This window comes from Pogoniulus pusillus, chromosome 1 (assembly GCF_015220805.1).
Source record: "Pogoniulus pusillus isolate bPogPus1 chromosome 1, bPogPus1.pri, whole genome shotgun sequence".
In the NCBI taxonomy this organism is placed as follows: domain Eukaryota; kingdom Metazoa; phylum Chordata; class Aves; order Piciformes; family Lybiidae; genus Pogoniulus; species Pogoniulus pusillus.
In genome coordinates this window covers 11,238,833-11,310,179 of record NC_087264.1, presented here as the reverse complement: position 1 = coordinate 11,310,179, position 71,347 = coordinate 11,238,833, and the positions used below count along the sequence as shown (strand labels likewise).

General features: G+C 48.2%; 1 protein-coding gene across 1 annotated transcript; it reads left to right on the top strand.

Moving 5' to 3' along the window:
- Positions 1-30,888: 30,888 nt before the first annotated feature.
- EXOC3L4 (exocyst complex component 3 like 4) lies at positions 30,889-56,745 on the top strand. Its single transcript, XM_064157306.1, has 11 exons — positions 30,889-31,240; positions 34,719-35,370; positions 39,473-39,590; positions 40,958-41,083; positions 42,319-42,419; positions 44,420-44,515; positions 47,485-47,599; positions 49,908-50,030; positions 50,715-50,867; positions 52,518-52,639; positions 56,583-56,745. Exons 1-11 carry the CDS (start codon positions 30,889-30,891, stop codon positions 56,743-56,745), a joined length of 2,121 nt encoding a protein of 706 aa, XP_064013376.1.
- The last annotated feature ends 14,602 nt before the right edge of the window (positions 56,746-71,347 follow it).

Here is a 71,347-nt window from a genome sequence, read left to right as displayed (position 1 = left end):
CAAGAGAGATGTTGAGATACTGGAACATGTCCAGAGAAGGGCAACAAAGCTGGTGAGGGGCCTGGAACACAGTCCTGTGAGGAGAGGCTGAGGGAGCTGGGGTTGTTTAGCCTGAAGAAGAGGAGGCTCAGGGGTGACCTCATTGCTGTCTACAACTGCCTGAAGGGAGGTTGTAGCCAGGTGGGGGTTGGTCTCTTCTCCCAGACAACCAGCAATAGAACAAGGGGACACAGTCTCAAGTTGTGCCAGGGAGGTCTAGACTGGATGTTAGGAGGAAGTTCTTGCCAGAGAGAGTGATTGGCATTGGAATGGGCTGCCCAGGGAGGTGGTGGAGGCACCATCCCTGGAGGTCTTCAGGAAAAGCCTGGCTGAGGCACTGAGTGCCATGGTCTAGTTGACTGGCTAGGGCTGGGGGGATAGGTTAGACTGGATGATCTTGGAGGTCTCTTCCAACCTGGTTGAGTCTATGATTCTATGTTGAATAGATATTAGCTGAAACAAAATTCAACTTTATCAGCATAAAGGTAGAATTATATATTAATCACAGGCAAATGTCACCTTAAGAGATGAGTAAAAAGTAAAGGCTCACAGAGCACCACACCAGAGTAAAATTCCTGCTATTTCCTTCCAGCAGCTCTGTAAAGAAAGCTTTAAAACAAAGCTGTATCTGCTCAGCTGAGCTGGGAAAGGAATCTACCCCCAAGAATGGGGAAAAGAAGAGGTTCAAGATGTCCTCAGCAGATTTAAATTAGTGTAACAATCAGGATGGAACCAGGCTGTTATCTGTTCCAAGGCAATTCCTTTTGCACAACAGCACCAAGCACAGCCCTCAACACTGTCAAATACAGGCTTCCAGTGCAACTTGGGCTTTATCCTAGTCTTTCATTGACCTTATTCTCTGCATCATTTAAGCAAATGAAAGAGTAACTGCCACCACATGTCCATATTATATCAGCTTCCAGAAAGTCTTTGACAGAACAGAGGGAGACTTTCCATGGTAGATACTATCCAACACACTGTGCCACACTGAAGGTCCACCCAACCCAAGATCCTGGCTCCAGCAGCAGCCAAAAAGAAATGCTTAGGGGAACAAAACAAAGCCACATATGGAATATGCATAGTGATATTTATATTTTTCCCCCAAGATGCACTTCTGTCATTCCCCACCCCAAACATCTGTGATTTAAGATTTTATTGAGGCAGGAGAACATCATTGTATTTAATTGTCTTCAGTGGATTATCATTTTCCTTAACTGCCTACTCTCTTTGTGAGTTCTCATACAGTTCTGTCATCAACAACATCCCCTGGCAATGCAATTCACAGCCAAACTGTGTAGTGTGGAAAACATTACCCTCTCTTATATTTTGAGCTCATCTCCTGCTAATTGCACTTGATGATCTTCAGTTCCTGTACTGACAGAAAAAGAGTAGGATCATCCCACACTCAACTCTTCCACTGCCTCATGATTTCATAGACTCACTGCCCTTCTTTCTCTCTTCTAGGATGTAGATTTGTGATCTGCTATAACTATTTAGTTACCTAAACCTAGAGGAATCATCCAGACACCAAATGTGATCTCCATTCACAAATTAAGAAGTGTTCAGTAGTACTACTGAGTAACAAAATCAAATGTTTCTCCTTCCCTGAGCTGGAGCACATACTCACTCCTCTGAAGGAGCTGGACTTTTTCATGGCAACTACAGTTCCAAGTCTGCACATCATGGTTGATGATCTGGGCTTATGTAACAAAATTTATCTCCTGAGTGTTAAACAGGATGCAACAGCACACAGGCAGCCTAGTTTGAACCAGCCAGCAGCAAATCAATCTTAAAATCAGAGGGAAAAAAGAGCCAGAATCTGAATCCTTCAAATTTCTGAAGCATTTATTTATGTAGGCAGTAGTTTTGTTAAATCTGATGGTTTCAACCATAGTGGATAGCAGTTTTATATGCAGGAGCGGCAGTGAAATTCCAGCACCCTCAGTGCCACACTACAGCTCTTCAGTAATACTGCATTAAGCATAGGTCAAAGTCTTAGAAGAGAGGTAAGTTCAGCCAACAGCAGTTAATCAGCTTTTCTTGTGAATGCTTGCAGCAGATGTTTGGAATAAAATGGCCAGGCACAATGAAAACTGCAGAGATGTTACAGTGCACAAGTCTACCCACAGCTGTACAAACAGCACAGAAGAGAGGAACTGTCTTGAGTATGACCTGCAAAAGCCAATGTGCTAGTTTGAAGCTATCTGGAATATTTTAGTGAGAGGAATTGGATTATAGGCTGTGAAAAGGAAACAGTGGTGATGCCTACTTCACTCATAGGCTTGCTGGGATGTATGAAAAAAAGAGCATGAATATAAATATAAATAACACAGTTGCTCTCTCTGGCTCTGGCTGCCTTCCTTCTCTCCCTAACCTGCTGTCTGTGTAACTAATCCACCTGCTTCCTAACCCCCCTGGCCAATTCTCCAAACCCACCTTGAATGTAAGGCAAAGTCTGGGATAAGGTAGAGGTGTGGAAAGGAGGTGGAAGGATGGTTGGGAGCCCCTCCTGGGGACTCTGGTTTCTCAGAGGGGTGTTGTGTTTCTGTACTACTCTTTCAAACTTGTATATTACTGTCTATAACTGTGTTTTGTAAGTACCTGCTTGTATATTGTGCTAAGCTGTAAATACAAAGCTTCATTCTAATTCCCAGCTCGACTGAGTCTAGTCTGGGTGATTTCATAAGAGTAAGGGGGGCAGGTAACACCCAAACCGTCACAGTCAAGCAACAGGGTCTCTAAGCAAACCCTGTTGTAGGCAACCCCCAAATGCAAACTAGCCTAGCATGATCCCTGCAGTTAAAAACAAAAAGTGTCAGCAGTGATTTTATAAGACAGCAGTTTGAGAAAATTACAAGCTTCTGTTCCACTGTGGGGCTGTCTGGTGGGGACAAGCTCTGCCTCCTGCACCTGGCAGGTGAGGTGTGCATCACAACGACTAGAAGTTGCATCACAGCTCACCAGGAACATCAGAACCAAACTGATATCCAATTTCCAGAGCCTCTGGGTCTAGTCTGGGTGATTTCTAAAGTGGGGGGGGGTGGGGTGGGGTGGGGAACACCCAAACCACCACACACCAATTCAGGCTGTCCCTGTGTGCCAAAAAATGAGTTAGTGGGGAAGGTGTCCATCCTGGCTGAATGGAGACCTTTGGCTAGACCTCAAGAACAAAAGGAGAGTCTATGATCTTTGGAGCTGGGGCTGTTTAGTTTGAAAAAGAGAAGCCCGAGGGGAGACCTCATCGCTGTCTCCAGCTACCTGAAAGGACGTTGTGGAGAGGTTGGCACTGGTCTCTTCTCACAGGTAAATAGTGATAGAACAAGAGGGAACATCCTCAAAGTTGCACCAAGGAAGCTTTAGACAGGATAGCAGGAAAGTTTTTTCATGGAAAGAATGGTCAGACATTGGAATGGGCTGCCCAGGGAGGTGGTTGAGTCACCAACTCTGGGTGTGTTTAAAGGTCATTCGGATGTGGTGTTTGGGTATCTTATTTAGAGATGATCCTTGTAGAATAGGACTACCAGTTGGATCCAGTGATCCCAAGGGTCTTTTCCAACATGAATGTTTCTGTGATTCTGTGACATCAAGTACCATGATCTCTGCAATACGAGCAGGGCCTTTGTACACTGCCTGAGTTCTATGGCTTGCTGTAGTCTCCTTATTATAGTTCTTGGTCCTCAAGATGCTGTAATAAAAAGAACCAGTTTTTGATCAGCTGTTCATTCTAGGCTTATATAACTGCACAAGGTAACATTGCTAGACAACTTCATGTAATAGTTTACAGACTTGTAAGGTTTTGGATAGCATTCCAATTTCATTGTCTGCTAATATTGCCTGACTTTGGAGAAGCCTTGCCAGTTTCCAACAGCCAGGAAATCTGTTCCTTGGGCTCGCTCACAGAACATTTGGACCGTCTTTGGCAAAACACTGTCTTGAGCAAGAGAGGAAGAGGTTACTCTGAAATAAACATCAAAACTAGGCCTATAGACAGCAGTAAGGAAAATTCCAGGGTAATCTTCATGGAGAAGTACAGACCCTAAAATATACATGCCATGGCATTTCAGCATCCTTATGTCTTGATGTAAAGCAAAATAGGTCTTGTATTTCCCTGCAAATGGTATCAGAACTGATTGATTAACAGTGCCACTGGCCTGCTGCAGTGGCCTGAACAGCACACTTTAAAGGTGGCTCCAGCACAAAGAAGCTGCTGTGTTGTTGTTTTGTTCTTTCCCTGACTGACAAGGATTTCCTTTAAAATAAGCACATAGAGCACTTGATGTGAAGCTTTTTCCTAGCCACTGTGCAGAGCTGAAAACCTACTGTGGCCACAGCTCTGCTGTCTCTTTTACAGGTACATAGTAGAGAAAGCTGCCTGAGATTCTAGAGCAAAGCTGCTTGAAGGCAGATGTCAAAGCCTAGTCATGGAAGCCAGAAGGCTCCTTACACGATGAGACATGAAGAAGCCAGCAGAATCACAAGAAAGGCAGCAAGAGAACTCTTCACAGCAGCCATCATCTACAGCAACCTGCCAATTAAGGGATGCAACTCAGGCCTTGCCAGCTCCAAGCATTTCTCGACTTCAGGCACTGCAGTTTCAGTAGTGCCAACCCCAAGGAGTAAAAATGCCATGTGCTCTCAGAAAAAATCAGCAGTTGAGCAGTTAAAGCAGGCTTCCAGTGGATTTGCCTAATACCTTCAGGTTGCCACAGGGAAGATGTTTCCTGTGCCAGAGAGAATCTTGCAGGAGCACTGCACCAGCACAACGACATGTTGGACCCAGTGCCAGCTCAGGCTTAGAGCAGCCTTCTCACCACAAGGGCTCTTGGTACAGCTATCCTCTCACACAAGGGTTTTTGCCAGCTTTCTGTACTCACTCATATGCTCAGCTTCTGTTCTCATTCCCCTTGAGTACTGTGTCCAGTTCTGGGCTCCTCAATTCAAGAGAGATGTTGAGATACTGGAACATGTCCAGAGAAGGGCAACAAAGCTGGTGAGGGGCCTGGAACACAAACCCTATGAGGAGAGGCTGAGGGAGCTGGGGGTGTTTAGCCTGGAGAAGAGGAGGCTCAGGGCTGACCTTGTTGCTGTCTCCAACGATTCCCTCCAGCTTCTCTTGCCCCTCCAGAGATTCAGAGGAACAACAGCTCTTACCAGAGAGCAGGCAGCATTATAACTTGCCTTGCTCTAACACTACACTGAAGCACAAATTCAAAGCATCCAAGATGCACCTTCGTTGGTTTGATTTAGCAATACTGCCCACAGCTGCAGAGAAAAGAGCAGTCTCAGCACTGATGGTAGTTCATAGAATCATAGAATCAAGCAGGTTGGAAAAGACCTCCAAGATCATCCAGTCCAACCTAGCAACCAGCCCTATCCAGTCAACTAGACCATGGCATTAAGTGCCTCAGCCAGGCTTTTCTTCAACACCTCCAGGGATGGTGACTCCACCACCTCCCTGGGCAGCCCATTCCAATGCCAATCACTCTCTCTGGGAAGAATTTCCTCCTAACATCCAGCCTATACTTTTCCCAGCACAACTTGAGACTGTGTCCCCTTGTTCTGTTGCTGGTTGCCTGGGAGAACAGTTAAGGTACTCTGTTAGCTCACATGTGGAAATTACCAGCTGGTCAGCAACATTTATTTACCATTTACTTATTATCATTAACATCAACTGAAAAGAAAATAATCTCAAGGAGATCTTAGTGGCACACAAAACGTTGTGAAGAGATTTCATCTGCTCTGTACCACTTCTCACCTCCCCAAAATAGTGCAGCTTTAACGATTCCTCTTCAGTGGGGCCCTTTGCTGCCCGCCGTTGGTTACACTGTGGTGTTCCACAGATGCCCAAGCAAAGAGAAGAGTGATTTCTTTCTGGGATGACAGGAGGTGTGAAACCCTTCAGCAGGGCTGTTTCACCAGTGACCTGCAGAGCACAAGCCCCTGCCAGTACATCACATCAGCAGCCCATCTCCACCCCCAAGTAGGTGTGACACGTCCCTCACTCCCTCCCTCAGCAGTGCTGGGCACAACCAGCTTGCCCATGACCCCTTCCCTGCCTTGTGTGCGAGGGAAAACCCACCAGCGAGCAGAGAGCCAAGCTACCTTCTGTTTGCCATCGCTGTCATCACTTTGAGTCACCGCACGGCGGGTGCGTGGTGCCTCCAGGCTCTGCAGTGACATACCGAGCCCCAGCCCCGGAGCTGGGAGCACCACGAAGTGCTCATGAGTGGCAGGATGAGAGTCCGTGACGCACATGAGTCACACTGCTATGTGATCCTCACAAAAGAAACACAAACCACACCTTCCATCACTCCTTCTCAAACCCACGCTTGCCTGGAGGAGCCCAAGACCACCTCTCTGTGGACAGTGCCTGAAAGCCACCCCCTCCTCACCACCTCCCACACCACTACTGCTGGACCCTCGATCCTGCTCTGTGTGTGTCAGTTCCTCAGGGAGGTGGTGGAGGCACCGTCCCTGGAGGTCGTCAAGCAAAGACTGGATGAGGCACTCAGTGCCATGGTCTAGTCGACTGGCTAGGGCTGGGGGATATTGGACTGGATGATCTTGGAGGTCTCTTCCAACCTGGTTGGTTCTATGATTCTATGACAGGACGACAGGAGCACCTCTGGTGATGAGTCAGCTTCTAGAAGGTTTAAAACTCACACAAGGCTGCAAACAGAGCCTGACCACCATACATTTACAAAGCTCATCTAGAAACCCTGAAGCAGTTCTCTCAGGGAACACTGCTTGCTTCAAACTTTCTTCAGAGACTGGGTAAAGAAAGGAAAAAGGTTGTGCTGCAGTATCTGCTTTTGCTTTCTGCTAGCCTGGCTCTCCAGTACAGATGTAAAAAACGATGAAGGGAGCTCTATAGAGAAGAGATTTGTGCTGAAGAGTATTTCTGAGTCACTGATCAGTGAAGGAATTAAAGGACCCTGGAGGTTCTTGCTTGCTTTAAAAAAAAGGATCATTGGTTTCCCTGGGAGTCCCCTAGGCAAGGCAGTTACCTAAAGCACAATATATTATTGTTGTGCCACGGGGAACTGGATGCAAACACTTATAAATCTTACTTTGAGGAGGTTACCACTCAGCCATTTTAAATCACTTTTGGGATGCAGAAGTCCTCAGAATCAGATGCCTCTCACACTGAAAAAAATGCCTGTGGGGAGGTGATGAGCCACGTTTGGAAATGCATTGCATGTCCTCATGCATGAAGCACTCCTCCCCAACAGAAAGCTGAGGCTGAATTGCCCCCCCACCCCCCAAACAGACCCACAGTGCCAGTGTGCAGACCAGGATGTGATGGAGCTGGCCCAGCCCTGAAAGGGCAGAGCACAGCCTGGGCATCTGTGGGATCCTCCCGGGCTGGGTGAAGGTAGCAGTTGTTCACATCTGGTCTGCTGGATGCTGAGACAGGAAGAAACAGGGTGGCTCAAAGCTACTGGGGCCTAGTGGGATCAACTGCTGGCCACTAGTAACAGAAGTTTACTCATTTAAAACTCACTCATGCTCTTTGGGATTGCAAAGGCCACACACTGTCAGTAGCTGCATCTTTGTAGCTGTGTGCTAAAGTAGTCGTAGCTCAGGGCTGCAAGAGGAGAAAGGAGTGCAGCAAGATACATCTTTTAATAGAATCAGCCAGGCTGGAAGAGACCTCCAAGATCATCCAGCCCAACTTATCACCCAGCCCTATCCAGTCAACTAGACCATGGCACTAAGTGCCTCAGCCAGGCTTTCCTTCAACACCTCCAGGGACAGCCACTCCACCACCTCTCTGGGCAGCCCATTCCAATGCCAATCACTCTCTCTGGGAAGAACTTCCTCCTAACATCCAGCCTATACTTCCCCTGGCACAACTTGAGACTGTCCCCCCTTGCTCTGTTGCCTGGGAGAAGAGACCAGCCCCCACCTGGCTACAGCCTCCCTTCAGGTAGTTGTAGACAGCAATGAGGTCGACCCTGAGCCTCCTCTTCTCCAGGCTGAAGTCTTCCATTATAGCAGGTGATGTATCTGAGGAACTGTACAAACTCCAGCCCAGGAAGGGTTTGGGTACCTTACAACTTCTCGTTTCTGCAGGTGTGTTAATTTAGAGAAGGCTGGAGCCAGCAGAAGCTGTGGATATCACAAAGGGCTGGTATGTGATCTGTTTGGTGCTGCTTAGCAGCACTTAATTAAGATCAGCATCATTGAAGCAATATAACTCACTTTTCAAGGAACACAGTAATTAAAAGATTCCTGTTGAAATAATTTTCTCCTGTACATCAAAGGAAACATTTTCTGTCTCTTCCAGTACAGGAATTAGGAGCAGAAAGCAAAGGCTGCCTCAGAATGAAGCCCAGCTTTAAAAGAAAGTGGTTCTCCATAGAGCAGGTGGCCATATGGGACTCCTGGCTGCATGATGTTTTGGATGCTAGAAGTTTGCATGCATTCAAGAGGAAGCTGGAGAAGTTCCTGGAAAGGGTCCTGCTGAGTGTTGGCTATGTGCATGCTGTAAATCACGTTTAGCACAGGAAGCTCCTGAGCCGAAAATGCTTGGAGGCTGGAGGAGTAGCTGGTGTGTCTGTTCTCTTCTTGCTTTCAGAGACAGGGTGCTGAGCTAGATGGGCCTATGATCAGGCTGCTATTGTCAAACTTGTGCTCTTTTAAGACAAGCCTCTCTGATCCAAATTGTATTTACACCAGCTTGGCAGTGTCTATTCATTGAGACCAAAATAAACTATGTGGGACCCATGTAAAGGAAGGACTGAAGGATGCAGGAAGCTAAACCAAGAAATTAAAAGAGAAGCCACCTCCTAGAGGCAGCTGTGCCACCGAATGCAAAGCTTTTTCTGGATGATCTCCTGTCTTTTCTCCTTCCTCCTCGGTCCTTGTCAAGGGCAGCTACAACTCGCCAGCTCCTGGATCAGGTTGGTCCCTTCACCAGTCTCAGAATGAGACCCAGTATTCAGGGACATGAAAATACAGCTAGGAAAGGAGCAACTCCTTTTTGAGCTGGGGGCTGCCATTCTTCCTTCTCACAGGCAACCTTGTTTGTTTGCACTGTGCATTTTGTAGTGGTTTCCTCTGGAGTACCAGCTCCACAAGGAGGAGCAGAGGAGATACAGATGCCTGGAGTCCAACCCTACAGATAATCCTCATCCATAAACATGGGCAAAATAAAGCCTCAGACTTGTTTTCCCTCTGTATTTTGAAAGTGGTAAGAAGCAGTTTTCACTTCTTTTGTCTCCTGTGTTGGCTCTGCTTCCTAAACACTGAGTTCTCCCCACCCCTGCACTCCAAGGTGGTAGTGCACTTACCCCATTTGGAGGCACAAAAGGGAAAATCACTTGTCCAGTACCATTCTAAGGTTCTCTGTCCTGCCCAGGGAGGCTTAGCAGAGCCTCCTGGCTAATATCTGTGGGTGGGGAAGCACACAGGATTTCCTAGTGTTACTGGCTATGCTGGGCAGCAGCACAATGTTCCCACCGTGGACACATCAGGACCAAATTGCTCATTTTTCAGACCTTCTCTGTTCTAAAGGCCTTTCAAAAACCTCCAAAGAGCAGCAGTAATTGCATGCAAACCGGTTGGCACGAGGTGGAGGAAGACAGCAAATGTGTACCCTGGTGTCAGAGCAGTACAGAACTGTTCCTGCACCACAGTGAGTATCACCAAGGCCACCAAGTGTGAGTGAAGCATGAAATCCAGTTGGCAAGAGGCAGTCAGTTCACAAGAAAGCATCTTCCTGGGGGCTGTTGACATTATTATTCTAGACCAAGAAGCAAATCCTACGTGTTAGTTACTTAGTAGATGAAGTTACCATGCCAACTCATATGCTACCTCTTTCTTATTATTATTATTATTGCAAGAGTAGGCAGTGCTCCCTTGAGATTTCACAAAAGGGGAGGAAAAATGTCGAAATGCCAAGAATATAATGGAATTTCTTGTCTCAGCCCTCTTCCCCATAGGTCTGGTTTTTTCAGCATACATCCCTTTCCTTCTCACGGCAGCAGCGAGGCTAAGCCAAGAGACTCAGTGAATGGTAATTTAGTGGCCAGCCCACGATATTGTGGTGCTACACTTCAGTAATCCACAGCTCTCTGCCCCCGCTTTGCACAATTTTCAGGGGACTAATGCAAAGAGCTGTTGCCAAATGATTACACAGCCTTCCTTCAATCTCTCCTTGACTTCCCTGTGCTGCTTTCTTTGTTCACTGTCTCTCTCCTGTCTTTCCATCTGTCTTTTCTCCTCTGCTGGGAAGGTTTTTGCTCCTGCTAGTGATTTTCATATTTTTTTTTTTCCTCAAGTGTCTTTATTTGCTTTCCTTAACAAAGTTATATTCTTGTTCTTAGTTCTTCACTGAGAGAGTCATTGGCTACTGGAATGGGCTGCCCGGGGAGGTGGTGGAGTCGCTGTCCCTGGGGCTGTTCAAGGCAGGATTGGACGTGGCACTTGGTGCCATGGTCTAGCCTTGAGCTCTGTGGTAAAAGGTTGGACTTGATGATCTATGAGGTCTCTTCCAACCCTGATGATACTGTGATACTGCCCTTTATCCATAACATCTAAGGCCCCCTTGCAGAGCATGGACTCCCCTCCTCCAGGGGAGCAGATGCAGGTGCCAGCTGCATTGTGCTGGGAGTCAGTCCATACCTGTAACAATTTCAGATAGGCATCAGTTCAGCATGACTGCAAGAAAGCCTTTGCTTGTCAGAGCTACTGTGCCCAACATTGCTGGAGACAGAGCAGAAAGCTCTACATTTAGTGCACTTTGCTTTCTGACTTGAGACTAAAAGCCATTTGGGTCCAAGAAGTGCAGGTGCTGTAGCTGCTCCTGGGGGAAATCCAGCAATTGAAGATGTGTGAAAAGAGAGGGGCTGTGGGGCAGAGGGTTAGGGGAAGATGAGACCAACAGCTCCTCCACCACTTTTGGAACCTGTGTAGGGTTGGTGTTTTGAGGAACAGCAAGACTCTTTAAAGTCTACATAAAAATAAGCATATTCAGTTAAAAGCAGCCCTGACTGGCACTGCCTCCTGGCACAACCAAGAGTCCCTGGCACAGCACTCAGCTGGACTGGCACAGGAGCTGCTTGTGCCCATACACCAATGGTTGGTTGTGTCAACAAAGATGTTTGTTTGGAAGACACGTAGCAGTGATGGGGCAAGGATGCCTGGCAGAGGTTGTGCAGCTGCAGAAGGCAGGTATGGAGGACAAGGGTACTTGATCTGCTCACCACAGTGGGGCAAGAAAGTCTGGACACTTGCTGTTCCTGCAGCAGATATGGGCAGGAAGACATTAGGTACCATTTATATCTTCACAGTATCACAGTATCATCAGGGTTGGAAGAGACCTCACAGATCATCAAGTCCAACCCTTTACCACAGAGCTCAAGGCTAGACCATGGCACCAAGTGCCACATCCAATCCTGCCTTGAACAGCTCCAGGGACGGCGACTCCACCACCTCCCCAGGCAGCCCACTCCAGTGTCCAATGACTCTCTCAGTGAAGAACTTTCTCCTCACCTCCAGCCTAAATTTCCTTTATCATACGAAGATACTTGAATACAAGGTTTACCTTCACCACCTAAGAGCCATCTCTACCTCCTAAGAAGGAAAATCATAGATATTTATTTTCTTTAAGACCTCCATGAGAACCGAATTATGGGCCATAGACCTTTACACCAAGGCAATGTTCTTTCACAACTCGCCTTGCATCACTTTATCCTGCTTATCTCTTCACATCCCTTGTCAGTAAAGTTCAAGGATGAGACATAGGTTGTGAATTGGTAGCTGGCTGCAGCCAGCACCAAATAGGATACCTTTGTGTGCCCTGGACAACATCCAAGGCCAAGTTCTGCTTTTTATCTGATTTGACAATCTTGGCTATTGACCACTGCACTCAGATGTGGCCCAGCAGAGTGAGGACAGGCCATGCAGAGGTGCTCCTCACTTATTCACAGACAGTGTAGCAGGTTAATAAGAATGATTTCTGTGGTTCTTACATTATGCAATAGATCACAGAATCACAGAATCAACCAGGTTGGAAGAGACCTCCAAGATCATCCAGTCCAACCTATCCCCCAGCCTTAGCCAGTCAACTAGACCATGGCACTAAGTGCCTCAGCCAGTCTCTTCTTGAACACCTCCAGGGACAGTGACTCCACCACCACCCTGGGCAGCCCATTCCAATGACAAATCACTCCCTCTGGCAGGAACTTCCTCCTAACATCCAGCCTATACTTCCCCTGGCACAAGTTGAAACTGCGTCCTCTTGTTGTGTTGCTGACACTGTTCTGATGCTGACACTCAGCTTTTTGTGGTCAGATTTCACACATCCATTTGATTTTTCTTGTTACTACTGGACCCCACAATGTGTGAAAGTCTAACTAATGTGATTTCTCAAAAGTTCCAAGTGACTGCCAGCCCAGCTCCCACCAAGGCAGGTGGACATGAGATAAATCCACATCAACTTCACACCACCTGCTTCGCTCCAGATATAAGAAATGTTTTAGATGTATCAAGCTTAAGCAGAAACAATCTTTATACTCTGGTGCTGTTGCTCACAGAAATGAGGACTACCCTCGCATATCAGAAATGCTGAAAGATTGGGGAGATTGCTGTGATTCAAGAAATTACACCAGTGCAATTACTAGTTTCCACATAATGACCTGAATCATGGCTTGTGGGGGGGGGTTACCTTCATCTTGGTGCAGAGCCAGAGCGTGGTGGGTTGTACAGCGTGATGCAGTGTGTAGTAAATCTGAAACTGAACTGCACTTGCACTGAATAAGTCAGAGCCCACAATCACAGCTTGAGCAGAGGGTGAATTGCATTGCAGAGTATGGTGCTGGAAGAAAAAACCCAAAGCCTGGAGACATTTAATAGGGAACATTGAAAAGAGGACTTGGTCAGATTCTTTCAATCTGATAAAAGTCAATAACATATTACAAGGAAATGTTTAATAGGTCAAAGTAGAGGAGGTGGCCAACAGTCCTCTGTGATGTGGTACAAAGATAATCACCACAAGGCCAAATGTTTTTCAGCATCAGTTTAGCAGATGAGGCCAGTGAGACAATTAAAATGCAGAAGGCAAAATGTGCAATAGCTGCAGAAGCAATACAAATTTGCCTTCATTGTTCATCCCCTGGTTTTCTTTTTTAGTAGGCTGGGGAAGACATTTGTGTTTGGATTTAAACTGTGACTTATCAGTCCCACTGCTATTTTGAAATCAGAGAGAGAGGGGATTTATACACCTTAGTATCATCTTTTCTCTTCTTCATTCTCCTCTTCCAAGAAAATGTGTCTCAAATGCCAGATTAGAAAGTCAAGAATGTGGAAAAGTGGAGGATTTTTGTTAATTCAAACATTTGTTTTTGGGGGGAATTGTTAGAAATCTGTGATTCTCTGAAATGGCCTAAAATGCAAGTTTCTGCATAATAAAGAGCCAAAGCTGACTCAGAGCAGTACTGCATGGGTCCAACATGCCTGATAGACACTGCCCTAGGAGGAAGATGCCAGACTCCCTTTCAGAGACTCCTCTGCTTTGCAGCTGCAGCAAAGCAATCCCTGGTGCAAAGCTGGGCAGCCATTCTGGCTAGGTGACCTTGTACACATCTAGGTGAGGATCTGGCTGGCCAAAGTGTGCTTGTATGACAGGGGATACCAAAGAGGAATCCAAGGTGCCACCTCCTGCCATCCAGTTCTACCCAAAGATAGCTAAATGCAAAACAGGGAGAGGGGCAGGAAAGATCAGGCAAAAATTTGTGCAAAACACTTTAAAAAAATCAAAACCAGATAATTGGAAAACATCAAATTTACTTGAGCCAAATACAGATTTCTCTCTCAGCCATGGATTGCTTGGTGCACCTGCTGGCTTGGAAAATCAGGCAAGAGGGATGCCCCATGGTGCAGCACCAGCCTGCTGTTGGTACTGAAGCTCCTTCTGGGATTGCCAACCTCCAATGTGTCCATCCACATTGCTGTAGTGGAGTTCTGCAGCACTGCTTGGTATGTGGGATGCAGGTGTGAAGCAGCTGGGTGATGGGGAAGGAACTGATACTTCCCTAAGGGAAGAAGGAGGAAAGTCTCTCTCTAAGAAGGGATGATGGTGACAGCCACAGGGAGCTGGGCCACACATGGGGCTCCATAGAAACAGGCAGAAAAATTCCATCTGCTGACTCCAAAACTCTTTTTTTCCCCAACTCCCAGTTATTTCTTTCCTGCAGTGGCAATGGGAAGCCCATCCAGTACTGGTCGCATTCAGAAGCAGTAAGGGTCCCAGGCTTCTAGGTAGGAGCCAAGTCCCTGGGGCCAATGTGGGTGCTGTGTCCACAGGGATGTGCTTGGCAAGGGCACAGGCACCACTGCAAACTGAGAGGCTGGCTGCAAGGCACAGCTTCCATGTAGAGGGAGTAATGCTCCCTGGAAAGCCCAGTTCCACACTGGCACAGATGAAGCAGGCTGTACAGACACAGCACTGAGAGCTTCATCCATCTCCCTTCTTTCCAACTAATGTCAGGCTTTCCAGCACATCCTCAGCTCTACAGTGACAGGTTTGGCTCAGTTCTAGGAGGGTAATGGTTTAGCATAAGGGTTGACCTGCCTGCTCCCCCAACACCAAAGTGAGAGGAAAAGTAACACACACAGAACACAGGGTTGAGACAGAATCATAGAATCAACCAGGTTGAAAGAACCTCCAAGATCATCCAACCTAGCACCCAGCCCTAGCCAATCAACTAGACCATGGCACTAAGTGCCTCATCCAGGCTTTTCTTGAACACCTCCAGGGACGGTGCCTCCACCACCTCCCTGGGCAGCCCATTCCAATGCCAATCACTCTCTCTGGCAACAACTTCCTCCTAACATCCAGCTTATACTTTGCCCCGGCGCAACTTGAGACTGTGTCCCCTTGTTCTGTTGCTGGTTGCCTGGCAGAAGAGACCAACCCCCACCTGGCTACAGTGTCCCTTCAGGTAGCTGTAGCCAGCAATGAGGTCACCCCTGAGCCTCCTCTTCTCCAGGCTAAACAACCCCAGCTCCCTCAGCCTTGTGTTCCAGGAGTTTAATATAACGTAAGATACCATAATAACAATGCATAATTATCTTAGCCAATGATCTGATTCATCTAATAGTACAATGTAGAAGAAGGCCAGTGAAATACAGTGAAAAAGAAAAAGCCATCATGAAACAGAAAACCCAAACCAGCTACCCAACTCCCACCCTTGCTGCTTCCATGACCACAGGAAAGAGCCAGTACCCAAGAATCTAGAACCCAGAAGCAGCAACTGAAACAGGAAGCCTCCCGTGTTACAACCTGAACTTCAAGCTCCTAATACTTTGATCCTTTTAGCGCTTTGATTTTGTGAAGCTGACGTGACTACAGCATGGGATGAATAACAGCAGCAGATTGAATGCAATTCATGACAGATGTGCACTGAATGCTTCTGCACACCAAGGCTAAGCTGTGGCTTGTAGGGCAGGTCATGTCCTCAAAACTGTGTCAATGGCATTGGATCAAATTAAACCAAAAGAAGAAAGCTTGGCAAGGTTTGCCCAGCTAAAGTGGTAGTGCAGAATGATGGGGGCTGTTCAACCTCAGCTGTGCCATGGTGTGCTTGGTGCTGCACAAACCACACAGATACCACTCAGAGGAGTTTTCTCTGTTCTCAGGGATGGAGTTGTGGCTGTGCTGCTATGACACTTGGCCCCATCTTGGCAGAGGGAGGTGAAAGGCAGAATGCCGGGCTTTATTCTTGGCAGTCATCTGAAGACCAGGACAGGAGTAAGGTCTGGGTTGGCAGGACACAAATTGCCCTCTGAAATCTTCACCTTGCCCTCTCTTGCCCCTTTATGTGCTGGATTTCATCTCCTTCCAGTAGGGCAGAGAGAAAAACAGAGTCTTAAGTCTGGTACCATGATTTGCTTCCATTTCTGCAAGATTTGATGGAATGGAAGCAAAAGACTGATTTTTAAACACAGGAGTAGAGTGTTTCTCATCAATACTGATATTCAGAGAGTAAAACAAAAATCATCTTGTGCTTTAATTCTCATCCTACCAGTACTAGAGCACTGCAGAAGAAAGGAAGCAGAGATGAACACTAAGGGAATATGATGTGTTCTCTGCAAGGGAGAAGAGAAGGTGTGAAGGGAGATGTGATGGCCTGTGGTCCTTTTCTGGCCCTAACATATGTGCATATGTGTGAACACAACCATCAGTCTCAGTGCATGCAGACAGGTTACAATTACCACAAGCACTGGAGTGACATAGTGACACACAGAGATAAGTAAATACTTGCTAAATTTGAAACCTTTTTTTTCTTTGAAGTTCAAAGAAAGTGACTTTTGTCTCCCAAGGTCCAATTCTGCCAAGGTCCAGTTTTTGATGCTGGAGTAGACAGAGGGAATTAAGCAGATTGTTTACTTTCTGTGTTTGGCTCTGGCATATTGAGGCTTTTCAAACACACTCTGGGAGCCTGGGACACCCACATACCCCAGAGTATCCCTTCATTGACACAAAAGCCACAACGGAGAAGAGCATCCTCTTCTTATTTTAACTTGTATAAATCACAGCTTCCCATGAACACACACAGCCAGCCCCAGCACTGCAGAATTACATCTGCTCCACTTAGAATCATAGAATCATAGAATCAACCAGGTTGGAAGAGACCTCCAAGATCATCCAGTCCAACCTAGCACCTAGCCCTAGCCAGTCAACTAGACCATGGCACTGAGTGCCTCAGCCAGTCTCTTAGAATCATATAGAATCATATAGAATCAACCAGGTTGGAAGAGACCTCCAAGATCATCCAGTCCAACCTAGCATCCAGCCCTATCCAATCAACTAGACCATGGCACTAAGTGCCTCATCCAGTCTTTTCTTGAAGACCCCCAGGGACGGTGCCTCCACCACCTCCCTGGGCAGCCCATTCCAATGGGAAATCACTCTCTCTGGGAAGAACTTCCTCCCAACATCCAGCCTACACTTGCTTCCTTCATGGCTTTTCTGACTTCCAGGGAGATGTGGTGCGTGGGCTTTCTGAAGGGTCCACACGGCACCTGCAAATACCACCTGTGGGGGTGTGCACCAGCCCCTGATCGTGCACAACAGCCCCAGAAACCTGCAGTGTGCACTGATGGGGAAAGCTGCTGCACCTGCACTGCACCAGTTTCCTGTGCCTATGACAGGCCTGGCTTGCTGGAAGAAGGCAGAGTAGGGGAAGCAAAGGCAAGGGACATCCAAGTGGCTTGCAGAGCATTGGCTGGCTAAGTGACACTGGAGGAACTGAGCTGCTTCTGCTCGGTGGCAAGACACATGTGGGAGCCTGTGGGCAAAGGTTGGCACGGGAGGTGGTTGGAGAGGGCAGTGCAAACAGCTGCACTCCCTGCAAGCAGCCAGCTCCTGTCTTGCAGCTGGTTACTGTGGGGATGCCTGTAACCCAGCGGTGGACTTCACCTGTGCTCACACAACTGGTGCTCAGCATCTGGCAGGCTTGAGCTCATGCCTCTTTACCCTGCCTTTGCACCCACTTCTGCAAGAGCCCTGGAGAGAAGGGGCAAAATCCACCAGTGCATGTGAGCAATTCATTGTGGCCCTGCCACCACTTTAAATCAAATTAAACTCTACAAAAAAGCAAATGGCACATTTACAGCAGCGCTTGTTATGCTACTGCAATTAGGGCTCCATTATAGCCCCGCACACTGAAAGGTTTCAAAACAGGGCTATACAAATCCTTTTGGGCTGACAAAAGAAACAATTGCAGTGAAATGGTCCCTTTGGAAAGGGCTGCAGGAAAACAGGACTGACAGATGGCTCTAGGGGGCTGAGTGCTTTGGGGGTACTCAAGCTGCTTGAGTGCATGGGTGATGTCCAGCCAGGGTGTGAGCAAGAGGCATTCCCACTGAAGTCCCTGGCAGGTACTTGTGCTCCTGTGGTCCTGACGTGAGGATTCTGGAACCATGTTCTGGTGGTTTCCAATTTTCCATGGGGATTACACATTTAATGAAATAAAGGCCAAACCTCTAGGACTGGTTTACAATAACATCATTAAATGGACTCCAGGCAGCCAGAAGAGGTGCCACTTGTTTTGCAGCAGCAGCAGCAAGGGTTTGCAAACACTCTAATAACTGATTAGGAGTGACTGCTTTCAGCAGCCTAATAACAAGCTATGGCTTAACCAGGTTCACTCTGGACAAAGCAACGTCTCTCTGAACAAAGCCACATCACGATTTCCATACCAGCCAGATGCAGACCCTCCAGAAAGGTCTAATCACGCCACCATCACCATGCAGAAGTGATGTACAGCTCACTGCAAATGATGGGAGTGACTGTGAAGGTCAGATTGATGGATTACACATTAAAGAGTTTGGGGCAAATCAACCAAAGAGAGTGACCGGGTTCTGACACTTGCCCTGAATGCAGCTCGGTTACAAAACCTTTGTCTGCTTCTCATGAGTGAGGCTCCTCTGCCACCACCGAGCACCTACGCTTGTGGCAGCAGCGCAGTGAGCAAATTACCTCCACACCAACGAGCCTCTGCAGACATTCATCAGCACAATGGATTAGAGCAGTTTCAGTAGATTTATGGATTTAGGGTTTATGGAGTCACTGATATGTGAATTAAGCACTGACTGACTGAGACTAACTCTTCAAATGGAGTCATTATAATCTCTATAGACATATAATGATTCCAGTGACAACACCTTCAATGAAACTTCAAAGGCACTTATTAAAAGAGGTACAGAAACACCTATTTAAATAAAGTGCTAGTTTTCAGTTTTTCCCAGATGCCAAACGTAAGGGAAATTCTGCTTTCCAGAGGTTGGACTTTCAGGCTTCTTCTGAGATGTTCAGTAAAAACCGTTTTCCCCTTCTCCAGTGCCTTGCTGTGGGCACCTGTTGTGGGCACTGTACAAAGGGTGATACATGCACCCCCTGGCACTGGGAGAAAGCCACAGACTTCTTGTGTTATGCAGGCAAGAACTAGCCTGAATCTTTGCCCTTTCCACCAAACCAAGGGGTAGCCTCCTTTTGCAGATAGACCACTGGTTCCGTGCCACTGAATCCCATGGAGTCGCCTCATGGTGAAGAGCCACAGTGTCAGGCTAATGTTTTGGCAAAGTGTTGAGGGTGGAGGCACAGTTGTGAGAATAATCCATGATCAGACATGCAGAAAGCACTTCTGCCCTCTGAGGACTGGTTTGGCAGCTCCTGTGATGAATGGGGTTGAGAGCATCCTGCTTGGTAAGGTAGCAGCTTCTTTTTGAAGTCAGTGAGCTGTGACATTCAATCTCAAGTCTGCTCCTAGGGCTGAATTGATGGGCCCCATCCTGGCTTTGCTGGTGCTCACTGCTGAAAGTCTTAAACACTGTTGCTATGCCAAGAAAAAGGAAGCCATTGTGAGAAATCCTACTCACACAGGCCTATTCTGGACCTTTGTCTGGGAGGAGAGGGTGGAAAACTTTGATGCTTGCCCTTCAAAGGCAGTAACAGCTTTTATGGAGAACCCTCCTGGCCCATCTCTCTGCAATGAAATGAGCACTTACATGTTTGTTTCACAGTGTAATACTCACTAATCCCAGTTGTTTCCTTCCACAGCTGTGTACAAACAGTGTAGGATGTCACTATGCACCCATCCCTGAGTCTGGAGCACTCTCCTCTTCCAGGCAACATTCTTGTACTCTGCAGAAGTGTATCCTCCAAACGCTTCAAATTAAGCCTGGGAACCAGTGTTCCCTCTGCAAAAGCCAGCCTCCAAATCACAACCTGCTTCTTCCCTGCTAACAGACTTTCCAGCTTTGTGCTCCACTTTCCCCAGCCTATCCCCTACACCCTAAAACCGGGATGAAAAACATTGCAGGTGAAGCAATATTGCTCCTTTCACTGCAAACTGCCCTCAGGAGGCAATGGCTGCACAGGCATATCCTGCCTCAGAGCATGCCTTTGCCTCATCCATCACTTGTGATGCTGGTAAAAATATCAGGCCAGCTTCTCTGCTGCAATAAATCACTGCAGCTCTAGGATCTCCTCTGCCCACACAGGCTGAGATTTCAGCCTACCAAGAGGTGAGTGAAACCTGCATAAAGGGAGCAGATCACAGCACACGCTGCCAAGGCCGTGCCAGTTGGGATGCTCAGGCTGGGAGTGGGGGTCCAGCATGGCTTTCTGCAGGTGCATCAGAACTCTGTCCCCCATGGCCTCAGCAGTGTGTTTTTCTCCTCAGAGTCTGAGCTGGTAAAAACCTTGGGGCTGTGAAGTGGTTTGTGAGACCTTGCCATGATGCCACCTCTGCCCCTCACCCCCATCATGGAGCACTGCACCTCTGCAGCCTTTTGCTATGCTCCACAGGTGTTACAGGGAAGAAAAGAAACAGGCAGTAAGAGAACAAATATGAGTAACAAACACAGAGAAGGGAAGAGGAAACTCCAAACTAAATATTCAAAAGGGCTGGGATGCAAAGCAGCAGTGTGAAAGCCTCACAGAGGTCAGTGGGCACAAGGGAACTGCTGGCCAGAAACACCCCTGCAGATCTGGGCTGTGCATGTCCTCCCTGCCCCATGGTCAAGAAAATCAGAAACCTCTCAAAATATTCTCAGGGCAAGAGGTCAACCAGCACATCTCATCTGTTTGACCCTCGAGAAACTGAGGCAGAGGGCACAGCAACATGCTCCAGTGGCTGTGCTGCTTCATCTATTTCTGTTACACCCAGATTAAGCCAAAGAAAGAGCAAGACATGCAAACAGAGGAGCAGGGGGCATGTATGAGCTGCACAAACACCCACTGGGAAGAGAACCCAGCCCCAGAGGGAGGGAGGGAGGGTAGGAACAAGGGGCTCAATGCCTTCTCTTTGGCACAAGGCAGACAGGACATGAATCCTGCACCTAAACCACTGCTCACTGCTTGTCCAAATCCATCCTGAAGATCACAGGTGGTACAGATTGAACAGGCAGAAACCCAGTGTCCTCTTCCCATTGCAGATGAAGGACAAGTTACTCCCATGCTCTCTCCCACAGCTGTCTCCGCAGCTGAAACCTGTTGTGTGGCCTCTCTTAACTGAAACAATCACAATGTGTCCAATTTCTCTTCAAAGTCCTTGGTTTTTACAGCTCTGAAAAGCTGATGTGTGACTGTGGAATTTTCTGCACCTCCTCCATCCTACCTCTCTCCAACCATATTTATAGTCATATTTATGCACCTACAACTTGACAAAACTCCTTGCAAAAACCACAAGAAACCAATCTAGGAGCAGGTGTTGATCTGTTGGAAGGTAGGAGAGCCCTGCAGAAGGGTCTAGATCGGATGGATGGATGTGTGGGTGGGCAGAGGCCAATGGGATGAGATTGAACAAGGCCAAGTGCAGGGTTCTGCACTTTGGCCACAACAACCCCAAGCAGCGCTATAGGCTGGGGACAGAGTGGCTGGAGAGCAGCCAGGAGGAAAGGGACCTGGGGGTACTGATAGATAGTAGGCTGAAGATGAGCCAGCAGTGTGCCCAGGTGGCCAAGAGAGCCAATGGCATCCTGGCCTGCATCAGGAACAGTGTGGCCAGTAGGACAAGGGAGGTTATTCTGCCCCTGTACTCAGCACTGGTCAGGCCACACCTTGAGTGCTGTGTCCAGTTCTGGGCCCCTCAATTCAAGAGAGATGTTGAGGTGCTGGAACATGTCCAGAGAAGGGCAACAAAGCTGGTGAGGGGCCTGGAACACAAACCCTATGAGGAGAGGCTGAGGGAGCTGGGGGTGTTTAGTCTGGAGAAAAAGAGGCTAAGGGATGACCTCACTGCTGTCTACAACTACCTGAAGGGAGGCTGTAGCCAGGTGGGAGGCAACCAGCAACAGAACAAGGGGACACAGTCTCAAGTTGTGGTGGGTGAGGTCTAGGATGGATGTTAGGAGGAAGTTGTTGCCAGAGAGAGTGATTGGCATTGGAATGGGCTGCCCAGGGAGGTGATGGAGTTGACATCTCTGGAGGGGTTCAAGAAAAGCCTGGCTGAGGCACTTAGTGCCATGGTCTAGTTGATTGGCTAGGGCTGGGTGCTAGGTTGGACTGGATGACCTTGGAGGTCTCTTCCAACCTGGTTGATTCTATGATTCTGTGATTCTATGATTCTTGTAACACATATATCCCCTCTGCAATGGCCTGGGCCCCGCGGGTGAGCAAGTTGGGGCGCTCCCATCCCAGGAGTGAGTGGTAACATTGCAAGAGCATGTTCCATGGCCATGGCAACCAGAAAATATTCTGGACTTGAGGATGAATTTGTTGCAACAAAGAAAAAAGAAGAATCCCTTTGCTCACGAGCTCAGAATAATGAATACAAATCAGGCTGGGTCGCCGTGGAAACCCCTGAGGCCCTGAGGTTGTCACTTTCTGCCAGAGTGCAGGGGAAGTCATTCATGTTTGGAAGCCTGTGAGGCGAGAAGCCTCCCTTCTGCCCTGGTTTTAGCCTGGTTCTCACTGTTGCCAACATTTTCAGAAAAATCCAGGTGTGTAGGCATGGGCAGCTTGTACACCATTAGAATCATAGAATCATAGAACCAACCAGGTTGGAAGAGACCTCCAAGATCATCCAGTCCAACCTAGCACCCAGCCCTAGCCAGTCAACTAGACCATGGCACTAAGTGCCTCATCCACATTTTGCTTCAACACCTCCAGGGACAGTGCCTCCACCACCTCCCTGGGCAGCCCATTCCAATGCCAATCACTCTCTCTGTGAAGAACTTCCTCCTAACATCCAGCCTAGACCTTCCCTGGCACAACTTGAGACTGTGTCCCCTTGTTCTGTTGCTGGTTGTCTGGGAGAAGAGACCAACCCCCACCTGGCTACAACCTCCCTTCAGGTAGTTGTAGACAGCAATGAGCTCTGCCCTGGGCCTCCTCTTCTCCAGGCTGCACACCCCCAGCTCCCTCAGCCTCTCCTCATAGGATTTGTGTTCCAGGCCCCTCACCAGCTTTGTTGCCCTTCTCTGGACACGTTCCAGCACCTCAACATCTCTCTTGAATTGAGGGACCCCAGAACTGGACACAGGACTCAAGGTGTGGCCTGATCAGTGCTGAGTGCAGGGGAAGAATAACCTCCCTTGTCCTCCTGACCACACTGTTCCTGATGCAGGCCAGGATGCCATTGGCTCTCGTGGCCACTTGGGCACACTGCTGGCTCATCTTCAGCCTATTATCTATCAGTACCCCCAGGTCCCTTTCCTCCTGGCTGCTCTCCAGCCACTCTGTCCCCAGCCTGTAGCACCAATTGGGGTTGTTGTGGCCATAGTGCAGAACCCTGCACTTGGCCTTGTTCAATCTCATCCCATTGGCCTCTGCCCACCCATCCAGCCTGTCCAGGTCTCTCTGCAGGGCTCTCCTACCTTCCAACAGATCAACACCTGCTCCTAACTTGGTGTCATCTGCAAACTTACTGATGCTGGACTCATTCCCCTTTCCTCATGCCAGCAGCTCTGCATCCCCATCAGCCTGGCATCTGGATATCAGCAACTCCTCGCCACTGACTTCTATCACTAATTGAACTAATCCTAAAAAGATAGGGAGAAAACCCTTTGATACTGCTGCTGCTGCATGGTGACACTAGAGTCAGAAAAAGGAGCTGAGGTCACACATCCAAGTAGCTGAGAACAAGTCTGATTTTCCTTTAAAGCCAGCCTGCAAATTTCTCTTATATTTTGTGATGTTTTGGCCTCCCCAGTTCAAGAGACAGGGATCTGCTGGAGAGTCCAAAAGAGAGCTACAAGGATGATTGCAGGACTCCTATGAACAAAGACTGAGAGAACTGGAGCCATTCAGTCTCAAGGAGGCAGATCTTATGGATGTCTATAAATGTCTGAGGGATGGATGGAGGTGATAGTATCTTTTTGGGGGTGCCCAGTGATAGGACAAGAAGCAACGGATACAAGCTGGAACACAGCAGGTTCCACCTCAACATAAGGAGACACTTTTTTATGGTGAGGGTGACAGAGCACTGGAAGAGACTGCCTAAAGAGGTTGTGGAGTTTCCTTCTCTGGAGACTTTCAAAACTTGCCTGGTTGTGTTCCCATGTGGCCTGCTCTAGGTAATCCTGCTTTGAGAGAAGGGTCCAATTTGATGACCTCTGCAGGTCTCTTCCAACCCCTAACATGCTAACATGCTAACTAGCTACTGGATTGCAGCAGCCATTTGCTCAAGCTACACCAGGGGAAATTTAGGCTTGAGATGAGGAGAAAGTTCTTCACTGAGAGAGTCATTGGACACTGGAATGGGCTGCCCAGGGAGGTGGTGTAGTCGCCATCCCTGGAGCTGTTCAAGGCAGGATTGGACGTGGCACTTGGTGCCATGGTCTAGCCTTGAGCTCTGTGGTAAAGGGTTGGACTTGATGATCTGTGAGGTCTCTTCCAACCTTGGTGATACTGTGATACTGTGAAACCCCTGAGCACAGCTCTGAGGCACTGATGCTTTCACCTCTTATTTGTGACTAATCAACACATTCATGCCTCCTTTTATGTTTTCCTCTCCCTGGTTGAGTGGTCCTGGTGAGAAGGTCCAATTTTAGCCTAGTCCACTAGCCTGCTGCTAGCTCAGGCTGAGAGCATCAATATTCAAATCCCCAGACACTGATTAATCTGTTCTCATGACTGTGCCCGGAGACCCAAAAGACAATTAAGCTGGTGCTGCTGGGTGGAAGGTAATTTCATGGTGCTTCCTCCAGATGGCCAGATCCTTTCAGAAACATGTGTTCCCATTGACAGCAGGGCTGAACAACCATGCAGAGCATGGCAGGAACAACCGTAGGGAGCACCGCATGAACAACCATACGGCTCAGCCAGGATGCTCTGTGGCTGTTGCTGCCTCAGTGGGTGGATTAGCAAAGGCTGAACAGGAGACAATCCAAAGCATTGCTGGGGAAAAACAGTTGGAAGCCACCTACTGCAAGGATTGGCTTTTCTCCCCAGTTCACTCATCCGCTTCAAATTAAGAGCATGGTTGTGAGTTTATCTTCACAGGGCTGTGTGTTCCTAGAGAGATGGAGGAGCATCATGCGCCTGGGATGCTTGGCAGGGCTGGCTTGGGGGTTCCACAGCTTTTTGGGGTCAGAATAGAGCCCACCAGGTACCCACAGCACTAAAGACCATAAGTTTTTAGTGCAAAGCTCTCTGAATACTGACCAGCTCCACTGTAGTACTGCTGAGAAAACATATACTTGACACTACAGGGCTGTTAAAGGTGATGTGTGAGGGACTAGGACTCTGAAAGACTTTCCTTGGGGAGCACTATGGAGAGTAGACAGGGATAGATGTATTATGGCATCACTCAGCTTTGTTGTTTTATTGAACTTCATCACAGTCAGTGTTTGTTGGTTTTGTTTTGCTTTTTTCCCTTTAAGACCTCTCCTCAAAAATGAAGATACTTTGGTTTCCTTTTAAAAGAACATTAGCCCTCAAAACTGCCTCAGGAGTTCATAGAATCATAGAATCATAGAATCAGCCAGGTTGGAAGAGACCTCCAAGATCACCCAGTCCAACCTAGCACCCAGCCCTAACCAGTCAACTAGACCATGGCACTAAGTGCCTCATCCAGGCTTTACTTGAACACCTCCAGGGACGGTGCCTCCACCACCTCCCTGGGCAGCCCATTCCAATGGGAAATCACTCTCTCTGTGAAGAACTTCTTCCTAATATCCAGCCTATACCTACCCTGGCACAACTTGAGTTATGACCTTCTAGCAAAATTGAAGGAGAATGGTAAGCAACTGCACAAAATAGTGATTATTATTTTCATTCCCATAGCCTTATGATGCCAGACTCCTGGAATCAGCATTGCCCTGATGGTATTTCCAGAAGCAGATGTGATCTATGACAGCTGGTGCTGGGAGAGAGCGATGGAACAGGGTGAGAATCATAGGATAGAATCATAGAATCAGTCAGGGTTGGAAGGGACCACAAGGATCATCCAGTCCCTGACATGGGCAAGGACACCCTACTCTAGATCAGGTTGGCCACAGCCTCATCCAGCCTGGCCTCAACCATCTCCCTGGGAAACCCATTCCAGGCTCTCACCACTCTCATGCTCAACAACTTTCTCCTCACCTCCAGGCTGAATCTCCCCACCTCCAGTTTTGCTCCATTCCCCCTAGTCCTGTCACTACCTGACAGCCTAAAAAGTCCCTCCCCAGCTTTTTTGTAGGCCCCCTTCAGAGACTGGAAGGCCACAAGAAGGTGACCTCAGGGTCTCCTCTTCTCCAGACTGCACAGTCCCAACTCTTTCAGTCTGTCCTCAAGGGAGAGCTGCTGCAGCCCTCTGATCATCCTCGTGGCCCTTCTCTGGACACACTCCAGCATCTCCACATCCCTCTTGTAATGGGGGCTCCAGCACTGGATGCAGTACTCCAGGTGGGGTCTCACCAGAGCGGACTAGAGGGAGAGAATCACCTCCCTTGATCTGCTGGCCACACTTCTCCTGATGTAGCCCAGGATCTAGTTGGCCCTCCAGGTCCCTCTGGATAGATCCCTTCCTTCCAGCGTGTCTGCTGCACCACACAGCTTGGTGTCATCACAAACTTGCTGAGGGTGCCCTCAATGCCTCTGTCCATGTCACCAACAAAGATGTTGATGTCACCTCTCTCTGTGGGAAGAGAGGTGACCCAGCTTTGGGGTGCAGAGTTCCCCTGGGGCTGTGTTTGTTAGCACCCCAGCATCCCTGGTACTTGCTGTATTTTGGGGTATTTGACAGCTCCCAGGGAGGTCCAGATCAGACCCCAGCTATGCTGGAGTTACTGCCTGCCCTGGCTACACCTCAGCAGTAGCAAACCTGTCTGTACAAGTGTCTAGCAGAGGAGGAGATTACTGACCAGGACAGAAAGAAGTTTAGTTCAACTTCATGTCTGAGGGTGCTTTCCACACCTCAGTGTGTGCCTGAATAAATAGTTCCTTCTCTTTATCTCCATTGTCACCCTGCCAGAGCAATAGACACCTTACTCATGGTTTTCCCCAGCATGGCAGGATGGTCTCTAGCTTAAAAACGGCTTTGAAGAGCCTAAGGACAAGAAGCTCATCGCTGGGCCAACTGGTTGAGGGAGGCTTTAGGCAGGACACCACCTGCAACACCTAGACTTAAATGATGATTTGCCCAGTCCCATCTTGCCATTGGGGTATCTTCTGCACTGTTGCTCCTTCTTTTTTAGTTGATCTTAATTATTCCCAAATCACGTGCTTTCCATCATCTGGACACAAAGCCTCTCCCAGCCACAGGGAAGTTATGAACCTCTCTGTTGTGCTCTGTGTGGTACAAAGTCCAAATGCCATGGGCCTTTATTGCATCAGACCCCTACTAAACCCTCTGATCTCCTCTATCACTGAGAGGTGACCTTGTGGCAGGCTCCTAAAGCAAGAAGTGCACGTTGCTCATGGGATGGTGGCACTTCCTGATTATTCCTCTTGCTTTACACCAGGAACTCAGCCACCTGGGACTGCCTACTGTGCCCAGTCAGACTTCCTGGCCCATTGTTGTCTGGACACTGAACGTTCCACAGGGTTCAGTCACTTCTATCACTCAGTGACAAGCCATGTGCATGTTGTCATTGAAATCTTCCAGATCCCCTTTTTGCTCCTTTGCTTTGAGCTCCCTCCAAAGGGCACAAATGCTTCAGGAACAGAGGGTTCCAGGGCCAGCATCCCTATGGAAATAAGTGTCCCCAGGGCAAAGCACAGAACAGGGAGGTGAATATATAAATACATAATCATCCCTCACCCTCCCATGGCAATCATTACTGGAATCAGGCCACACATGACCTCTGCAAATAGGGCAGAAGGGGGTGAAATGCAGATGTTCTCATGTGGCAGCACTGGGGCTACTTTTAAACCCACACACCTAGATGCCACCCCCTTGCTGGGGTTGGATTAGGTGCCAAAAGCTTTCTCCTGCCGCCTGCCCTAGCCCAGCTCAGCCCAGCAGCTAACCTCATTGTTGACTCATTGGTCTGCAGGGTAAATAATTAATCTTAAAGGCTTGGAGCTCGTTCAGCATTTCTCCCCCACCTCTTCCTTTCTTCTGAAGTGCCCAGGTCTAATGAAAGTGAAACAGTACTGGAGTCTCTCCTTGGAAGTAAACAGGTGGAAATCTTGAGTAGATGGGGACAGACCTTTTTTAGCACTTCTGACCACCTTTTTCCAGAGGACAGAGGAGGATGGAGAGCAGTGCCACTTCTGGAAGGAGGCCCGTGGTAAGCACAGGTGTGTGGAATGGTCCTCCAGTCAGCTGAAGTGGGCAAGCTCACCCAGACCTCTGGCTGCCCACCCAACTCCACAACCCCCTGAGATTTCCTGCAGCACCAACCTTCTGGCAGTTTCTGTGGATTGTGCCTGCCTTATCCCAGCCTGCTGCAGAGAGGATCAGTTCTGTCGGTACCAGGGTATGTATGCCTTCTCTTTCCTTGCCTGTGGGCTCACACCTTTTTGTCCCCTTCCTCTGGCTCACTCCACTGCACAGCTCAGCCCTTTAATCACTTCTGCTGCTCCACTCTGGCCACAGAGCTCCTGTGCAGGGTCTGAGCTAGTGACTCAGCCCACTTTTTACTGAAATCCCTGAAAAATGAGGTGCCCTTCTTTCCCTCCCATGCTCTGCATGGGCTGTGCAAGGGTGAGCTCCTGACAAGGCAATGAATGATTAAAGAGTCCCCTGAGAGAGTGTGATGCAGGGTCTGAGCCCCACTGCGTGAGCAGCTCAGCAAATCCATGGGAAGATGCAGCCCTTGCAGTTGATAGCCTCTGAAGTAAACACACACAAGGCAGCAAAACTCTGTCCAAAGTCAGCTCAAAGGAGAATCAGATCTGTTTTCAGAGTGCCAACATGTCTGTTCACTGCAATCATATTTCAATCTCTACTTTCTGTGAGCTGGGCAGACCTGAGACAGGCAGTTCCTGGGTGTCCTCAAGTGATAGCTGTTTCTAATGATTTAAATTGATTGCTGAGCTGCCTTGAGCCTGCTGTGGGGAAACACAGCATTTCCTATCATCAGAGCTCTGCAATGAACAATATCTCCATGAGCAGGCTGCGTTAGCAGGTGACCCAGTGAGAGCCCTTTGCAAGGCAAGGAAAGCAAAACCTCCAGGCCAGCCTTCAGGGTGGGCAGAGAGGAGCTAGTCTGCCTGCAGCAAGGCAGGAGCTGAGCAAGTGCACGGGATGTGACTAGAGCCCAGAGCAATGACAGGAGTGCTTCTGATGAAATATGAAATCTTCTGCAGCATCCCCTGCAGCTCGTGTAGGGGCTGTCCTGGCCCTCAAGATAACCATTCTCAGCATGCCAGTATGCAGTCCTCTGAGGCAGAATGAGTGATGTGAACCTCTACTGCATCGTACAGCCTCCTGCACTGTAACCATGACAATCTGGAGTGCTGAGATTGCTGAGTTTGATGAAAGGGGCTAAAGCAGAGCTCAGTCACCTGGTGGGGACCACTCACCACTGGGCCACCTTCCAGCAGCAGTAGGTCAGGGCTTGAGCAGAGCAGAAGCAGCATCATGACTCAAAGTTGCCACATCTCCATTGGAAAGTGGCAAGATTTCAGTGAGACTCAGGAAGGGTTACCCATTCCTACAGGGCTGGAAATCTGCCTAGAAGAAATAAAAGCAAAAATTTACCTTGTTACCAACCAAAACTCTGTGTTCACACAATTTTCAACATCTCTGATGTTTAGTGATTCCTTGGCACTGGAGAATTAGCTGTTGCTTGCCTCTTCTATGCAATTAAGTAGAGCTTTCCAGCGCTAAAACCAGGCCAGTGTCTGGTGTCTGTGGGGAGAGACATTGTTTCAGGGGCTACAGGCTGGAACAATTTGCTATGTCCTTGCATTGAGCACAGAAAAGGGATGGGCCAGATTTTCAATCCAGGACTGATTTTGGAGACACAGTAACAACCTGTTCTGAACATTTAATCTAATTCTGCTGGTTTCTGCATTTCAGCATCAGTAAGTTTGCAGATGACACCAAGCTAGGAGCAGGTATTGACCTGTAGGAAGGTAGGAGAGCCCTGCAGAGGGACCTGGACAGGCTGGATGGGTGGGCAGAGGCCAACGGGATGAGATTTAACAAGGCCAAGTGCAGGGTTCTGCACTTTGGCCACAGCAACCCCAAGCAGTGCTACAGGCTGGGGACTGAGTGGCTGGAAAGCAGCCAGGAGGAAAGGGACCTGGGGGTACTAGTAGATAATAGGCTGAAGATGAGCCAGCAGTGTGCCCAAGTGGCCAAGAGAGCCAATGGCATCCTGGCCTGCATCAGGAACAGTGTGGCCAGTAGGACAAGGGAGGTTATTCTTCCCCGGTGCTCAACACTGGTCAGGCCACACCTTGAGTGCTGTGTCCAGTTCTGGGCCCCACAATTCAAGAGAGATGTTGAGGTGCTGGAACAGAGAAGGGCAACAAAGCTGGTGAGGGGCCTGGAACACAAACCCTATGAGGAGAGGCTGAGGGAGCTGGGGGTGTTTAGCCTGGAGAAGAAGAGGCTCAGGGCTGACCTCACTGCTGTCTACAAGCACCTGAAGGGTCATTGTAGCCAGGTGGGGGGTGGCCTCTTCTGCCAGGCAATCAGCAATAGAAGAAGGGGACACAGTCTCAAGTTGTGCTGGGGTAGGTCTAGGCTGGATGTTAGGAGGAAGTTCTTGCCAGAGAGAGTGATTGGCATTGGAATGGGCTGCCCAGGGAGGTGGTGGAGGCACCGTCCCTGGAGGTGTTCAAGGAAAGCCTGGATGAGGCACTTAGTGCCATGGTCTAGTTGACTGGCTAGGGCTGGGTGCTAGGTTGGCCTGGATGATCTTGGAGGTCTCTTCCAACCTGGTTGATTCTATGATTCTATGATTCAGTGATCACCACCGACCTGCTCACAAAGCCTGCTGTCGAACGGCAAAATGAACAGAAACGCAGAGTTAGACCCAAAGACTACAGCCTCAGAACCAATCTCCAAGACAAACAGTGCAAGGGAGCAAAAGCCAGAGGTTGCTTCTGAACTGAGCAACCCAACTCTCCCCAGCTGGGATGCTGGGCTCATTGAAAGAGGTTTTAAAACGATGCTAAGCTTTCGGAAATCAAAACGCAGTCCGACCAAAGAGAAAGGAAAGGAAGACACAGGCACTTGGAAAGGAAAACGGATTTCTTTGCGACTCTCCAAGAACTCTGAGAGCAAAACCACAATCTGTAATGGCGTGGAAGAGGTTGGTGAGAAGATAGAAGCAGAGCCTGTTCAAGGAAAAGCCCTTTCAGGTAAGAAGCAAAACCACCGCTGCAATTTGCTCGGCAGGCTGTATGTAACCTTCAAGTGATTTGCACTTTGCATGTCTTGGGCCCAGCACAAACTCGATGGGGTGTTACCTAGCCCAGCCTGGGTAGGTTGTATGTTGCTGAATAGGCTGCTCTGTAGCCTCAACAGCATATTGATTACCTACCTATCAACCTGTCAGCTAACACATCAGCAGGTGTGTCACCCATCATACCAGTGTCACCTGTCTGCTGAGCAGTTTGGGAACTGCTGCTCTGACAGTATCCAGAAGTGTCATGTGGGCTATCCCTACACCATTGCCTGCATTATGCTTCTGGAGTTCTTCTCAGTCTAATGGTTCCCAGACTGTTCTCAGTAGGTTGCTGCAAGGCCTAGATGTGGCCAAAGAGATGATTTTGGGGTTGTTTAGCCTAGAGAAGAGGAGGCTCAGGGGTGACCTCATTGCTGTCTACAACTACCTGAAGGGAGGCTGTAGCCAGATGGGGGTTGGTCTCTTCTCCTAGACAACCAGCAACAGAACAAGGGGACACAGTCTCAAGTTGTGCCTGGGGAAGTATAGGTTGGATGTTAGGAGGAAGTTCTTTACAGAGAGAGTGCTTTGCCATTGGAATGGGCTGCCCAGGGAGGTGGTGGAGGCACCGTCCCTCGAGGTGTTCAAGAAAAGCCTGGATGAGGCACTTAGTGCCATGGTCTAGTTGATTGGATAGGGCTGGGTGCTAGGTTGGACTGGATGATCTTGGAGGTCTCTTCCAACCTGGTTGATTCTATGATTTGGATGTGATCTGGTTTGGCATCTCCACCTTGGAGCCACCATGCCAAGAGACAGCCACAGATACTTTGTTCTCTTATACTTTCCACCTGCTCTTCTGACAGCAGAAGTGCTGAAGATATTTGGGGATTTGTTTTCCTCAGGCTTGTTACTCTTATGAGTTTTGTCAGCATTTATAGATAGGTCTCAGTCAAATTATAAGTACCTTCAGCATAGCTCTCACCTTTCCCTAAGCATGGGTGCATTGCAATGACTTTGATCTTGATTTGGGTCACTTTCTCCTTCACCCTCTCATGGCAGAGGAACTACAATGAATCCACCAGGAGACATGACCTAACCCTTTCTCAGCCTAAATTTCCAGAAAGGAGCTCTTGATTAATGCACAGGATGCCATGGAGATCAAATCGATGGGCTGACATTATCTCACTGCTATCATTTGCTCTCGTGTGCCATGAAGTTATTCACTGCTTTGCACTGGTACATTGTGAGGCTGGTAAGCTGGATCTGAGACCATCTCATACACTTTATCAGTCCTTAAAGGTTCAGAGATGAGGAGTGGCAGGAAGCATTACCATCTCCTTTTCATCTCCTGCAATAAACAAACCGTGGAATTGCATGGTAAGGCTCATCCTATGCCCAGTAACTCGACTGGCCTGGACTAGAGCATCTCTGTCAGAAACGCATCTCATCCTGAGATAAATATGATGGAGGCTCCATCATGTGCAAGATTAAGCTGCATAATGGTTAATTGCCTTTCAATTGTCTTCCCTCAGCTACCAGCTGGCTGATCTTGTATTGCTAAATTAAAGATCCATTTAGCACCCAATATCACCTCCCTGAATAATTATCCTAGATGGTGATTAAATGATGTTTTCTCACTTTGATAAACAGAACAGAACGTATTCCTTCAGTCTCTCACTGCAAGCACTTGTGCAAACACAGGTTTTATACCAATTTATCTAGAAGAGACTAAATTGGTGCAATGGCCCTCCCTTCTGAGTGCAGAAGAAACTGTAGCTCCACATAGACACTCAAAGCTCGATGGACTATACACTACACCAATAGTTGGATTATTGGTGCATTTCTGTCTTCTTACAGGTACTTTTACACTGCACAGTTTAGTTGGTGCATGTGGTACAAAATCTGTGTGCAGGCAAGCCCAAGGGCATAAATTATGGGCTTCATACCTTTGATTTGCCATTGGAATGGGCTGCCCAGGGAGGTGGTGGAGTCGCCATCCCTGGAGGTGTTCAAGAAAAGCCTGGCTGAGGCACTTAGTGCCATGGTCTAGTTGATTGGACAGGGCTGGGTGATAGATTGGACTGGATGATCTTGCAGCACTCTCCCAACCTGGCTGATTCTATGATTCTATGAAATATCACTGACGAGAGGCAGTGCTTGGCATCTGACTTTAGGTTTATATACAGGTGGTGAACAGCTGGGTCATCCACTCATGAACCACAATAGGTAGGTGAAGTTCACATACCTGGCTTACTTTGGTGTTTCTCCATTTCCTTCTGTGAAGGTCCTGCACTCATCACAGAGGCTCTGCTTACTCCACAGCCAAGGGTTATTGCAAACTGCAGTAAATGCAAAGCTGAGAAGCTGTGACTTCTTGTTTTCCAGAAGTCTCTCTTTTTGGAGCTGTCTGGAAGGGACAAGAGACATCTTTCAGAGGCCCTCTGCTATGACAGGCACTAGCTGAAAAGGGTGGCCATCCATGTGTCAGTATCTGGCTTGCTAGCTTGGTCTCTCCATCTGAAAGAATCTTTAGAACGCAAATTAGCAGTGCAACTTCTGTAGTTTGCATTAGCATTTTGCTCAGCCCTCAGAAATGTGGGAGATGTGACTTAAACTGAGGATGTGTCTTAGGCAAACTTGATAAAGCACAAAATAAAGACAGGAGGCAAGTTTAGAGTTTACCCTAAACTAATAATGTATCCAAAACTATATCCAGGCCATCCCAAACACAGTATCCTGCTCATCCAAAGTCTTAGTATCTCTAGAGGACATGCTGGTGGGTAGGCTGGGAGCAGACACAATATCTAGTGAGATGTCTGAACTGGCAGCTCAGAAGGTGTCTGTCCTGCTGTGCTCCCTCCAGCTGCTCCAGCCAGACCCCTGGTCATTCTCCCTGCCTTCCTGGCATTTCAGCCAGAGATGCCAGAGATGGGCCACACTGCCATGGCCAGTTCTGCAGCAGAGTTGTGCTAAGCAAACTGGCATGCTGGGAGAGAAGAGTATCCATGCTAAAACAAATCCTGCTGGTAGGATATATGCCAAACTATCCCCACGGCCAGTCCCACTTCAGCTGTACCCTAACAGGGAGACAGAACCAGAAGCAGCTTTACACAGCCTGAGACCCCAGAGTCCCTCTGTGCACACTCATTAGCCATTGCCTCGAGTTTTCCTGCAGGGCTGTAATTAGGGTTTTGGATATTTCTGAAACCAGCAGTTTAGAGATGTGGCTCAATTTGCAGTGATTGTATTTCCACTTATTTCCTCTTGTGTCAAACAGGAGCTGGAGAGATAGCAGGGTAGGGATGGGAAACATCAGTCTCAATGGCACTGCTGGAACTTGGCTTCTCAAAGCAACCCTACAAGCACCCCTGTGAGGTATCTTGTCCTGTTACCAACCTGTCAATCATCCAATGCCTGCCTTGTCCCAGTCTCTTTCTCCCTTCTCTCTGCAGTAATGGAAATCAATGAACTTATTCAGAAAAAGCAACTTTTAGAAGCATTTGCCAGCATCAAGTACTTGGAAGATGAGGCTATCGCTGAGCGAGATGCTGAGAAATATGTGGATAACCCACAGGAGTTTGTACGGAAATCCAAGGATGTGGATTTGCTTTATAACTCCATCACCAACGCAATACAGTCCATCGTGGTGGCAACACTGGAGCAGCCCACTGTAGAGGATACCATGCTGACCTCCCTGGTGACTCTAATTGCCCGTGAAGAAGCAGCTCATCCTAACACAGCCAGTGCTGCTGGTCCTGGATCAGACTTGCTTGGCACACCCAGGAAATGGAGGGAGGAGTGGAGGAAAGCTATCAATGAGAGCGCTAGAATAAGAGTCCTGAGGGTACCCATGGTGTCAAAGGAAGAAGACAGCTCTTGGCTTGATCTCCACTTAGGTTTCCTCCAGAAACACCTGAGTGAGGACTTAGTCAAAATCAAGTTCTCGGTAAAAAAATGCTATCCAGAGGAGTACCAAGTGTGTGACACATATGTGGAGGCTTTTCACAAGGCCATTGCCTCACATTTGCAAGCTCTGTCCCACAGACTGCTGGAATTTAATGAGCTACGCACCATGCTGGATTGGGTGGCCAACACCTACCTCAGGTAAGATGCTCTGCTTGCCACACTGCCTCAGCCTTCTTTGGAGAGCAGCACGACCACAGAGGGCTTGGAATGCACCAGGCCATTTTCAGTTTTCTAAGCAAGCAAAAGAGACACAGTCACTTCTACAGTAAAGCCAGATAGCTAATCTATTAATAGGTGGGGACAAAGGTTTGTGGATAATGCACTTGCTGATTTTCATAGATTTAAACTCTCCCATTTTCCCCTCCCTCTCCCACTTGCTGTGCTCCAAGGTCAGGGAGCTGCTCCTTGCAGATCTGGTAAACCTTTCTGCAAATATTTTGCTAGGTTCAGCAGCTGCTCAGCGACTTTTCCAGGCACAGGGAGGGACCTGTTGGGGAATGCTGCTTTCTTCCTGTTTAATTCATTGTGATGTATTTGGAAACAGTCCACATTACCCATCATGCTCCAGGGTCAGAATCATCTTAAGGGGGTGCCAAGATATCACCTTGTGGAATTAGCCACATAAAAGCAAAGACTCTGGCTCAGACATGCCCGTTAGTTGAATGGGAAGTCTGTAGGTTCTAGGACTTCTCAAAGCTCCCTTCAGTTCAGGGGTGACTAAAATACTCTAAGAGCTGTACAGACATATCAACACCACCCTCAGGGCACTCTGAGTGTGTGAGAAGAAAGGTAGGAATTTCTCACAACAGCAGTAAAAACTGTTCTGCTGGACGTTGCCTCTGTTTACAGGCAAAGGAGACATCTAAGATAGGCACTCTATAGAATCATAGAATCAAGCAGGCTGGAAGAGACCTCCAAGATCATACAGTCCAACCTAGCACTAGCCAATCAACTAGACCATGGCACTAAGTGCCTCAGCCAGGCTTTTCTTAAACATCTCCAGGGATGGCAACTCCACCACCTCCCTGGGCAGCCCATTCCAATGCCAATCACTCTCTCTGTGAAGAACTTCCTCCTAACATCCAGCCTGTACTTCCCCCGGCACAACTGGATTCTGTGTCCCCTTGTTCTATTGCTGGTTGCCTGGGAGAAGAGAACAACCCCCACCTGGCTGCAACCTCCCTTCAGGTAGTTGTAGACAGCAATGAGGTCCCCCCTGAGCCTCCTCTTCTCCAGGATGCACACCCCAGGCTCCCTCAGCCTCTCCTCATATGGTTTGTGTTCAGGTATTGTGTGTCCTATTTGCTCACTGGCCTAGACCACAGACCCTCATCTCAGACACAAAAAGCTTCCAGACTAAAACCCAACAGAAATACACAGTAGAGAGGGAAGGAGTAAAGAGCAACATCCACAGAAGATGGATCTACAATCCACAAGCCACATCAAAGAAAAAGTGTGTCTGCCCCCTTAGCTGGTCTCCAGGAATGGCCTCAACCAGATGGCCAAGGATGGGACAGACACAAACTTGTTACCCTGCCTTACACAAGGAGGGAATGAAGGCAAGAGACAAACAGCAGGCAAAACCTGACACAGAGGGAGCAGTGGCAGAACAGGGCAAGCGGCAGCAGTGCTTGCCCAGAGCACTCTTAGCCTGGGGTAGCTTTTGAGGCAGAAGCATTTGCACCATATATGATCTTTATTTTGAATAGCCCTCAACAGATTTCTTCTGTGAACTCACCTAGCTGCTCCTAAGACCCCATTTATGGTGTGGTGACCATGATGACATGTGGGTAAACTCCTCCACATCATGGCACTGGGTGACCAGCATTATGGCAGGGGGAAATATAGGCTGGATGTTAGGAGGAAGTTCTTGCCAGGGAGAGTGATTGGCATTGGAATGGGCTGCCCAGGGAGGTGGTGGAATCACCATCCCTGGAGTTGTTCAAGAAAAGCCTGGCTGAGGCACTTAGTGCCATGGTCTGGTTGACTGGCTAGGGCTGGGTGCTAGGTTGGACTGGATGATCTTGGAGGTCTCTTCCAACCTGGTTGATTCTATGATTCTATGACTGCTGTGGGAATGACACTCACACCCATTGGCATTCTTCCTCATGAGTCCATTCCAATCTTACCTGGAAAGAAAGTCCTGCATGTCCTCAGCTCTTGGGAACTTTACTACACCCCAACATTGTAGGAAAGGGGGTCAGAAACAGCTTTCAGCATCCAAGTTCTGCACCAAAGAAAAGTGCCCCCATCATATTTCTTTGACTGGCTGTGAAAGAGTTTATTGAGAGCCTTCAGCTATTTTGGGCACTGCTTACAACCACCTTGCTGGTTTGGACTGTTTCCATTCAGTTTCTCTATTCTAGAAAGAACTTCATCACCTCCTGGGACTCATGTCAAAAATTAAATTGTCTGACTCAAACTCATTATTCATGCTACAATTAAAACAAGGGGGTGAGGAAGAAAGTGAGGTGAATAAGTTCCATGAGTATACCCTTGAGCCAGTCCTTTCAGTCATGGGGGAGAGTTTGTCTTTCAGCCTGTGGTGTCCTTTGAAATGATCAGCAGACTCCTGCAGCAGCTGGGCTTTGCAATGCTCTAAACATGCAGATGTACCTTTCTGAGAACTCTGAACCATGACTGTGGGAACGTTGACTCCAGGATGCTATCATCAGGCTGAGCTTTTTTCTGCTGAGCAGTCACTCTGCACCAGGCTGAACTTTTGCAGGCCAATCCTCACTTCGATCCAAAAATGGGAACCCTCTTTGGTGTTGGGCAAATGAGCAGGCTGTGTGTAGGACGTTGCAGCTGTGTTCCCTGCTAACCAGGTGACAGCTTGCAGCTTATGTCCAACATTCATTAAGTGCATGAATATTTTCTGCTTTTCCCTTTCCTCCTTCACTGCTCTGAAAGATGCAGTGGAGGAACGTGGCAGATTGCAAGGGTAGCACATTCAATTGCACAGGCTAGTAACAGGTTTCTCACCCCAGAGGGAGAAACACAAGCAGTCCCTCCTTTTCCATGATTCCCTGCTAATCAGCAGGCCTGATTACATGGCAGTCCAGAGGAAAGTGAGTGGTAAAGTCGCGTGGCAGCTGAGTGCACTTTGGAGTCAGACTCTGTAGCTGCACACTCACCCACCACTTGCGCTTGTGGAGGAGTCACAGCGCTGCCATAGCTCTCATCCTGGGCATGGGAATGCCTTCCAGAGGCTGCTCTGCAAAGAACAGGACCTGCTCTGCCACCTCCCCTTGCTAGAGATAACCCTCAGGGAAAAATACCAGGCTGAGTAAGGCCTGATGGGACATCAGAGAGGAGCCAAGGAGATCAGCTAATTCCAAAGCAGCACACTGCCACTCTGCACTGGTTAGACCTCACCTGGAGTACTGTGTTCAGTTCTGGGCCCCCCCCCAGTTTAGGAGGGACATTGAGATGCTTGAGCGTGTCCAGAGAAGGGCAACAAGGCTGGGGAGAGGCCTTGAGCACAGCCCTACGAGGAGAGGCTGAGGGAGCTGGGATTGTTTAGCCTGGAGAAGAGGAGGCTCAGGGGAGACCTTATTGCTGTCTACAACTACCTGAGGGGTGGTTGTGGCCAGGGGTAGGTTGCTCTCTTCTCTCAGGTGGCCAGCACCAGAAGGAGAGGACACAGCCTCAGGCTGCACCAGGGGAGATTTAGGCTGGAGGTGAGGAGAAAGTTCTTCACTGAGAGAGTCATTGGACACTGGAATGGGCTGCCCGGGGAGGTGGTGGATTCGCCGTCCCTGGGGCTGTTCAAGGCAGGATTGGACGTGGCACTTGGTGCCATGGTCTAGCCTTGAGCTCTGTGGTAAAGGGTTGGACTTGATGATCTGTGAGGTCTCTTCCAACCCTGATGATACTGTGATACTGTGATACTGTGAATTACCCTGAGAGGCATTTCAGAAGCTCACAGTGAAGTGAATCAGCTTCAGGCTGTTTATTTTAAAAAGTAAATGCTCATAGCACTTTTCATGTCCAAACAACTCAGAAGTCTCATGATTTCTAAGGTGGGCTGGAACCTTAGATCACTTAGATTTTGAATAATTAGGATTTTGAATAGCAAGGAAAGATTTTCTTGTTAAAGCTTGAAAACAAGCATCACCATTTCAGCTTTAAGTATATTTATCACAGCTTAATAATTAGGTAGCTCATGCCACGTGAATACTCCATCGGTTTACTCACACTCTGAGGCAATATAACTTGTTCATTTGAATCTTTCCAGTGAACTCTTTCTGGGTCACCCTGATCTCAAACCAGAAGTGAAGACAGAAAACCTGTCCCTGCTGTTAACACCAGATGATTGGGTTAAACTGAAAAACAACTACATTGCTTCTGCAAAGGTGAGAGTTTTGACCTTGTTCCCACACACCATCCAGGGAAAGTACAGAAGTCCCAGCCCCAGGGCAGAGGTCTCAGATAGCTAGATCGTGATTTCTAGCCCCACCAGGTGCTGAGTCCTGCCAGCACCATGCAGAATAGCCTTTAATCACCATACAAAATAGCCTTTAATCAAAAGCAAAATAGTCCTGACCAGCAGTCCAGGAAGCAAAGCCTGAACCCGATGGTAACAGAGACAAAGGAACTGTATATGGTAGAGGCTTACTGAAAGGTCGTAACTGGGCTGTGTCAGATTGAACTCATTGCAAAACTAGTAGTGAGGACATTCTAGCTGCTGCTTTCACACGGTGTGGTTTTCCATCTGAGGCTTGCTATAGGAAGACAAGTTTAGGCATGTTCCTCCAGAGGACATTCCCATGATCAAGGCCCTTCTAGAGAGCCTCTTCTGTAGTCTTGTTTCCGCTGCCCTCAGCTGTGATGCTGAGTAAGACCTGGATCTTTGCTGGGCTCATACATTTTCTTGAAAAGCTTCTCTAAAACAAGGCACCACTCAAGGTGACCTCAATGTACCTGACTGAATAAAATCAGTATTGCTCCGTTGTGCTGGTGAAGGATCATTTTGTTTCACCAGCAACAAGATTGATTTATTAGCCAGAACTGAGCAGTGCTGCCACCGCTCAAGTGATTGTACTGCTGGAAAGGACCGGTTTGATCTTTAATCCTGACCTTGTGCATTGCACATGCTGGAGGACTTTGTAATCAAGCAAACAGCTGACAATATTTCTCTGCCTGGAGAATGATTGCTGTCTATAACTACCTGAAGGGACATTGTAGCCAGGTGGGGGGTGGCCTCTTCTCCCAGACAACCAGCAATAGAACAAGGGGACACAGTCTCAAGTTGTGCCAGGGTAGGTCTAGGCTGGATGTTAAGAGGAAGTTGTTGCCAGAGAGAGTGATTGGCATTGGAATGGGCTGCCCAGGGAGGTGGTGGAGGCACTGTCCCTGGAGGTCTTCAAGAAAAGACTGGATGAGGCACTCGGTGCCATGGTCTAGTTGACTGGCTAGGGCTGGGTGCTAGGTTGGCCTGGATGACCTTGGAGGTCTCTTCCAACCTGGTTGATTCTATGATTCTGTGATTCCTTCTTGATTTGAGAGTACCTTGCCCCCACACAACACAGCTCTTGATTTTTTCCCAAGATCCTATGAAGACTTGACAGGGCCTGGAGGAAAACCTTTGACTCCTCTTACGTTCTCGCACCACACACACGAGCCTTTCACACATGCCAGTGGAGCAAAACACAGCAAGCTGCATTACTCATTCTTGCTTCATTATCCTCAGCTGCATATTTCCTTTCTGTTTAACATTTAGGGGAACATCAAAGGCTATTTTGAAAACATCCTGAGACTGGAGGAAACAGAGAAGTGGGAGAAGGAAGATCATCCAGAAGTGAAGGAAAATCTCTACTACTCCTCACTCTCCTTTGATATTCAAACGGTATTCGATTAGCTGGGGCAAAGAGCAGGGGGCTTTGTGGCTCCAGGGGAACTAGATGGCTACCTTCTGGGGTGGAGGTACTGCCTCCTGTGATAATTTGTGTTCGTCATGCCCTGGGAGAATACATTAGAGCAGAAAATGACGATTATTACAACTTCTAGCTCTCCTGCTTGCCTTCCAGCTGCAAATTAAACCTGCTGTCAATTGTGTCAGCAGCATAATAGGCAACTGTTTTTAAAGTCCTTTAAATCTCTTTGATTAGAAAGGAAAAAAAAAAGATAAAGTGGGGGGCAAAAGGCAGAAAGAAAATGTTTGCTAGGAAAAAGCATTTGGCTGTAAGAGTGACTTTGTCCCAGGGCTGCAGCAGCCATGGAAAGGCTGTTGGCAGTGACAGGCACTCCAGTTTCAACAGTACAAAAAGCTTCCACTAGCTCTAAGGACTACAGGGTAATAAATCTAAGAGAGGTTCGGATTCATGCTCCTCACTTAAAGAGTTGAGTCATTTCAGTTAAATAATACCAACAAAAAAGAGAGTGAGACAGAAAGAAAGAAAATCAAAGAGTCTTGCCTGCTACCATGACTCCAATTCCATAGAGCAACATCACACATTGTGTGATCAGTGGGAGAGCAGGTCCAAATTGGATTAGCAGATGGATAGGATGCCTCAGAAAGCATCAGAGTAGAACTTCAGCCTGCCTCTCTCTGTAGAAGTAGTTCAGGCTGTGGGAACAGGAATTAGGGAGGAGCCTCAGTACTAGCAAGATTTTGGGGTGATGCCTGAGTCTCTGTGCAGCCCTGGTATCACTTCTGAGGAGGGGGTCTTGTGTGAGCCCTAAGGATGGTGCTTAGAGCCACTCTTAGCATGGAGATGTAGGGACAGCTCAGCTCCCATTGCACATCAGGTTGGAGATTGATGCCCCTGCAAATCCCACCAAAAGAGGAAAATGGCACCAGGGCAGGTCTGGGCTCCAGTCCACACCCTGTCTAACTCACACTCAACAGCAGAAGGACACAAGGCCACCAGGGCTGAATCGTTGTGCCACAAATCAGTTTGTGCCTCTTGGTCAATTCTGCATGATTATTTTCAAAAGTCCCAGAGAATAGCCAAAACTGCCTGGCAACAAGGCAGCTGTTCCCCCTTTTTGCTAGAGGGATCATTTCTATGTAGCATCTTGTGAAAGATGTTTTGCCTATGCCTGTCCCATCCAATGGAGTTTTGTCATACTCTTTTCTAGATCATCGGAGAGTATGTGAAGACATCTGGAGCAATCAGCAGAAGCTTGGAAATGAAAATGCTTGAGCTGTGCCTGGCAGAACTGCAAGAATTCATACCAAGGTCATCACTGCTCCAGGCAGCACATTCCTTCCAAATGAATCCCACACTGATAAAAAAAGTAGAGAAAAAGTTCGTGCACTGGGACAGATGCTGGCACTGAGCAGGCACAAGCCTGCTTCTGGGAGAATTAGAGATCACAATAAGCCAAATAATGAGCAAGCTGCAAAACAGCTTGGGAGAAGTCACAAACAGACCCAGATTGGACACTTGAGAGTCCCAAACTTGGGGTCAGAGTTCCAGGAAGGATCAGGTGGATGGAAAGGGATGGGACCACTGTGGTTACTTACAGCTGCAGCCACAAGGAAACATCAGTTGTGGATCCCCCAGACCCTGCTTGTCCATAATGTTATCTTGGTGTCCCATGGTACATTCTTCTGGGAGGGTTTTCTCCTGCATCCCTTGCTTTGGGCATAGAAATGACTAATGGGAGCCTCCCTCAAGACATAAAGCTGGTTCACCTTCTGAGTTTTTTTCAGAAGGACCCAGTGTCCAAAGGACACAGGACACTGCATCTGTGCTGAAATATTTCTGTGCTTGGTAGTTTGGTAGTCCACACCAAATTGTGACCTCAGATCTCATCCCATGTGACATGCTTTGGAGATGCCCCAGGGAAGATTTTTGTCTTGCAGAGGGTGCCAGCACAGTGACACACTGTCCAACCTCTCTGGTGGGGCTGTGTTTTGGAGAGGATTCACAGCTGCTTGCTGGAGCAGCAATGTGCAGAGGAAAAAGGCTGCTCACCATCAGTCAGCTCCAAGCAAGACTAAAAATAGTTTTGCATTAACATTTGAAGTTTTCCACCTCTGGCAGGCATTGAGCAGGGAGTTTGATAATAGGCATTTTGCAGGAGGGTGGGGAGACCAAGTGCTGCTTTCCCAGATCGTGAACCCAGGGTATGGCAGGTGTCCAAAGTGCACTAAAGGCAACATTTACCCTTCTAAGCCCTCAGACCAGTGATGTACACTTGTCTCCCATACCCAGAGCAAGTAGGGTGGTTCAAACCAGCTATTTGGCCTTGAAGCCTGCCTAGGTTTTTGAAAGAAAGACAGTACTGATGTTCTGAGGTTTATTATTATTATTTGTTGGTTGTTTTGTTTGATTTTTTCCCATTTTTTCTTGACTTTCTTCTTTCTTCCTCTTCTTTTCTTGTGGGTTTGTTTTGTTTGTGGTGCTGGTTTTGGTTGGGTTTTTTTCCTTCACTTTTAAATTATGTTTTCCTTTTTTCTTTCCTTTTATTTTTATCTTTCTTTTTTTTTTAAGCAAAATTGGTGTAAAATGTGAGCTGGGGCAGTAAGGGCACACAGATGAAAGTGTCACTGAAACTGAAGCTGTTTCTCAAGCAAGCCTGAGGTGCAAGTGGCTGAGGCCAGCTTGAGTAGGTTTCTTTACCCCGACAAAGAATGGATCTACCAGGCAAAGCCTGCCTGAGCAGTGCAGACCTGTCTGTAGAACATCTGTCAAAACCATAGAGCTGTGGTACATGGGAAACAGCCACCTAACACACCAGGCTGAGTATGGGAAGGAAGCAGAGGTGTGCTGCCTCATTCCTATCTACCTTCTGTTGTAAAATCAGCCAGCAGAGAGATCTTTTTTCTTGTCTGCTCAACAGACAAGTGTGTTGCAGTCTGCTTGTCTGCTTAACATTTATCTGTTCAAAAAAGAGATAAAAGAAGAGCCAGGCAGATGAGCCTGAGTAGCATGGCCACAGTCAATTCCCCAACATGAGGATCAGTCAGAGATTTTGCACACCAAAATCGCTGGCAGCTCTCCAGAAGTGCTGCATGCCCACTCAAGCGAGCACACCCCAAACCCGTAATTATCTGCCATCTATTCCACTCCAACGCACATGCATGTTATGACAGCTGGAAAAAAACATGTCCATGTACAAAAGGGACAAGTTGGGCCAGCCACCAGTGTCTCCTGTCATTGCAGTGTACACAGCAGATGAGCCATAACTGGTCCCTTCGGCGTTTGTGTAACCTGCCTGTCTTCTCCTGCAGGTTTGGGGAGAAGTTTTCAGCATGGAGCACTGACCAAGACAGCCCCATCTTTGCACCCTATTTCACTGCCTACATCAACAGCTTCCATGATCTGGTGTAAGTCTACCACCTGCAAGATGGATGTCATGTTGCTGGGATATGGGAGGGAGAGAACATCTGGAAAACAATGTCCAAGTTCTCCTTGGGGTGCCCTGCTGGGAATTCAGATTCCAGCCCTTTCTCTCCCCGTGGGGGAATGTTGCCCAAGAGAGGCAGATTAAAGTCACAAGAGTAAAGAGACCAAATTGAGGATGGATCTGGTGCTTGCATGAAAGCTTGAAATTCATATTCAGTCCATATTTTCAGCCTCAGAGGAGAGGTGGGGATTTTTCGTTTGGTTTTGGTTTTGGTGGGAGGTTTTTTGTTTTCTTTTTGGTGGCGAGTTGGAGGTTTTTTCATCTATTTGTTGTTGTTGTTATGGAGGTTAGCAGCCCGAGCCCAACAACACGGTTTGAAGGCTGCTTTTGGTGCTGGGCTGGAGGGAAGTGTTTGAAAGCGCTCAACCTGCAAGTAAACCCCTGCCGTTGCTGCTGGCAGCAAGAACTTCTAGGGCTTTGCATGTGTTATGAATTAGTTACTTAAAGGCATGCACTGAAAAGGTCTCTGATGAACAGATATGCCCACCAGCTCTATCACAGCATCACAGTATCACAGTATCATCAGGGTTGGAAGAGACCTCATAGATCATCAAGTCCAACCCTTTACCACAGAGCTCAAGGCTAGACCATGGCACCAAGTGCCACGTCCAATCCTGCCTTGAACAGCTCCAGGGATGGCGACTCCACCACCTCCCCATGCAGCCCATTCCAGTGTCCAATGACTCTCTCGGTGAAGAACTTTCTCCTCACTCAAGCCTAAATTTCCCCTGGTGCAGCCTGAGGCTGTGTCCTCTTGTTCTGGTGCTGGCCACCTGAGAGAAGAGAGCAACCTCCTCCTGGCCACAACCACCCCTCAGGTAGTTGTAGACAGCAATAAGGTCACCCCTGAGCCTCATCACAGAGTGCTTCCAGGAGAGAGGCACCCTCCCCATGAGGAGAAAGTTCTTCACTGAGTCATTGGACACTGGAATGGGCTGCCTGGGGAGGTGGTGGAGTCGCCGTCCATGGAGCTGTTCAAGGCAGGATTGGACGTGGCACCTGGTGCCATGGTCTAGCCTTGAGCTCTGTGGTAAAGGGTTGGACTTGATGATCTGTGAGGTCTCTTCCAACCTTGGTGATACTGTGATACTGTGATAAGCAGGACAGTGCCAGTCAGTGTCCCAGCATCTAGTCCCTCAGATTGATGCTATGGCAGGTGATGACTTTGCCTTTCTCACCCTCTAGCTGCCCATGCGGCTGCAGCAGCCCTCCAGGAGGAACTGGGGCTGTTTGCACAGCACCTGGCCGGGTGGGACAGTTTGCAGCCACGTGGGGACATACCCCACCCCAGCACAGGGGTTCTTCAGCATTTGGCGCTGTCCCTGCCATACAGGTGCCGTGCTTTGGCGGCCAACCCAGCTGACCCGCACAGGGCTAACACCTGCGGTCCGGCCACCCAAAATCTTGGGCTGTTATCTGCAGCCCACACTGCTGCACCCCCGCCTGGCACCGCCGCCTGGCACCGCCTGCAGCAGGGGTGCTACATGCCAAGTATCACTCAGGGAATGCAGAGGGTTTGGCGCTGGGATGTGTCCCAGGAGCTGCGGCTGCAGCGGCAGCGAGCACTACCGTCGGAGGTCTCTAGATGGCAGGATCCCTCCACAGTGCTGACCGCGCTGAGCTGCTGCCTTTCTCTGCCTCCTCTTGCCGCTGTGGAAGGTGGCTCTTCACTGCTGGGCACTGGCGAGCAGCTGAAAGGTGAAGCCACCGCCAGGCAGGGAGCTGGCAGGCGTTTGAACGGTGGATTTACTTCTCCGGGTTTGTTCCTCAGTCAAGTTAAATATTCAATCAGCCTCGGGTAATGAGTTGCTGGGCAGAGGCAGATGATGAAACAGTGTCAGAGTGGTGAGAGCCTGCAGCGGGTTGCTCAGACAGGTGGTTGAGGTCCCATGCCTGGAGGTGTTTGAGGCCAGGCTGGATGAGGCTGTGGCCAGCCTGATCTAGGGTAGGGTGTCCATGCCCATGGCAGGGGGGGTTGGAAATGGATGATCCTTGTGGTCCCTTCCAACCCTGACTGATGCTATGATTTTGTGGATGCTGGACACAAACTTCAGATGTTCATCAGGAGTCATGAACCTGAGCCTTCAGCTTGGGGCAGCAGGGTTTCTGTTGTGGTTGGTACTCCTGCATGGACAGCCTCAGACATATAAACTGGCTAGTATGCAGTGGCAGGAACTTGTGCTCTGTGGTCAACAGCAGTGGATGTGACACGTGCAAGAAAGTTTGGGGGCTGCTAGCATTCTGGTGGTGCTACCTTGATTGCCCTTGGAGCATGTTACAGCAGGACAGGGATAGAAAGTGAGGAAAAAAACAGGAACCTGCAGTGTCCCCAAAGCCCACACTTAATGCTGGTGATTTCATTAACTTCTCAGACGTTGTATTTTCCACCTCATTAATGAGAAGCTTTGCAGAAGGATGCACTATCCCTAGGAAATTCCACAGGTTTCCACCACCATAGTTCACTGTACCAGTCTCTGCCAATAGTTACTGTGTGGAGTGAGTCAGCTGGGCTCTGGGGGATGCAGGGTTGGCAGCTTTGACCTCTCTGGCTTTCACTCCTACCCCATAAACCCCTCAGTGTTCCTCGCTGGATATCATTCAACAGAAGTGTAGCTCAAGCGAAAAAATAACCAGCCTATGCAACTGGTCCTTGTGGTTGAACCTGATAAGGAAACAGGTGTTTTTTGATCACAGTTACTTGGTTGTGATTCATTTTCAGCATATAGGATTATGAGAAAAAGAAGTCATTACTTACACACATGAAGTGCCTCCAGAAGGAATTTCTTTTTTAAAGTAATGCCTAAGATGCCAGTGTGGATAAAACGCTTCAAGCAGTGTAATGGCTTACACTTTAACATTAACCCTTTGGTGCCATCTCTCTCTCTTTAGGTCAGGGTTAGAAACAGTGTTTAAAGTCAACACCAAGGAACTGCAGAAGATTTTGGCAGCTCTGACAAGGAAATTCACGAATATCTTTTTTAATAAATTAAGAACAAAGGCACAGGTAAGAGATCTTGGCCACATAATCTCCTAAATATAAGAAGTATATGCAGGACCACTGCAGTAGCTGAGGGCCATGGCTTTTCCCTTGTCTTGTGACCTAAACCTCATTTTGCAGTCCCACCAGAATGCCTCCTGCCTGACATTCAGAGAAGCACCAGGGAAGTCAGCTGGGCACCACTGATGGGACCTTCCCTTCTCTTAAAACATCTGTATTCTTCAGAACTTTGACTTACTCTTACTTAATCATAGACCTGCCTTCCTCTTCAGACAGGACAGAATTTGTTCTGGCACAGGTGATTTTTCTAGGCTGTTTCATGAGAATGCTGAAGTTCTGATATTAGCTGATAAAGCACTGATGTCAACTGAACTTTTGTTAAGAGGCATAAAAGACAACACGTTGCAACGGAGTTTGTGATTTTGGTGTTGGATTCCTGCATTCAGCCAGCTGGGGGCCTGCTAGCCTTAATTGGTACAGCATGAGAGATGGAGGAAATTAAGGCTTTGGACTCATCCCTCTTCACTTAATTCATTTTCTAAATCACCAAGCATATCTTTCAGAAACCAAGGCAGTCAAACAACTGCTCCAATCTAAGCCAAGCCAGCCTGGCCAGGGGGACTTTCCAGTGACTGCAGAGCTTGCCTGGGAGCTTAAGGAGCAGGCAAGGAAGGAGGCAAGCCAAGACATTGAGCAACAGAGCAGAAATGCCATGAGAACTGAGAGCAGCTGAGTCAAAGCGTTTCTAAACAGCTCTCCAGCAGGCTGTGAGCACAGCAGGAGGGCATGAGTCAGGGAAATAATTGGAAGGAGATTGTCAGGAGCCTAAAGTGCGAAGAAAATGTGCCTGAGAGGGATATTTTGAATATGGCCATTAGGGAAGTCTTTTCTGGGAGCCACTAGAAGCCTTTAGCATATGCTTCTGTGTTCCTATGTGAAGGCACATTAGCTCTAGAGACCCATCAAGGAAACTAGCACACTGAGAATACTTGGTCAGAGCACTTTGTAACCAGGGCAGATAGGAAATGGTGCCGTCAGGCTCACATCATCACTGACCATGAGGCACCAGTTTGGGGGTGCTCCCAGCTGCTATTCCACCACCATCACCACGCCAGAGCAATTGAACAGAAGGAAAATCCCAATGAAACTTTGGGCAGACACATGGGTCTGGAAGGAGTACAGACAGCTGTTAGCAAGATGAGCTTGATTTCCATATGGAGAAGGCTGGGGAAGTGATGTATTACTGAGCTGATTTCCAACACATTCACTACCAAGTGATTGTCATGTCCATAGCTGATCCAAACCCATATAACACAAACATTCACATTTGCTTCTTCTTCCATACAGTGGTGTTACATATTTATTTACCTAAAGAAATACAGCTGGTGGGTTAGAAGGTGGCACAGAGCAAGGAAATGAGGTGTCCCAAGTAAGCATCTCCTGCTCAAGTAGTGATGCTTCTCCTGTTTGCACTGGGGCACCTGCCCAGAAAGAGGAGATGTGAATCTGAATTCCTCAGAGTGGAGAGAGAACCCCAGCACACTCCATGCTTCTGATACCTAATTTCTGGTGTGTCATTGCACAGACTGGATGTGTTGCTCTGAGGTTTTAGGTTCAGGTCTCCCAAACAGGCATACAGCTGAGTGCCTTTGGCTAGCACATCAGTTAGTCTGAATATTATGGGTGCCATGAGTCAGCCAAATTGAGAGTCAGCAGTGTGTCCGGGTGGCTGAGAAGGCAAGTAACATCCTGGCTTCCATCAGGAATAGTGTGGCCAGCAAGACTAGGGAAGTGATTACTACCCTGTATGTGTGAGGTCACACCATGAGTACTGTGTTCAGTGAGTTGCTAGAGCAGGTTCAGAAAATGAAGATGGTGAAGGGTCTGAAGAACAAGTCCTATGAGGAATAGCTGAGGGAACAGGGGTCATTCAGTCTGAAGAAAAGAGGGTTGAAGAGAGACCTTCTTGCTCTCTACAGCTACGTGAAAGGAGGTTGTAGTGAGGTGGGGGCCAGGTTTTTTTCCAAAGTAACAAGTGATAGGGCAAGAGGAAGTGGCCTCAAGTTGCAGCAGGGGAGGTTTAGATTGGACATCAGGAAAAAAAATATTCACCAATAGTGTTGTAAAGCACTGGAACAGACTGCCCAGGCAAGTGGCAGATTCACCATCCACGGTGTATATGTGGTGCTTAGGCACGTGGTTTAGTGGTGGCCTCAGGAGTGCTGGGTTCTGTTGGACTTGGTCTTATAGGTCTTTTCCAACTTAAATGATTGAATGATTCCATGGTTCTATCACTGAGTTGGTCTTTTCCCAGCCACTCTTTAAGAAAATCCTGACCAAGGACTGGATTTTGGCAACAGAAAGGCCAGTCTCGCTGGCATCAGCAGTCTCACAGTTCTCCGAGCACCTTCAGCACATGAGGCAGCCCAAGAGGCAGGTAAGTGGCTTCTCCCATGCCAGGGTGCAGTGACGGTGGGGGTGTCCCACTGTCATCTGCAGGCTGTGGTTCGACCTGCAAACTCCTCTCCAGCAGTGGGGGCTGCTTATAACTGCGAGGACAGCTGATGTGGGGGAGTTCAGCACTTCCACGTGAGAGCAGGCAATGCATCTCCTTTCTATAGTTTAAATATGGGAACTGGTTTCTTTAAAGAAGAACAAAAAACTTGGGTGAACATTATCACTGAGCATTATAATCCCCTTAGCTGTGGGTTTATAAGCTCCTTTCACACCCTTGCAGTTGTGAAAAGGGTAGATGACAGCATCTCTGCACTTAAAATGTACAAACTCCATCAAAACCTACATTTGAGACAATTCTGGGTGTTCCCCTTTGCCACTGAGGAGCCAAACTGCCAACACAAAATCATGGGCTATGTCAGAGTGAGGAGTGTTTCCATGGCATTTCCTTGGGCACCACCACTGTTCTGTGCCACAGCAAGGGGCTGGGAGTCACCGTCTCACTTTAGCAGAGCTATCCTGAGCTGATGGTGTCCTGCCTTCGGGTATCTGCTTTATGCCCTTGATTGCTGCTAACGACCCAAGCCCTTCTCCTGGCCTCTCTCACCCTTGTGGCCTTGCAGGGAAACCACAGGAAAACCAGGAGGTTTGCTTTTATTTTAACCAGGAGCTTCTACGTGACATTCACAAGTATGTGGTGAGGGAGTACATTGCACAGGTCATCAGACCCAGGCGGAAAATGGACAGGGAGACACGGCAGATGGTGAGCGAAAAGATGAGCCAGGAAGGCAGAATCCTTAACCACATGTTCATTGATCAGGTGAGTGAGCTCCCTCCTGGCACCCCCTGGCTGCCCCTTTCCTGGAGGTGCAGTATCCTCACTTGGCTTCCTGGAGACAGAGGTGGCAGGCTGTCAATGAGGGCAAGCCTCAAGAAATGTAGAAGTCCCTAAAATAGAACAAGGAGATGTTACTGCAGCCAAACAGAAAGGGACCTGGGGGTGCTGATTGATACCTGCCTGAACATGAGCCAGCAGTGTGCCCAGGTGGCCAAGAGAGCCAGTGGCATCCTGGCCTGCATCAGGAATGGTGTGGTCAGCAGGAGCAGGGAGGTCATTCTGCCCCTGTACTCTGCACTGGTTAGACCACACCTTGAGTACTGTGTTCAGTTCTGGGCCCCCCAGTTTAGGAAGGACATTGAGATGCTTGAGTGTGTCCAGAGAAGGGCAACGAGGCTGGTGAGAGGCCTTGAGCACAGCCCTACGAGGAGAGGCTGAGGGAGCTGGGATTGGTTAGCCTGGAGAAGAGGAGGCTCAGGGGTGACCTTATTGCTGTCTACAACTACCTGAGGGGTGGTTGTGGCCAGGAGGAGGTTGCTCTCTTCTCTCAGGTGGCCAGCACCAGAACAAGAGGACACAGCCTCAGGCTGTGCCAGGGGAGATTTAGGCTGGAGGTGAGGAGAAAGTTCTTCACTGAGAGAGTCATTGGACACTGGAATGGGCTGCCTGGGGAGGTGGTGGAGTCGCTGTCCCTGGAGCTGTTCAAGGCAGGATTGGATGTGGCACTTGGTGCCATGGTCTAGCCTTGAGCTCTGTGGTAAAGGGTTGGACTTGATGATCTGTGAGGTCTCTTCCAACCTTGGTGATACTGTGATACTGTGATACTGTGCTGCTGTGGACTCCCAGCCCAGTGGCTACTCTGCAGCACTGACTCGTGTGTGCTCAGCTGGCAGCTCTCTGATTGCTTTGTCTGCTGCATTAACATACTCCCAGGTACATGTATGCTTTGCACAGGGTGGTTCATGTGCTGTGGGAATCACACTCAATCTGTTGCAGCTTCTTCCTGGGCCTGTTCTCTTGGGCCATACAATGCACCTTGCCTCCAAAAGATCCCTGCCCTCGGTACAGCTCATGAAGAGGAATCTTTTAAGAAGGTCCACCCAGGCTCAAAACCTTCATACAGAAGGGTTATGGGGAGCAAATGATGGCTGTTTGTGTCTTTCATGACTACACAACATCAGTCTGGGATTTTTAGGGAAGCCAAATCCAATTCAGGCATTGGATTTTGCAGGAAGTGAGGTGTCTGGGGCACTGAATCCCACCAAGCCACTTACATTGCAGTGATGAGGCACACAAAATAGTTAAACAACAGGAGGTTAAGGCTCTGGCATCCAACTGCTGTGTCAGACTACAGCCAAAATGCCCTTCCCGGTTTCTGGCTCCCTGAGGTGCTTGTGGGCATCAGGGAGCACAGAGTAAAAGCCCCAACAAAGCTCTCAGGGGTATGCTGCCATTGCCACCCAGTGCTGCCTCATCCAGCACCCTGCTGACCCCGAGCAGCACCCGGCCTGCCCCAGGGCAGTCTGTCACAGCCAGTAAAGGCATCCCCTGCTGTGCTCTGTGCTGCAGGTGAAAAGGCATTTCGCAGACGTTGCACTCACCACTGACAGTTGCTCTATGCCTCACCCGCAGGGCTCTGACTCCGGCTGGCTCCTTCCTGCCATACACCACATTGCCAATATCATCGGGGAGGAGAGAAAAGACAAGATCAAGGAGCACATCAAGGAAATGTGTCAGGATTATCCAGATATCAGGTACGTGAAATGGCAGATGTCAGAACTGCTGAGCTCCATCCCAAATAGTGCCACTTTGTGCTATGCCTTGGCCAAGCTCCAGCTTCTCTTCTCTGCTGGTGGCCACACATCAGAGGTCAGGGTGCCAGCAACAGGGCAAATCCCACCTTATTTTTCTTTCTTTATGTCTGCTTGCTCTCTTTTTTTCCCTTGTCTGCTGAATCGTAGAATGCACACAAGTTACCTCAAAAGCCTTTTCATTTTAGAATGAATAGGATAGGATAGGACAGGGTAGAATAGAATGGAATAGAACAGAATATGATAGAATGGGATAGCATAAGATAGGATAGGGTAGAATAGAATAGAACAGAATGGGATAGGATTGGATAGGGTAAAATAGAATAGAATGGGATAGGATTGGATAGGGTAGAATAGAATAGAATAGAATAGAATAGAATAGAATAGAATAGAATAGAATAGAATAGAATAGAATAGAATAGAATAGAATGGAATGGAATAGAATAGGATAGTGTGCTTGTTTGAAGCCAACTAGAATGTTTTGGTGAGAAGAGCTAGATTACAGGCTGTGAAAGAGAAACAATAGTGATGACTATTTCACTCATAGGCTTGCTGAGATGTATAAGAACAAGAGTATAAGCATAGATAAGGCAGTTCAGGCACAGCCTGGGCTTTGAGCTGCATTTCTCTCTAACTTCACCCTCTATCTCTCTGCTTAATCCACTTGCTTCCTAACGCCCCTGGCTGACCCTCCATTCTTCCTTGGGGCACAAGGAAACATCCGGGGTAAGGTTGAGGGATGGGAGAAGGTGGAAGGGCAGTTGGGAGCCCCTCCTGGGGATTCAAGTTTCTGGGAGGGGAGTTGTGTTTCTGTATTACCTTTTCCCTTGTATATTTCTGTCTATAACTGTATATACTGTAAATATCTGCTTGTATATTGTGCTAAACTGTTAATAATAAGCTTCATTCAATTTCCAGAGCCAGCTGAGTCTAGTCCGGGTGATTTCCAAAGTGTGTGGGGGGGTGGGTAACACCCAGACCACCACAGATAGGATAGAATAGAATGGAATAGAATAGAGTAGAACAGCACAAAATTGAATGGAATAGAATGGGATAGAATAGGATACAACAGAAGTAGAGTACACTAGAATAGAATAGAATAGAATAGAATAGAATAGAATAGAATAGAATAGAATAGAATAGAATAGAATAGAAAACAGATATTTGAGTTAGAAAAGGCCCAGAGCAATTATCTAGCCCAATTGCCTGACCTCTTCAGGGCTGACCAAAAGTTAAAGCAGGCTTGAGTCACCTCTCCAGGAAGCTTGTTCCAGTGTTTAATCACCTTCTTGGTAAAGAAATGCTCCTTAAGGTCCATTGCGAACCTCCCTGATGCAGCTCTGAACCATTGCCACTGATGCACCACTGAACCAGCACTGGGCTGCCCAGGGAGGTGCTTGAGTCACTGTCCCTGGAGGTGTTCAAGAAAAGCCTGGATGAGGCACTTAGTGCTGTGGTCTAGCTGATTGGATAGGGCTGGGGGATGGGTTGGGCTGGATGATCTTGGAGGTCTCTTCCAACCTGGTTGATTCTATGATTGCTGTGTGTCCCATCATGGATACCAGGATACCATTTTATAGGTCTCAATGAGCCTCATTTCACCATAAAGCTGCAGGCTGTTTTTTAGTGCATTACCAGCATTAGCCTAGCTTGCCAATTTGCAGGCTTCAGCTTTAGAACAAATGGTTTGCCTCTTGTTCCCAGGCTCAGATCTCAAAGTGCAGCAGACATTAACACAGTTCATCTGCAGTTTCTGACAGAGACTCAACACAGTTGCTACATTTTGGAATAAAATACAAGTTCATCCTTTTGTACTTTCCGTTTGCTGTTCCAAAGCAGCATCTGCAAAATTGAAGGCTGGTGGAAATGTAAACAAAATGACTAGCTCTGTGCTTGGCTAAGTGGCTGCATATCAGAAGTTGCCTTCACTTCCACAGCTCTTCAACCAACCACCTAGAAGGAAAATCAGTGGTATAGCTTGCAAAAAAGTTCTACTTCATCATAGCAATTTCAGAAAAAGTCACTGGGTTAGGAGGGACCTGGACAGGCTGGATGGGTGGGCAGAGGTCAATGGGATGAGATTTAACAAGGTTAAGTGAAGGGTTCTGCACTTTGGCCACAACAACCCCAAGCAGCACTATAGGCTGGGGACTGAGTGGCTGGAGAGCAGTCAGGAGGAAAGGGACCTGGGGGTACTGGTAGGTAGTAGCTGAACATGAGCCAGCAGTGTGCCCAGGTGGCCAAGAGAGCCAATGGCATCCTGGCCTGCATCAGGAACAGTGTGGCCAGGAGGACAAGGGAGGTTATTCTGCCCCTGTACTCAGCACTGGTCAGACCACACCTTGAGTGCTGTGTCCAGTTCTGGGCCCCTCAATTCAAGAAGGATGTTGAGGTGCTGGAACATGTCCAGAGAAAGGCAACAAAGCTGGTGAGGGGCCTGGAGCACAAATCCTATGAGGAGAGGTTGAGGGAGCTGGGGGTGTTTAGCCTGCAGAAGAGGAGGCTCAGGGATGATCTTATTACTGTCTACAACTACCTGAAGGGGCATTGTAGCCAGGTGGGGGGTGGCCTCTTCTCCCAGGCAACCAGCAATAGAACAAGGGGACACAGTCTCAAGTTGTGCCAGGGTAGGTATAGGCTGGATGTTAGGAAGAAGTTCTTCACAGAGAGAGTGATTGGCATTGGAATGGGCTGCCCAGGGAGGTGGTGGAGGCACCATCCCTGGGGGTCTTCAAGAAAAGCCTGGATGAGGCACTTAGTGCCATGATCTAGTTGATTGGTTAGGGCTGGGTGCTAGGTTGGCCTGGATGATCTTGGAGGTCTCTTCCAACCTGGTTGATTCTGTGATTCTATGATTCTATGCTGGGTAACATTTATACAACCAAACCAAGCCATGTAGTTAATGGATCGATCAGAGCACTGAAATGGACCCTCAAATAATCATTAAGAACAATGACATTAAACTTATTTTCCTCTTCCCAAAACTGAGAATAAAATAATTCATGATTCTATTTGAGTGGGTTGGATATCTGGATATCACAGGCTTACCTGTGTGGGGAAATTCAAGACATAGTCTTGAAAAACAATGATTGTTCCTGAGTAATTTCCTGGGTGAACACACCTATCCCACATGAAAAAATAAAGCCTTAATCCCAGTGGCTACACTAAACTGACGAAGGAGGCAGTGCCTTTTCTGGGAAGGAATGAAGGAGGTAAATTGCAGCTAGTCAGGCTTAGCTATTTCAAAACAATTTTCCAGGCTGTGCTTTGCGGCACTTTCATTAGCCTTGGATCCCAGCCAGGTCTTTAAGCTCATCCTCTTGGTTGATCTGTTTCCTGCCTTTCCATTATTGAGCAATATTATTTTTAACAGTGATGTTTGGAAAATGGGGCAGAACCTACTGGATCTGCATTACTTCCTGATCAGGTCTCTGTTAGTTCTTCCCGGAATTTGTACATACTGAGATTACTGGAACAGGCTATGTTTCCATGTTGGCTTTCCTATCTCTAATCTAATTAGAGCCTGTCAGCTCCCTAAATATTAGCACTTCCATTACTCAGCTCAAAATAATCATTAAATAAAAGGTCTGCAGCCTCTTGGGGAAACTGGGAAAAGATGTCACGTGTGTGTGGAGATGGAGGAGGAAATTCCCTGAAGTACCAGCACCAGGAGGGTGGTAGCACTAACTACAGGGTGGTAGGAGCTGATGCCTGCTGGCTCTGTACCTCTGGAGGCTGCAGACCCATAGCTCCTCCAGGAGACTGAGAGGACATTTGCCATCACTTTGTCACGGCTTTGCTCTGTATCCAGTATGCTTATTGGTTGCTTAACTCTGGGCTGATTTTGCTTGCCAAGGCTGAGCAAGATCCTGTTTTGTTTCTGCAGGAAGGACCACATTCTTGCGGTCCTCGCGCTCCGGGGACTGAGGCACACCAAGAGAATGGCAATTTTTCGGCAAAGCTACCATGCACTGGAGAGCCCTGATGCTGGAGAGGACACTGCACTCTTTGCTGAAATCGATGCCCCCATGATCATCAGCTGCCTCTAAACCAGAACCAGGCCAGCAGCCAGAACCCTCCCTCCTCATACGGTGTAATCCAAAATCTGCTACCCACACCTCTCTGCTCTGCAAACACAACTTTCTGACTGCTGTTGGAGAAGAAGTAGTTTTCTGAGCTTGCTACCAGAAACCAAAGGCAAAAGATGTGCCAGGATACTGACCTCACTCAAGAGCTCCTGAGCAGCAGCCCCAGCACAGGCACTGTGCCTCTCCTATGTTCATAGAGATTTTATTGCTATGAAGCTGCACTGTTGTTTGGTCCAAGATCAAGTTTCTTTTCAGAGAACAGGGGAAACCAAAAAGGAGTTCACTCAGAGCTATATTAAGACTTGGACTGTGTATTGCATAATTACACAGCAGCAGAGTGAGAGCTTCCTTCGTAATTAGTATCCCTGAGCAACCAAGGAGCAGTGCTTGGGAAGGTATGTCATAGTACTGAAGTTTCATTTCCTCTCCCATGAATCCGCTGGCCAAACTGGCATCACACAAGGTTGCTGACACTGTGACCAACCACTACCATACCACCAACCACTACCTGTGTGAGGACACCTTGGAGGATAACCAAACCCCACAGCTGGGACATGTAGTGCATAGACTACTCAGCACTCCGGGATGGACTCCGCAGCCCTTATGGTGTTCCAGCAGATTTTCCTCATTCCTGGTCTGCCATGCAAAATTGCTATTGGACCAAAGACTTGTTCATGCCATCATAGCCTCTCTTTGTGGACAGACGTATCTGGATGAGACATGCCATGTGGAAGGAGGTTCCTAGTAGAAAAGGAAGCCTTGGGGCTTCCTCTGCCTCCAGGAAAAGGGCCACTGTGCCACTATTCCGTTTCATCGTATGCTCAAAAGTGTTTTAACAAGTCTGGTATGCTTTGAAGGCAGTATGGAACCTAATGTGAGGTGGACAGGCATAGTGCTGCAGCTGAAATCCTTATCCAGTGTAAACCAACGTCATCCCATTGGCAGGCATGGAACACTGTCAGTATAAGTCTGTATGGCATCCAAAGCATTACATCCAGTTCCTGTGGGAAAGACTGCAAGAGACATCCATCAGCCTACAACCATGCAAATCTGATTCTATTTAATCCAATTTACCTTAAAGGTTGCCCTCCACAGGAATTAATCCGAGACTGTACAGAGACATGTTTACAGTCTATCAATTAGTGTGATAAATGTGGGCATGGTGTAGCCTTGAACACTAATTTGTCTGCTGCAGAGCTTAGAGCATCAGCAGTGAGCCTTTTGCATTTCTTTTGCTCTGGTTTGTACCATCGTAACTTTCAGCCCAGGTGTGCAGCAGGCACTGGTGGCAGGCCAAGGGAGCTGTTCTGGTGGACAAGAAATGCCACATCCACAGCCAAGGTGACATGTTTTTCTAAAGGTTGCTTTGAAATATCAGGTATAAACTGAGAGCTGGAGGAAAGAAATCTTGGGAAGAATCTTTTGCTTTATATCTCTGCTAAACGCGGTTCATGACAAGCCCTGCAAATCCTTGTCTTGGCAACTGCTTGTATTTGCTGTGGATAAGGAAATTAAAATGCCACCTGTATCTCACATTATGTATGCAAGGCTTAGGAGCACTTTGGAGCTCCCTTTCTCTGTCATGGGGACATGGTGCAAGCAGAAAGCCCTGGATTACATCTGCATGAGCATGTGAGGATGTCCACACTGCACGATTTACATCTAGTGTCAAAAACATTGATGAAGTGTAGGAGATAAAAAGAGACTTTCAACTTTTGCACCAGTCTGATGTCTGTCTAAGACTAGATTTTCAGAGATGTGCAGAATGTGAGGCACCAAAGGCTCAGCAAGAGTTTTTGTGCATCAGAAACTTCCCTCTGCCCTGTATGCATCTCTGATCCAAGGCATCTTGGAAATTTCCCTAAGTGCATTAGAAGTATACTGGGTCCTCAAGATTATTATTTTAGTGGCAGTCTCTCCAGAAAGCAGCTGCCTTTCCTCAGGCTCCAGCCACCTGGCTCTGGGATTAGATAAGGCACTTGGTTTCTGTTTTCTAACACAAGCAAGATCCTACCCTGGAGTCACAAAGGGAAGCTGGGCACAATAACTGCCTTTTGTCACAGCCTCTCCTGGGACACTCAGGTCCTGCAGCCTGGCCATCCTGTGAGCCTGCAGTCAGGGCACAGCCTGTTTCCTCTAGGAGATGCTGCTCTCCTGCTGCTTGTTCTTTGGCAAACCAATTTAAGGTTAAACCCCATAAGGGTGAGACTACAGCAAGCATGAGAGCTTGCTCCAGGGCAGGTGGGGAGCAGGATCCCCTCCAAGGCTGGAAGGTGCTCCATCTGGGCTGCAAGAGCACCTGAGCAAGGAGAGAAGGGCTGTGCTCTCAGTTATGAGCTGCTGCTGGCCAGTTGTCCTCCACAAAACACTCAGTGTTCATTGGGACCAAATTCCAAAGGAAGGCCTCCCAGGGCTTTATATTGTGGGAAATTGTTGCTCTTGTAGGAAAGTGCCAAGGAGCTCACTTATTACCTGTTATCTCTCTCTGTTGCTTCCCTGTGGTTTCCACCATCAGCCCTATTTTTACCCCAGCACACAGTTAACGTTTCCCACCAGGGGACACAGCTTACTTTCACCCTGCACAGCCCAAGCTACCAGCACAGATTCATCCTCTGGTGAATAAGCCTTTCTCAAAAGTAACCAACAGAATGGAAGAGCCAAGCTCTCTCCAGATCTAGTTTCTCAGGGATAAACACTGCATTTTGGGGGGGTAGGAGGTGGGGGATCTGGCACAGTTCACAGCATTGTGTGGGTGGTGACAGATATTTTATTTGTTTCAGAGGTCTCTGCTGTTTCTCAATACCATTTGTTTCTGGTTTGGGGTGAAAAGCAGTGTTTCCAGCACGCCCTGTTCAAGGGAACAGAGCCTCCAGCCAGTGTAGCTCATGGGCTGGTGTTTACCATCCAAGACTGGCCTTTGAGTGCCATCATTCCAGTGATTTCACTTGGTGACATTTTTGTTCCTGGAAGGAAAATATGAAAAAGAGGCTTACTCCAAGCAAGAGGGGAACACTTCCAAGACACTGCAGTGAAAGCACAGGAAGCTGTGCCTGAGCTGAGGATCCTAATCAACCAGTTAAAATATTCCAGAAAAAAATCCTTCCAGTGCAGCAGTGTTATAATGTTTAGCTCCTTCCTGTGTGGTATCTTTCAACAAAGATGAATGGATGGGTGGGCAGAGGCCAATGGGATGAGACTGAACAAGGCCAAGTGCAGATTCTGCACTTTGGCCACAACAACCCCAAGCAGTGCTACAGGCTGGGGACAGAGTGGCTGAGAGCAGCCAGGCAGAAAGGGACCTGGGGGTACTGGTAGATAGTAGCTGAAGATGAGCCAGCAGTGTGCCCAGGTGGCCAAGAGAGCCAATGGCATCCTGGCCTGCATCAGGAACAGTGTGGCCAGGAGGACAAGGGAGGTTATTCTTCCCCTGTACTCAGCACTGGTCAGGCCACACCTTGAGTGCTGTGTCCAGTTCTGGGCCCTTCAATTCAAGAGAGATGTTGAGGTGCTGGAATATGTCCAGAGAAGGGCAACAAGGCTGGTGAAAGGCCTGGAACACAAACCCTATGAGGAGAGGCTGAGGGAGCTGGGCCTGTTTAGCCTGGAGAAGAGGAGGCTCAGGGGTGATCTTATTACTGTCTACAACTACCTGAAGGGACATTGTAGCCAGGTGGGGGTTGGTCTCTTCTCCCAGGCAACCAGCAACAGAACAAGGGGACACAGTCTCAAGTTGTGCCAGGGGAGGTCTAGGCTGGATGTTAGGAAGAAGTTCTTCACAGAGAGAGTGATTGGCATTGGAATGGGCTGCCCAGGGAGGTGGTGGAGGCACTGTCCCTGGAGGTCTTGAAGAAAAGCCTGGCTGAGGCACTTAGTGCCATGGTCTAGTTGACTGGCTAGGTCTGGGTGCTAGGTTGGCCTGGATGATCTTGGAGGTCTCTTCCAACCTGGTTGATTCTGTGATTCTGTGTTTCTATGAAATTGCTCTCAAGTGGGATAAAATCTCCGTGTTGCTCAGTGAGAAGTGAGCTGCAGTATTACATCCACTTCATGAGCTGGGCAATGTGGCCTGATACCACCCAGCAAACATGCCCAGGTAATTATATATGGCAGTTCTGCAAAGCAGCAGTGTTTAACAAACATTTACCTTCTGTATTTTGCATATTCCTCCATGAAATCTTGTCATGGTTGGATTTGCTGCCCCTAAGCCAGACCTTTTGGTTCTCTGGGCAGGGGCAGATACAGGAGCACTTTGCTCATTTCATCTGTTCACTATTACATTAACAAGAGAGTGTGAGGAGAAAGGCAAAGGCTGATAAAAATTAATGTGTGGGAAAGTGGACTAAGATTAACTTTTCAAGAATTAGTCACACAGTCACTTAATTATTTGCCTATAAACACTGAGCAAACATGAACTTTGCCTCTGTGTGTTCACCCATGTCATACAGAGGGCTGCAAATACCCTCTAACACTCTTCCAGTGTAGCAGTCTCCATTTATATCTGTAAATTTGTATCAAAGGATTCAAATATATCATCCCAGAAAAGAAGTAAAACATAAAGCAGAGAAATCTCCAGGAAAAAGAAGCTGAATATTTTTACTACCCAAGTGAGACTGTCAGAATGGCCCTGTACAGGTTTCTGTTGGCTGCACAGAGATTTCACCTCCTGCTACAAGAGGCAGGAAAAGTGAGTGGCAGATCAAAGATGAGTACCTAAGTCTCCAGATATCTAACCAGGCACAGTCTATATTTGCTCATGCATGAAACTGTGGGTGGCAGCATGAGTAGGTCTGTAGCCTGGACTCTGTAATGAGCATGGTGTTGAGGAATCATAGAATCATAGAATCAACCAGGTTGGAAGAGACCTCCAAGATCATCCAGTCCAACCTAGCACCCTGCCCTATCCACTCAACTAGACCATGGCACTAAGTGCCTCATCCAGGCTTTTCTTGAAGACCCCCAGGGACGGTGCCTCCACCACCTCCCTGGGCAGCCCATTCCAATGCCAATCACTCTCTCTGTGAAGAACTTCTTCCTAATATCCAGCCTATACCTACCCTGGCACAACTTGAGACTGTGTCCCCTTGCCCTGTTGCTGGTTGCCTGGGAGAAGAGGCCACCCCCCACCTGGCTACAATGCCCCTTCAGGTAGTTGTAGACCGTAATAAGATCACCCCTGAGCCTCCTCTTCTCCAGGCTAAACACCCCCAGCTCCCTCAACCTCTCCTCATAGGATTTGTGCTCCAGGCCCCTCACCAGCTTTGTTGCCCTTCTCTGGACATGTTCCAGCACCTCAACATCTTTCTTGAATTGAGGGGCCATGGGCTTTGTTGCAGGATGAAGGATCATGATTTGGTTCCCAGGACTGTGAGGTCAATGTCATCAGGCAAGGCAGAACTACATTTTTTTTGTGAACAGTAGGACACAGTCCAGGAAAAACAAATCAAGCTGAGAGGTAGAAAGGGGTGGTTACAGAGCTTGCCAAGCCATCCTCCATCTGCTTTCAACTCCTTGAAAAGAGTTAGTGAACTGTAGCTGGGAGAAAGCTGATGGTAGTCAGGAGAGAGGACAGAAAGAAGGGGAATGGTCTTGCAAAGTGCATCCACAGAGAAAGAGAGGTTTGCTTGACATTTTTCAGTACAAAGCAACAGTCTTCAACTTCTTTCTGTCTATAGACTAAAAAAATACCTCCAGGGAAGGCAAAGATCACAGGTAGTTATCTTCCAGTCAGGTAAAAAATTGCTGCAAAAGGGAAGGAATAAGCTCTCCTCCATTTTCTGTGGAGTTCAGGCATAAAGAAATCATCTTCTGCTGCAGCGAGCAGATGCAAGTAAGATGCAGCAAAACTGCCACTAATGCTGATGGGGCTGAAGCTCTGAGGACAGCATGATGCCCATACCATCAGTGGCATTTAGCAAGAGGTGAGGCAGATGAGCACAAGAGATGTGCCAGCATGGCTGGTCCTGCCCTGTGATGGTGACAGTTGAGTCCCTTTCAGCAGTGCTGTGTGAACACACAGACACAGGAGCAGGAACATTGGTGACTGGAGCCACCAGGTTGGTAGCATGTGGTGACGCTGATGCTGTGGCCGTCAAGGGCTGTAGTGGTGCAAGGGACCACTGAGCCACAACCAGCTCCAGAGACCTCTTTCACTTTCAGATGCCAGTCTACAATAAGGAGCAGAATCATCAGTGGTCTACAGTGCCAGCAGCAAGAACAAGACATGGGAGTTTCTTTTGCTTTCACACACACACCTCCAACAGCACTTTCTGCTGATGCACATTATGGGCAATTCCAGAACTGAAATTAGAAGAAAATCAAAGTCATCATAAAAATTTGGAATCCTGAGCAAGGTGCAAAGAGCTGGGAATCATTTCCTGAATGAGGGAGCTCATAACTTCACAATACTTTTTCCAAAACTGGGGGAAAAAATATGTCCTGAAGGAACTCTGCCTTGAACAGAAGCTCACTGAACACATAAGAGGTAAACATGGTGTGGTGGAGGGGCAGCAGCCCCAAAACAGAGGCCTCTCTATGCCTCTACATGCCTGGACATGTTTTTCTGCCAGGGACCTATGGCAGTAAACAGGTTGTGTAACACACACACGCCCAGTCCGTGTACCCCTGGGGTCTGCCCAGGTGATCCCCTATTGGGAGGGTCCAGGCAAACAGCTACTGCCTATTAAGGTAAGGTTTGGCTTACTGCCAACCTGATTGGTCACTTTAGATGGCCAAATGAGCCACAAATCTTGGCTCAGAGTCTATAAAGAGGGGTGCAAAGGTGCACCACATGTTCAGAAAGTTCAGAGCATTCAAAGCGTCCAGACTCAGAGGTTCAAGCTCAGCTCTCTGATCCATATAGCAGCACCCTGCTGCCCTGACCTGCTTGCATGGCTTAGACACAGGATCAGGCCTCACTTGCAAACATTACTGAGGCTCAGACCTCTTGCATTGATCTCAAGGTGCAGTTAAGCTGTCTGTGAGCCCTTTGAGAAGCAGAGCACATGCATGCCTGCACTCCATACATATATGGGGAGCTGAGAGCCCCCTGCCTAAGCCTAGAGCAGCCATACACACTGGCTTGCTGCCTTGCATTTATCTACGGAGCTCATCTCCCTGCAGCCTGGCACACTGCTTGCCAGCTGCCCTGTAAGCCTGGAAAGATCCAGGCCCAGCAGACCTTCAGTCTGCTAACCTGCAAACACAGCCTGCTAGCTGTGAGACTGTGCTAGAAGCTGCACGGACAGATCCTTCTCCTGCACCTGGAAACCCTGCCAGCTGATCACCCCTGGACATGGCATCCAGAAGCAGCAGCACCAAGGCAGAGACCACTTCACACCAGGAGAGAAGGTCAGAGAAATCCTGTTTACCCCAGAGACTGGGAACACTTCTCATTCTCCTGCAAGCTGGGACAGATTCCAGCTTCACCAAGGCCCAAACACTGGGCACACACTGTGATAGAATCCTGGGAGGGTGATTAATGATTAATACTTAAGAGCAACACATCTAAGCAAGCTTTAATTCCTTTGTAATATAAGTTACCTCTGCCTGAAGAGCAGACACAGTTTCAGCCCTTGCTGGGCAGACAGTATAGTTGTTAAGAGGCATTAAGCCTAAGGGAATCTTTCTCTCCATCTATAGTTGTTGATAATTTGATATTCCCATTTAATAATCAATCCCTGTAAATATATCCCAGCTGTCTTCATAACTTTGCACATAACAAACCTGATTACATAGTGGTTGGGGGTGGCACAAATTTGTAAATATTAATTTTAATAAATAATTTTATAAAAAATCAATACTGCCTCAGATTAATTTCTCACCTCCCCCTAACAGAGGAGGAATAAGAGAAACCCCTCCACGACACATGGAATTAATCATCAAGGATTCGTTGAGGAGAAAAGCCAAAAAAGCTGGTGGCTTTTGTCTCCAAAAGCATGTCACCTGCACACATCAACTGTCTTCCTCTCCTCGCAGCCCCAGCTAAAGTGCAAGGATGCATTACCCAATCTTTCATCTTGAGAGCTCTTTAAACAAACGGGCCTTGAGCCCTCCAAAGCAGTAGCAAAAGCTCACAGTGCCACTTTCTCCCAAGGCTGAATCCACTCTGTGTGCTCTTGCTAAGCAGTCTTTAGTCACCCTGCTGAACAAAGACCGCTGTGCAGCATGACGTGGCTACTGTCTTCAAGGAGATGCATGGAGGAAAATGACAGCCCAAAAGGCCAGGCTCAAAGTGCCTGTGGTAAGAAGTTCTCCCAGAAAGCTCAGGGAGGAGCTGTTATTTGGAGACATGAGTGGTTGTGGTTGTTATAGGATGCCTGAGATTCTTCTGCAATTGGTGAACTGTTTCCTGGTGGCACAGGGAGAAGGGCAAAGAGAAGATGGAAGGGTGAAGGAAAGAAAGCACTGAGAAGTAATTAGTGCTGCTCATACATCTGCCCCTCACTGAGTTCACAGCCCAGCCCCCCCACCTACCTCTGCCCAGCAGGTGATAATGGCCCTGGGGGAAAGGAAGCACCCACACAGCTCTGCCCTTGCATCCCCATCCATCTCAAAACCATCTCTGGCCCTAGGAGTGAATGTGTAGCTCAGTAGCACCACATGTGAAAAGCCTCTCTGCAGCTTTATCTGAAAAACAAACAAAGAAACAAAACCAAAACTGCACCCCCTCAAAAAATAAAAAAAACAACCCACCAACAAAAAAACCCCAAACCTAAAAAAAAATAAACAACAACAACAGCAACAATTAAAAAAACCCCTTCTTTTTCTATTTTTGTTAACCATAAGCCCTGAGGAGAGGGACTTGGGGGTGCTGGTGGACAAGAAGCTCAACATGAGCCAGCAGTGTGCACTTGCAGCCCAGAAAGCCAACCAGAGCCTGGGCTGCATCAGGAGAAGTGTAGCCAGCAGGTCGAGGGAGGTGATTCTCCCCCTCTGCTGTGCTCTGGTGAGACCTCACCTGGAGTACTGCATCCAGTTCTGGAGCCTCAATTACGAAAGAGATGTGGAGATGCTGGAGTGCGTCCAGAGAAGGACCACGAGGATGATCAGAGGGCTGCAGCAGCTCTGCTGTGAGGACAGACTGAAAGAGTTGGGGTTGCTCAGTCTGGAGAAGAGGAGGCTCTGAGGTCACCTTCTTGTGGCCTTCCAGTATGTGAAGGGGGCCTAGAAAAATGTGGGGAGCGACTTTGGAGGCTACTGGGGAGTGACAGGACATTGGGGAATGGAGCAAAGGTGGAGGTAGGGAGATACACCTGGACATGAGGAGGAAGTTCTTGAGGATGAGAGTGGTGAGAGCCTGGAATGGGTTGCTCAGGGAGGTGGTTGAGGCCCCATGGCTGGAGGTGTTTAAGGCCAGGCTGGATGAGGCTGCGGCCAGGCTGATCTAGGGTTGGGTGTCCGTGCCCATGGCAGAGGAATTGGAACTGTATGATCCTTGTGGTCCCTTCCAACCCTGACTGATTCTATATGACTTTTGCTCATTTCTTCACTATCAAACAGCACAAAGCCAAGTTCAACTGCAGCACAAGATGAAATAGATCCATGTACCAAGTTGTGGTCTAAATTTCAACCAACAGATTACTCTGTGCAAGATAAAAAAATACATCCTTGAGAGATTTCTGTGCTGACCAGGCAGTCAGAATAGGTTGCAGCATCTTCTCAGGCTGGACATGACCTTGTCATGACAACACTTGGCATTGGCGACAAAGCTGGTGAAGTCCTGGAGCACAGCCCTGTGAGGAGAGGCTGAGGGAGCTGAGGGTGTGCAGCCTGGAGAAGAGGAGGCTCAGGGGTGACCTCATTGCTGTCTACAACTACCTGAAGGGAGGCTGTAGCCAGGTGGGGGTTGGTCTCTTCTCCCAGGCAACCAGCAACAGAACAAGGGGACACAGACTCAAGCCGTGCCAGGGCAGGTTGTATAGGGTTAACACTCCTGGGGGAGTGACCCTGAACCTGACCCTAGGGGTCTTGGCCCCTCCCCAGGGGTGGGCCACACTCCAGGTGATGGTTAGCCCACTCCCCCCACTTCCTGTGGTATAAAAGAGACAGGACCTCCCTGTCTCTCCCTCTTGCTCTTTCTCTCTTCCTGCGTTCATGATCACACACACACTGATACTGCACACCAGCACACCACGTGGCAGCCACGAGGCAGAGACACCATCACACTACTCGGGTTGTATCCATCCCTGTTTGTATTTTGCTGTTTTCCCTTCCTTATCCTTTGTAAACTCCCCTACCTCCAATCCCTTTTTTCTAAGTTATTGTTAAACTTTTCCTTTTTAACTTCCAAATCGAGTGAGATTGATTTATTTGGGTGTCCCTACCTTTATCTCTCTCCCTGTCTTTTGGGGAAAGGAGGGGGAAGAGGGGAGGGCACTCTATAAATTCTATAAATTGTCATTGGGTCTACCAAATTTATAAGAGTCTCTGGGAACCTGCATTTGAACCCAAGACACAGGTCTAGGCTGGATGTTAGGAGGAAGTTGTTGCCAGAGAGAGTGATGGGCATTGGAATGGGCTGCCCAGGGAGGTGGTGGAGTCACCGTGCCTGGAGGTGTTCAAGAAAAGCCTGGATGAGGCACTCAGTGCCATGGTCTAGTTGACTGGCTAGGGCTGGGTGCTAGGTTGGCCTGGATGATCTTGGAGGTCTCTTCCAACCTGGTTGATTCTATGATTCTATAGTCTAGTTGACTGGACAGGGCTGGGTGCTAGGTTGGACTGGATGATCTTGAAGGCCTCTTCCAACCCAGTCGATTCTATGACTCTGTGATTCTGGTGAAGGTTCTGTATGCCACTGAAAGAGAGCCCTGCCCAGGATCTTCGTGGTGAAGCCCCACATGTGACCTGCCTGTGCCACCCAGAGGGAAGGGGCTGAACCTGAACACACCATTTCCTCTGCTTTTGGCCTCCATCATTAGGTCTGGAGTATCACATTGCTATCAAAATGCATTTTGCAAGGGATTAAATACTGAAACAGTGCAACTTTGTTTCTTCTGAGTGAATATATATTTTTTTTTGCTTTCAGCAAGGCAGGAACACTGGAATGGATGCCTAGTTCTGTTCTATTAAACATCCAGAGCAGGAGAGAATCCTGACTTAACAGAACTCCCTAAGGAAAGGCAGGAAATCTCTCAGTAACATTGTTCAGCTTCCCAGTCTTATTCACAACCCATTGCAAACAACCACTGCTACATCTCCACAATCAGTTAACCTCAGGCTCTGGTGTGTGGATTTAGATGCCATTGTTTCAGTCACGGCAAGAAAAATGGACTGCATTGTTGCTGCTCTAGCTCTATTTCTGGGACAATGCTTGCATGGAGTGTGCTAAACAGAATCCTCAAAGGAATATTATTTTCCAGTTCAGAACAAAAAGCAACTTTAATGCTATATGTAACAGCCCTTTCAACCTTTTACAAGGGAAGCTGCTTTTTCCTAATGCAGGCAAATAGAAGACTGAAGGAGTTCAAACTGCACATTTAAAAGGACTTGCCTTTTAAATACTGCCTTTACGTATAGAATCATAGAATCAGAGAATCAACCAGGTTGGAAGAGACCTCCAAGATCGTTCAGTCCACCCTAGCACCCAGCCCTAGCCAGTCAACTAGACCATGGCACTAAGTGCCTCAGCCTGGCTTTTCTTCAAGACCTTCAGGGACAGTGCCTCCACCACCTCCCTGGGCAGCCCATTCCAATGCCAATCACTCTCTCTGGGAAGAACTTCCTCCTAACATCCAGCCTATACCTCCTTGGCACAACTTGAGACTGTGTCCCCTTGTTCTGGTTACCTGGGAGAAGAGGCCAGGCCCCCCCACCACTGGATATTTCATATCCAGCACTCATCTTTAATTACTTCAGAGATGAGTCTCTATTCTATGATGGGGGTGTTAGAAATAATACAACCTCACTTGATGCTGAAGTGATTTAGGAAGATTCCATGTCTGGCTGCTGCACTGCTGGGACAACTCCCAGGAGAACAAATATGTACAAAGCACCTTACCCAGACCAGTGGTGCAGGCTCTGCAGAGGGGGGCAGAAAAAAAAAAGGTTATCACCCTGAAAAGTCAGCAGGATGTTTGTTGAGGAAAGTGGAATATTTTATTGCAAGGTCAGTGGGAATTTCAGTCCTCAGGAGATCTGTAAATCTCATTCAGGAATACGCCACTACTTACGAAGAGATGAAGAGCTGCTCTGCACTGCCAGTAAATTCCATAGCAACAACTCTACTGATTTCAACAGTGCAGGAGAAGCAAGGAGTTCCTTGCTTAGTCAGAGGGTTTGAAACACAGGCTATTGAGATCTCATGGCCAGCTGGATTTTCCCTGGAAACTTCCCTCTGTGCCACTCACCAAGCCTGAATTCACTTGGACACACAAGAATACCCCACAGGAGAGAGCTCAGAAACTGTAATGACAGACCTTGAGGACACAAAGGAAGTTCCTTGAGGACACAAAGGAAGTTCAAAATAGAAGAACTTTTTGGTGTCTTGTTTTCAAAGCCTGAAAAAGAAGCATGGCTTTTGCAGGTTCCCTCATGTTTTTCCCCCAGTGCTTTCCACCATACAGCGATGGGGAGTTCATGAGCAGCCCTTCCTTCTGGGCAAAAAGAAATAGCCCTAGGCAGCAAGACATGGGGCAGGCAAGGTGCCTGGGCTGGGGGGAAACAACTGCAGTGAAAAGACATCCTGAGCAGTCCTGCCAGGTCTAAACATGATGCTGCTACCATCCTGAGGGCCAGCTGGGATTTGATCCCATCCAGTGACCTTTGAGATCAGCATTTCATTTCTTGATCTAAAATTAGGCCTCTCATCCTCTGCACACAAGCTGTGTGCCAGCCTGAGTACAGCCATCAGGGTCTGTGGAGGACCCATGAGCTGAGCAGTGGTGAGGACAGACATGCATTGGCACCAGAATTTAAACAGGGAGAGGCACATTTCTCCCACACACGTGGGCAGCAGGTATTCGAGAAGCTCTGCTGATGTGGCTGAGGCAGCTCTGGCTGCTGAAGAGCTGTTTTGGCAGGGTTCAGCTGGCAGCTGAATTGTCTCTTTTCACAAGTAACAAGTGATAGGACAAGAGGAAAAGGCCTCAAGTCACACCAGAGGAGGTTTAGACTGAATATTAGGAACAATTTCCTCACCAAAAGGGTCATGGAGCATTGGAACAGGTTGCCAAGGAAGTGGAGTCACCACCCTTGGAGGTAGTTAAGAGATATGTAGATGTGGTACTTAGGGACACGGTTTAGTGTTGGACATAGCAGTGCTGGGTGGGCACAAGGATCTCTGAAGGTGTTTTATAACCTAAACAATCCTAGTAAGTGCCATTTTCATTCCCTCACCCCCTGTCTGTGCTGACTTCTGAGAGCATTTGACTCAAAAGTGGCTCCATTTTAGTGACTTTTTAAAATGCAGGAGCACTGTGAGGAAAACAGCATGCATCTTGCAGGCACACACATGCTTAGCTAGCTGTACAAGAATGGGTCCTTTTGTGTTCATTCTGCCCTGCTCAAGGCCGTTAGGAAGCTGTAAGCATAGAAGCAAGAGTAAGCTGGATAAAAATAAAGACCTCTGAGTAGGAGATGCTGGAGTGCCTCAAAACCAGGCTGATAAGAACAACAGTGCTTTTCTGTCTGAGGCTTCTCCAAAGCAGCAGTGTTTCCTAGAACATCTGTGCTACAGTCAGTTGTAACTCCCTGCCTTGTTTAAATGCCCCAGCCCAAAGCTCCTGCTCCAAGTGTCTCATTAAGACATGTCCCAGATCCAAGCCTGGCATCATGGCCCCACAGTATGCCCTCCATTTCACCATGGGAGCAGGATGGCAGGAAGCATGAGTTCCCAGTGCTCTGGAGTGAGTTGTACTGAGGTAACTGGAAGTAAAAAGTAAAAAGCTGCAGCCTTCCCTGGAGGATTCTCATCAGTCTGCAAGCTCCTCCAAACACAAGCATAATGTCACTGCCTCCATTTCATGGGAAAGGGTGATTTATCCCAGGCTATAAAGCCACTCAGCTGAAGTGTTATCCAGGGATAGCAAACTGGGAACATCCACCTGCCAGGGCTGTCAGGACAAGGGGACCTCACTTACAGCACATGATATCCCCTTCCCACTGCAAGCATGTCAGAGATAGCTGAGTCCAGCCAGAAACCTCCAATATGGACCCCTTTCCAACCTCCATGTCAAAGGGAAGGTGGCAGAGCAACCTCAAGAATGCACACCTCACACAAATATCAGGCAGAGGGTGCCAGAGCAGCCGCAGAGACAGATGCCTCTGCCACCAGAAATATCATGGGGAAGGTGTCATCAACCTCATCTATGGACCACTCCTCCAGCAGAAATGTCAGGATGGGGATGCAGACCACACTTGCATGCAAGCCCTCTCCTTGACAAAGGTTTAGGACGTTCCTGTCAGGTTTGAATCCCTGTTCCTTCCTCAGACACATAGGATGTGTGATGCCAGTAGAAATCAAAATCAGTCAAGTTCTGTATGCTTAAGTCGGTTCAGATGTGGCTGGAGAGGACAAAAGTGTCACCAGAGGAGGTTTGTCTGTCTGGTAGCAAAATTCCTAAAAGAG

Bases quoted from the DNA above. Each gene is read 5' to 3' on its own strand.
- EXOC3L4 (XM_064157306.1), top strand. From the start codon at position 30,889: ATGAACAGAAACGCAGAGTTAGACCCAAAGACTACAGCCTCAGAACCA. The intron at 44,516-47,484 runs GTAAGTCTACCA...CTCTCTCTTTAG, and splicing joins AACAGCTTCCATGATCTGGT to GTCAGGGTTAGAAACAGTGT. The intron at 50,868-52,517 runs GTGAGTGAGCTC...CCTCACCCGCAG, and splicing joins ACCACATGTTCATTGATCAG to GGCTCTGACTCCGGCTGGCT.